Source organism: Topomyia yanbarensis, chromosome 3 (genome assembly GCF_030247195.1).
Source record: "Topomyia yanbarensis strain Yona2022 chromosome 3, ASM3024719v1, whole genome shotgun sequence".
NCBI classification, from domain to species: Eukaryota; Metazoa; Arthropoda; class Insecta; order Diptera; family Culicidae; genus Topomyia; species Topomyia yanbarensis.
In genome coordinates, this window is record NC_080672.1 from 71,330,152 (window position 1) to 71,402,240 (window position 72,089).

The 72,089-nt window shown below is 40.0% G+C and overlaps 5 protein-coding genes across 7 annotated transcripts; 2 read left to right on the forward strand and 3 right to left on the reverse strand.

Moving 5' to 3' along the window:
• Positions 1-9,660: 9,660 nt before the first annotated feature.
• On the reverse strand, positions 9,661-25,623 carry LOC131690229 (peroxisomal ATPase PEX1). 3 transcript variants are annotated; one of them, XM_058975819.1, is made up of 12 exons: positions 25,488-25,612; positions 25,307-25,408; positions 24,631-24,858; positions 24,454-24,568; positions 12,827-14,185; positions 12,506-12,764; positions 12,123-12,445; positions 11,779-12,063; positions 10,970-11,328; positions 10,729-10,908; positions 9,907-10,010; positions 9,661-9,846 (listed from the first exon to the last, which is right to left on the reverse strand). In XM_058975819.1, exons 2-12 carry the CDS (start codon positions 25,397-25,399, stop codon positions 9,777-9,779), a joined length of 3,375 nt encoding a protein of 1,124 aa, XP_058831802.1. In that variant the 5' UTR covers positions 25,400-25,408; positions 25,488-25,612; the 3' UTR covers positions 9,661-9,776. The 3 variants fall into 3 exon arrangements, with proteins under 3 accessions (XP_058831802.1, XP_058831803.1, XP_058831801.1); XM_058975820.1 differs by having other exon boundaries at positions 25,529-25,601; XM_058975818.1 differs by having other exon boundaries at positions 25,307-25,623.
• Positions 25,624-33,663: 8,040 nt separating this feature from the next.
• LOC131690551 (leucine-zipper-like transcriptional regulator 1 homolog) lies at positions 33,664-36,793 on the forward strand. The gene is made up of 6 exons (XM_058976416.1): positions 33,664-34,431; positions 34,493-34,656; positions 34,714-35,190; positions 35,259-35,416; positions 35,470-35,990; positions 36,050-36,793. Exons 1-6 carry the CDS (start codon positions 33,853-33,855, stop codon positions 36,473-36,475), a joined length of 2,325 nt encoding a protein of 774 aa, XP_058832399.1. The 5' UTR covers positions 33,664-33,852; the 3' UTR covers positions 36,476-36,793.
• A 1,280-nt stretch (positions 36,794-38,073) lies between these two features.
• On the reverse strand, positions 38,074-38,385 carry LOC131686988 (uncharacterized). Its single transcript, XM_058971025.1, has one exon. It carries the CDS (start codon positions 38,383-38,385, stop codon positions 38,074-38,076), a length of 312 nt encoding a protein of 103 aa, XP_058827008.1.
• Positions 38,386-49,517: 11,132 nt separating this feature from the next.
• LOC131692459 (polycomb group RING finger protein 3) lies at positions 49,518-50,620 on the forward strand. Its single transcript, XM_058979516.1, has 2 exons — positions 49,518-49,584; positions 49,639-50,620. The coding sequence occupies exon 2, from the start codon at positions 49,666-49,668 to the stop codon at positions 50,335-50,337; it is 672 nt and encodes a 223-aa protein (XP_058835499.1). The 5' UTR covers positions 49,518-49,584; positions 49,639-49,665; the 3' UTR covers positions 50,338-50,620.
• A 419-nt stretch (positions 50,621-51,039) lies between these two features.
• LOC131690853 (eukaryotic translation initiation factor 2-alpha kinase 1-like) lies at positions 51,040-53,515 on the reverse strand. The gene is made up of 3 exons (XM_058976917.1): positions 53,324-53,515; positions 52,489-53,228; positions 51,040-52,429 (listed from the first exon to the last, which is right to left on the reverse strand). Exons 1-3 carry the CDS (start codon positions 53,397-53,399, stop codon positions 51,170-51,172), a joined length of 2,076 nt encoding a protein of 691 aa, XP_058832900.1. The 5' UTR covers positions 53,400-53,515; the 3' UTR covers positions 51,040-51,169.
• Positions 53,516-72,089: the final 18,574 nt, after the last annotated feature.

Here is a 72,089-nt window from a genome sequence, read left to right on the forward strand (position 1 = left end):
CAAGTTGTTAGTTGGCAGAAAAATCAAACCTAATGCCCCATCAGTGCAAAAAATTGTATTTAACCGAACCGTCCGACAGTTGTCTAATCCAACTTCCAAGCATAGGATCGATCTGAAATTTTGCAGATAGAATCATTATGAATGACAATGTAATCTGCCAATGAAATTTAATAGTTAATCTCCTTAAATGTGCCATGCAGAATTTATTCTTTAATTAATTAGACACAGGGCGTTGGTAGTTCACAACTATTCTACGCCCATGTTCCAAAAATGATGAACGACCGACGAAAAATTTTCAGTGGTAAAATCTGATAGAAATCAGAAAATTATGAGCCTGTTGGTCTAGCCACGATCCACGATGCTATTCATTTTGTTTGCGAACGTGTACGCTGATAACTTTCTTGTTGAGCGGGCGACTTTTAGTTTTACTAAAATCGGAAAAGGATGTATTTGCCATGTTTTAAGTTTTTGTAAGCAACGATAGTGATGAATAGTTTTACAGGATCGATCTCACTATTCTAGTTATTAATATCGTATCCATGTCTAAATCAATGAAACTTTCTCTTTCCACAAACTTACTATTTACTTTTTTGGTTATTTTATTAGTGGGAAAGTTATGCGAAGAATTTCAACAAAAGGATTAACAGGTCCGCTATTTTTTAGGGTTTTTCGTCATCAAACAAACAACAGGCACACGTATTTTTATAGAGATACGCGGTTTGAGCCTGGTTCTGTGGCTTTCGACAGGCTTCGCCCGTTCTCGTTGGTTCGGACAGGTTGGTGTGTTCCTACTTACAAATGAATAGATTAATACGCTTCGATAACATAGAAGATAACAAACGAGAACAGGAATCGTAGAGAACAGATATCGCAGTCTTAGAGACTAATATGCGCTAAATTGTATCTTCCGGACCGGTGTTTATAGACAGTACGCAAAAATAAATTTTGTTTGCAGTTTGGCATGCTCACAACATAAAAAAATATTATTAAGTAGGGGAGAATGAGGACACTCGATCCTTGGGAATATTTGATTCCCTGGCCATATCTCTTAATCTATACGCATAAAGTTATCACAATATAAAAAGAAAATAAAGTATTTGGTCGTTTATGATGTTTAAAAAACAAATCTGATGTATTATATTTGGTATAGAAAAATTGTGTATTTTAGAAAATATGTGTTTAAATTCATCTCGAAGAAGAAGAAGAAGAAATTTTTTTGAACGGTCGTATGAGATCGTTGAACTAATTTTTTATGAATATTTTCAAGTACGATTACTTTCTAAGGGCTTTTGCATAGAAAAACACCTATTACTGACAGGACATAGTATTCGGATTTACACATTCATAGCTCTTACAATTCGAATTGACTACAAGATGGCGAATTTTGTAATTGAAATTTTTATTTCATTGAAAAGTTATGAGAAAAAAACAAAAGTGGGATCAAGCGTACCCACTCTCCCCTATTCAATCCGTATTGCATACAACGTCACTTTCAATTGTTATGTTTTCCATGGATAATATGTGACAAATTGTTAGTTTATTATAAAAATTTTGCTTTTTTTTTGAAAATTCGAAGAAAATGCGATTCTAGTTCATCAAAATTTGGTAAACTACCCTACATTTTGTCTACTACCTAACAGTGCAGAACCAACTACCTTGATTGAATATAATTGTAAGACTGTGGGCCTGAATTGCTGGCATAAAAGAATGAATTAACGGCAGGTTGATAAAATCGGGTACAAAAAGTTAATAAAATCGGGGGTGCATAAAAACGGGGGTGCATAAAACCGGGAGTTTATAAAAACGGGTCGAAACTGTACTGGTATCTTGTTAGTTAATTATCACGTGGTATCAGCTTGATAGCTTTAAAGAACTATCGAAGAATTATAGTAAAATTCTCATATCTTTTCAATGAACGATTAATTTCAATGGATTCACCTTCGCCTTTACACTGCTCCTTTGTTAGTAAATGCATGCAAATAAAATAATAAAGATATTCTTTTTTCTATTTTACAAAAACGAGTAGCAGAAGTAGTGACTATCATTTTCTTATGACAATCCGAACATTCAATCTCGTTTTTATTTACACTCAGTAATTTTCGATTTTCGTTTTAATTTTCATAAAATAAAACATAACTAGAATGCAACAAACACGGGAAATAAGCACACCTATATTGAGACTTCTAATTCCTTCACTAGCTCGTGAATCCACGGAATAAATACCATGGTATATATCAGTTTACTTTCTACCGCAGTCGGAGTCAGACCTACAATCGAGACAAGTGAACGACAACGATCAACCTTTCGTACTAGTGTGCATTGTTTCGAAAATAAAGGAAACATTGTATTCCTTCTTACCATCATGAGTAAAGTCGACGAAAAAGCTGATTCGCCCAAATTCCGCGGTCGTTGACTTTAAATTTTGTCCAATACTACCAAGTATTGGTGAAATGGAATATCTTGTAAAGCTTAGGCTTGCAGAAACCACATACCTTCAATATCACCATCCCCGCAAAACCTTAAAAGACGCGGTTGAAAGTGACGTTAGAATTAAGATTCCCGTGTATATAGCAAATGACTATATCGAGGTAAGGCTACATGACCCATCACCGCGTACCTCTCCGGAGCTAATTACAAAATGTATGTCGCAATTCAAAGCAATAGAATCCGTTACACCTGACACTTGGAGAAACTTCTTCCCGGGTATTTCTAACGGTGCTCTTATAATGACGATGCGGGTCGAAAGACCCACGAGGGGCAAATTCCTACGTGCCAGTATTATAATCAAACAGCGCACAATGGACAACCTTGTGCGGAAGATGCAGAGGAAAATGCGTCTCAGCTGATTGTCAACTCATCGACGGAAAAACAGTCCAAAACAGATTTTTCAATACCAATACCTGAACCACATACGGTGGCCAAATTTGTGGCAGATGTCCAGGCCACATTAACCACCGCAAAAGAAGCATCTAGCATCCCAAAAACCAACTAAAAGCAACATCGGCGAGGAAGTTAATAACAATACCGATGGGTTCACACTGGTCACCCTTAAGTAAAAGCAGCAGGGTAAAACATCTGATGACGGGTACCAAGACAGCTTTAACGATGACATGAAAAACACGAAAGAATTAAATGACCCCCATGATGCAGTAGGCGAGCTGACGAACGTTTCCCAGCCGCAAAGGAAAGTCTCCGCGCGCAATAGAAAGTTGCGTGCACGAGATCCAACAAAAAATCAACACCATTTGTTTTTATTTACATATTTTTACATATTGTAAACATATCAAAGATCCACGACTCCGTCAACCTACCGCTATGAGTCGTGTCAAATACACAAATTGAAAAAAAATATTACAATCTCAAATAGAACTTACACGCATGCTTTGTCATATGCCGTTATCTCATTTTCGTTTTTGTGAAAATTTAGTGATATGGAAGGTAGTGTCGTTCTTTCGTCATTTTCGCCTGATTTTGGCAAATGAAAAATACATTTTTCGACTGTTTCACAAAACAAATAAGTTTATAGGAACCTATTTTCGTCCCCATTTTCATCATCTATTTTTATAAGTTGATTCAGCAACATGGCTATCTTTGAAAACGAACCACCTTCCCGCATAGCTAAAAACCATTTGTGACATAGTCCAAACAATAAACCTATGGGATATAGTAGCCATTAGAGGTGATGATTTTGTACTGTTCCTACAATATGAACTTAAATTTTATTCAATGAATACAACAATAGTTCTACAGTAGCCCCAATAGTGAGTCTATTTACTGTTTTGGTCACTAGCGAAACCATTTCAGATATTGTTTGTTTAACATTCGAACCATTAATATGCTCATCAACATGTACAATATCACATATGGTTACAGTACTGGATATGGTTTCACTATAGTTTAACCATTCAATTCGTCGTTACTCTTAAGGATATTGTAGACCTACTGTTATACTCATTGAACAAAATCTAAGTTCAAACTGTAGTTACATTACAAAAGCAACACCTTTAATAGTTACTATATCCCATAACACAGGTTTATTGTTCGGACTATGTCAAATGGTTTTTAGCTATGCGGGGTTGCTAAACTAAATGGTCAGAATGTTAAGCACATAATTTATGTTATGGTAAAAACACAAAAAAATTGATGAATTGATTAGGCAAAATAATGTTACAATAAACTATTGAATGTGTATGTATAATACTGTCTGTTTTATTACATAAAATGTACCACCTGATAATTACTTGTCTCTGTTGGACATAAAATTAACAACTCAAATTAATAAAAAAAGATTTGAACAAGTCCTGTATGGTAGTTTCAACCATATGCGATATGGTGTTTTTATTCTCCTATGGTCATGGTTCTTCATAACTCATAATTATCGGTACTAGCAATTCCGATTTGCCCAGCTCAAGATGGTGGGATGAGCTCACAATAATATGAAGAAAATTGTGTTCTTTGCTCGATAGCAGAAATAGCTCAATTGGATAAAGCGGCAGTACCACTGATGTCAACATTAAACTCGGTACTTGCCAGGTGGCAGGTAATCAAATCTCGAATATTAAACATCGATAGAGTTTGAAACTGTATGCGAGCGGTACAAATGTGACAAACTACGCGGAAAATACCCACATTGTAAGGTTCTTTATTTTTGCCTATCATTTTGACAGCGTCGATAAAGTAGTTTCTACACGCTTTCAACCGAATTATAAATGTTATTGTTGCGTTATAGTAACCTATGGTTAACATGGTCAGTATAATAACAAAAAAACTAGAGGTGTGCGCCACGCCGCCGTACCTACACTATGTGAGCAAGAAGGATTATCTATCATTAACACAAAATGTGATGTTGGCAATTTGATTGTTCCGTGCGGTGTAATGTTCACTATTCCCAACAAGTTAGTTTCTGAAGTTAGTGGAAAGTGCACAAACCATTGTATTTTTGCTATCGAATTGAAATTGAATAATAAAATATTTCCGCACAATGCCATTGATTCGCTTTATTTGATTTGTACATGTAATTACTTATTGCTATTATGAATATCATATTCTATTTTACTCTCATTTGACTTTAGCAGAAAAACATGATTAAATCAGTGTGCAATTTGCCTTCGTCGTTGCGCTGCACTTGGATGGCCACTGCTTTCTCCTGACATTGCTCCCCGAACTATCTTCTCAAAAAATTACACCCCCGTTTTCGTCATACTTAGAGTCTTGATTTCAAAACGAGCGATTGTAAAAAGCAATTGTAGAATCCAAGTTTTATTCTTGTTTCAATCTAAAACCCTTTATTTTTTTGTAAATTACGACAACCACAGCCGCAGGCGCTCAATAGTGTGTGTCTGGGCGTTCTTATCAATCATGTCATATGGTTACGCGCCTCTTGCGGTGAGCACGGAAAGTAATCAGCATGATAACGTTTGGAAAGCCGTTAAAGTGCAACACTTTGGTGACCGCGAGTGTCGTGTCTGGTAGGTCAAAATCCTGCCATAGATTTTTACGTTTTTATTTGTATAGTATTTCGCTAGAAAACTATTTTTGAACTATACGAGAAACAGCAGAAACTCGGCACTAAGTGACTATTTGTGGTAATGTAAATGTATGTTCCACGAAAAAAATGTTCGGAAAAATCGTCGTTTTAGTATTGTAACATAACCCAACGCCATATTCTCCAAATGATTATCGGACTGAAAACAATACCCCAAATGACAGAAACTATTTAAAACTATTTACGGTATGGCGTGTTTATTGTCGAATTACAATATGACAAATTGTGGAAAAAACAATACAAATTATCTATGTATTGTTCTCATTTATGCGGGTTGGTTATGCAACTATTTTTTCCGATGTTATTTTACTGAAAATAACTATAGTCTTCATAATATTAAATTCAGAATTTACTTTGATCCTGCCTCACAGATCGAGAAATATTGGTTGCCATTAGAGATTGCAAAGAAGCAACACTTATTTCTACATCAGGAATAGCCCGGGGAAGCTACTTGGAACCGTTGATGTTTCTATGCTTTACGTCAATAACGCATATTTAGTACTGAAGATTCCTCGCCGGTCCTTCGCAGATAATCTCAAAATTATTCAATCTTCACTGATTGTTGTGTAGCAAGAACTGCGAGTGTGTGTAAATCCAAAGATGAGCTCGATGATCAATTTCTCATGAGACATTCTGGCAGAGCGCTTCCTGCAAGGCCCCCAGAAATGTCTTTTGACTTCCGAAAACCTGGCGAGACTTTTATTCACCTGATATGTTCACCCAGTCAAAAAGGGCAAGTTGCTGGCTAACGGGGGGGGGGGCTATTTGCCAACTCGGATGCGCTAATTGCCCTTCAATTTGCCAGCAAATTGCTGGCAATTAGGGGGCTCTTTCAAATGCAACATTTGGGTGATTTGCCCTCGTCATTTTTTTGCCACCCAGCCCGCCCTTAAATCACCCCCAAATCGCCCACGGAACGCGCCATTTACTCACCCTTAATTGCCTAATATGAAAATTACAAATAATTCTTATTTTCGGATTCATTATCTACTCACATATACTTACCAGTATACTAGGTAATCACCACCAACTTATAGGAAGAATCAAAGGTGAAATTGGTATTGCACACCAAAACTTATCACAATCTGACGTTCATTAAGACTTTAGGTCAGATATCTTGTTCTACTATACTTACACACGATTCCACAATTTTCTACATTCGTTTGAACACACCAATTGTTCAAAAAACAATTTTAAGCTTAAGCCAAACATGAACCGCCATGTTTGAAAAACGCAAAAAACAACCAAGTCTATTTCAGCCGCCACGGAATTTGTCTAAGTATTGAAATTGCCTTTAAATCGCATTCGCAAATTGCATTTGTTCCTAGGGGCAATTAGCACAGGCGAGTTGAGTCAAACGTCAATCTTTTTAAATCGCCTGACCATGTCCGTCCGCATTTTTTTGACGGGGCAAGGTTACCCTACGTATCGCCCTACCAAATAGCAAATTGTTAACCATAGAAGAGATTGTATACATCCAAGTACTACTACAAGAACAGAGAATTAAAACACACTACCCCGAAAAGGGCTTGGACTATACAAACCCTAAAATTGCAACACGAAGTGGCTTTCTATTGTACATTCTGGAGATACCAAAACTACAGAAATCTGCATCAAAAATATTCAAAACATTGCCTCAAATAGTAAACGATACCATTATCAATCGATAACGATACCAACATCAATTTGCACCCGAGCATCATGAATATAACTTCTGGAAGTTAACTGTACACAGGCAATGCTCAAAGGAACCACAACCATTGCAGCGCATCAAAAGAAAATGGCACGTTTACAAATCTCATCTCTAATTATCGAATACTCATTAACAATGGCAAAAATCTAGAGCAGCAATCAAACTGCGGACCACATAACAGAAACCTTTCGAGAATTTTTTAATCACGTTCTCTAATTGTAGTGCACAATAAACGATCAACTCTTCACTTTACGAGAAATAATCCGCGATACCAATGACCTACAGGGCGCTTTCACCAATCTAATAATCAACCACGTCTTATTAGACCATCATGACATCTCCAAAATCAGTAATCTAACCCAAAGAAATTGGATGGTATTGGAGCTCATAAGCTTCAAACAGTACAACAATAAAAAATGGATTTTTGGTATGCTAGGAGGACTGTCGATCCTATAAACGATGAAAAAAGGTGCCAAGTTAACGTTGACCAATTTTTGATCGTAACACCCTTCATTTACCGAGCGACAGTTTGAGATGCGGATAAAACTTGACCAGCGATCAAACACGAAGCCATACCTAAATAAATGTAAAAAAAATAGTAGGTTTTAGTTCAATTTAGTATGTAAGTTCAATCATGTAACAGAAATTTGTATTTAAGGGATATGTAAGCGAACCGCAACGCGGCTTGTCGGCTGTCTTCTCACAAAACGAATCCGTAACAACTGACAGCATCATCGATGGAACCTCCCGTTGACACTCGCTACAATATAACAGATCGCTCCAGGAAAACCGAAAGCACGATGATAATGGCGCATTTCACTATGGTGCAATGTTTTAGCGTTGCTCCCAGGCAGGTGCTTCCATCGAAACCACTCGTTTACGTACACCTTACATCTGACGACCGCCACAGCAACAGGCAGCAAGGTTCAGTCAACCATACCGTGCTCCGTCCGTTAATGGTGTTAGTCTGCCATCATCCACAATGATAATTCAATTTCGTATATTGAAAATTACTATAATAGTTATTCTACTGTTTAAAACGGTGTGATCTAGGTAATTGAGCATGAAATCGGGATAAATGAAAAATCTAGCTTGTGTCAAGGTGAGATTACAATATGAACACACTTGAATTATTAATCGACAGCTCTGTCAGGATTTTATGTTGAACGGCAGATATCAATTTGCTGGTGTATGAATATTTTTTACGACCATGAGCAGCAAATTTCAATAAAAATTCCATTACCAACCATATCAGCTTATCAGCTAAGCGAGTTGCGAGATCTCATCCCATAATCGAATAGGAAAATGAGTTTTCGCCAATCGAACGAATCATTAATATCATTATGCTTGGTATTTTGCTAAATTACATTTCTATGCTAAGCTAGTTTAATTTGACAAACGTATGCTTATTGGGATAGTTATGATAGTTCAATAAAAAAACGACTATAATCCAATAAAAAATCTATTACAATCATCCAGCTCATCGTCAGACGTGCACCATCGTTTGGATAGTATTCGTGCACTAGCAGGAAAATGAGTTACCGCCAGAATTTTTCCACATCGATCCAATAAAAATTAGAAAATTCGCCATCACCACAGGTAATCTGATGAGTGACGACGGCGAGAGCAAATAGTGTCCTCGATGCTATCATGATCCTGGTTGATTGAAATTTAACTTGAATGTTGAGGGAAGAGATTTTCGATTATCGAGTTATTATGTAGGTAGATCGCGTGGGAATACTGATCTACGAAAGGTGTTAAATCACACTGCAATCAATGGAAAGTATCCTTTCCGTTTAACAGCAAAACTGTAGTTTAAAATGTACAAAAGGATAAGAAGATGCGTTGGCTGTTGGCAAAAGTATTGAGTTCTTTGTATGCCACCCCGAAATAGCATATCACATAAAACGAGTGCAAAGTTGCACAGAGAAAATTTTAGAACTAAACCCATGACAACCGTGTGCCACGACGATCAATATTCATAACATCTAACTCGCTTCAGCAGATAGATATCTACAAAACTAATGTGAGAAAAGACTTGATTGATACATTTTTTACTGTGCCCTTCCCGCTAGTAGAATCATCGGTTTCAGTTCGTTCGTTTATGTTGTGTCAAAATATGCACAATTTTTTCGCCAATCTTTTCAAACCCTCTTGAACGTGATTGGCAAGGATTTGTCGTTCTGCACATTTTCGCTACTATACACTTGACGATTCGGGCACCGCCCAGCTCCGCGAAGGGGTGCTATCTTTGTGTTCCGGTATTGTATCAGTCCGCTTTGTAGGGGGAATTTATTTTTCCTCTTTGTTCAAGTATCGAGTAAAGAGCTATTATCAGGACTTTCGTGAGATTTATTTTCCCTCTGTGGTAAAAACGACTATATACGGGGATGTCATCAGTAAATGACAGTACACGCAAACCTATGAAATGTTTGTCTTTTATACCTTTCCACGTTAAACCTAAGTAACAATATCACCGCAGCTGATAAAACCTCAAACTAACTAAAGGTAGCAGAAAACATAAAAACAGGCATTTACTTACGCCAGCGTGGCCCTTTTCGCCACAAAATCCCTCGAAGGTGGTTCTTTGTTAGTGAATCGTGCGTAACTGAAAATGCAAATTTCATCGTAAGACGCTTTACCTAGTATGTTCTAAGCAGATACTTACGTAACCTTGTATTTCTGCACATCCTGTGGACTTAATGAAGGGCGCGTGCTGGCAAATGCTTCCATGAGATGCCTCTGGTTAATCGTTATCTGCTCCGGAACATGCTGTGCGAATAAGATAATGAAAAACAAAGTGGCGCGTTATTTTTTTAAATAAGTTAAACTCGATACATGGAATAGGAAGCTGCTTGTGAACACGAAACAGGATAATTTTAACATTCACTATAATTTTAATTGTAACGTTTTCTTCGCTGTTCATTCGCGTATTCCAGCGTACAAAACAAAATCAGAATACAGCTATCATCACATATGCATTTATATAACCATCCTGCCAGCTAAGCGGGGAAAACGAGAGGATGAAAGCAGTCATTATCGTTGGAAACTCGACGTATCTAACTCACCCAGCCCCCGTAACTAAGTACTTCCGACTTATAGTACCATTTAGTCAAAACGGGCAAAAGCGGTATTATCTTCCTACAGAGCACTGCTCTGTTCTTCACCACGGAGGAGGATTACGATTACTCCACCAGGATAATGATGATCATCGTCACCATCTATGGGCTCATGAACAGCGCAGAACGGAATCGCGGATATTATCAGTTAGGTGGCGGAAAACTTTTACCCCTCCGTTGTTGGAAATGAAAAGACAACCCGGTAATTAACTGCGTCGCGGTGTTTAAACGCTAATGGCGAAAATCATTGAAATAATGTTATTAGACGGCGGGGTTGGACAAATATGTTCAACCAGTTGGAAAATGTACAATAAGCAGCTTCCCTGATTCAAACCAGTAGCACAATTCGATAATTATAAACCAAAACAAACCTCATCGTCGATAGCATTGGACAAACACTCCTGCACCGCCAGCATGTTGGCCGTAGTCAGAACGCTTTGGATATCCGCACCGGTGTAACAACTTGATTTTTTAGCAAATTGCGACAGATGTACGTCAGATGCTAATTTCAAACTGCTGCTGTGGGTTTTAAAGATGGCCAAACGGGATTTCTGTTACCAAAAACATAATTTTTCTATATTACTAATACGAGTAAAAACTAAAAAACCTCACCTCATCCGGTATACTACACTCCACCAGGCGATCGATTCTTCCCGAACGCAGCAGAGCCGGATCCAAAAGCTCGGGTCTAGATGTCGCACCAATCACCGTTACTCCCTTCAAACCCTCCACACCATCCAGTTCAGTAAGCAGCTGGTTCACAACGCGATCCGTAACACCCGTCGAATCATGGCCCCGCCGTGGTGCCAAACTATCGAATTCATCGAAAAATAGTACGCAAGGTTTTGCGCTCCGGGCTCGGTCGAACAGGTTTCGTACATTTTCCTCACTTTGTCCGATATACTTGGCTAGCAGTTCCGGGCCCTTCACTGAGATCATCCGCAAGTTCCACGTTTTGGCCAATTTTGCCACTGAAACAGAACAGGTTTTATTTTGCTGAGCCCAACATTTAAATCGAATAGAAAAGCATCTTTGTGGTTAGAATCAAGTGTAAAATATTTTAAATTTAGAGTAGACAGCTTGAGAAATGAAGTTCATGTAGCAATTTTAGTGACTTAGATTTGTTAGATTTATTTGGAATAAAATATGTTTAATAAAGTGAAATTTATTATATGAGGAAAACTTCTAAGATGAATGAAAAAAAACTAATATGAATTAAAAAAGTTTTCTAAAAGTTAATAACTTAACAATAATGATAGGTTTCAAGGCAAATGTCCACACGAACTTGTGCTTGAATGGTCAACATTAATCCACAACATATTTTACACTTGTTTCCAACCAACGTGTAAATTTAGTTCTCGTTTTCTCAATGTTTCCAGTTCCTATTCATAGTGTTCATTAGCTTCATAGCAGATACATACCAAGATAGGTTTTTCCCGTGCCTGGAGGACCAAACAGCAATATGCCGGCCTGATTTCGCAATGGAGAATTTTCAAAAATCTTCGGAAATTTACTCGGCCACATCAACACCTCCTGGAATACTTCAATGGCATTTTCCAAACCCGGCACCCGATCACCCGGAACATGATCGTCAGCATCGGCATCGTTCGTCTGCTTGTGACTTTCGATACCCTGCAGACAGTAGGAATTGGTTACGTCCAATGCACAGTTGATCATGCTTTCCGCAATCCGAGGGTGTTTAGAATCTGTGAATAAACATCGAATATTAAACGAGCAAATAATGGAATCCCCGCCACCCATTTACCATGCTTAAAAGCGTAAAAAACAGCTCGATCGACCATCTGCACCAGACTACCGATGGTGTAGCCCTCCGTTGCATTAGCCAGTCGCTTCCAGTTAATCTTTTTCTCTAACTTGCACTGTTTGTTCACCAGCAGACTTTTTATCACGATTTCTCTATCAGTCTTATCAATATTTGGCAGCCTTCGGATGTGGCGGAACAAATGAAACCCACGAGACGAGTACAGTCTTCGATTTAGATTGTTAACACTGCCTATAGATGCAAGTACGGATATGGCATTATTGCTTGTGAACTCTTCGATTTGCTTTCGAAATACATCAGAAACTCTAAAATTAAAAAATCATTTTGATAAAATTGTTACTAGGCGATCATGGTACTGCATGTACTTGTTATGATACTCTGCATCTTGTGTATTTTGCTCACCCGCTTGGTGTGTCAAAACATCTAATCCTTCCAAATATATCACAGCCGGGCTGTGGAACATACACAGATAGAAACAGTGACGCAAATCTTTCTGAATGGAGTCTGGCTTGCGACCCTTATGTTTCGAACAACTAAATGTGGTGGTAAAACAGTGAAACGGAGCCTTCGAGAGTTGGTACATAATCGCTCTGCAGAGTGCCTTTTTGCCGCTCTGCTCAGGTCCTGTGGACATGATTGCGATGTAAGAATAAAGTTTAATCTGCGTAATTTAGTTACCGTCTTACCCGCAATTATAATGTTACAGCTCCTTCGAACTGTGCTTCTATCATCGAGGCATAGGTTGAACTTCAACTGATCCACGCATTCATTCAAAATCTCTTGAAACTTATCGATTTTTACATGCTTAGGTTCATACTCAGCCGGCTCAACCGGTTTCTTCTTTTTCTCGTCTTCCACACTAGAAACCACCGTTTCTAAACTTTTGACCTCACCCGAGCAGATAATTTTACTCTGCCTCAAAATCACCCCGTTTACAAGGCAGTACTTCAAATTAGCCGGTTGAAGTTTGATGGTTAGATAGTATTCGGGCAGTTTAAACACCTGTCCCTGGTTTAACAGTACCGGATATACTTTAGAGTTGAACAGAATAAATTCTTTAAACTTTTCCACTATATCTGCTTCAACTTTCGAGGCTAGCTTAGCAACCGGCACCAATTCAATCATGTCGACAATGTTCAAAGCATTCTGCTTCGCCTTCAGTGTTACCTTTTCCCCATGATTGATCTCCAACTGTTCCATCAGTTTGTCATTTATCTCAACCGTCGGGTAGATATTTCGCGGAAACTGATCTACGTCAGTCGCCATTCGCACGTTCACGAAATAATCCCGATCGTCGTTTGTCGTTAGCAGAAAAGGCTGATTGATATCCATCCCCTGGGGGATGTTCTCTTTGGTGATATAGATATCACAAATCTGTGAGTTGTTCCGCCGGCAGTTCCAAACACCGCCAATTACTCGAAATTCGAAATTCTTCGGAACTTCCCGCGTTAACGTGGCTACTAAACTGTCCAGATACTGACTTTTGTTCTTATGGTTATGGTCATTCGGTTTCACCTTCTCATCCTGTTCGCTTATGAAGTTAGCCATAGATTTACTCGTTTGTAATTTGTTCAAATGCTTTTCTAGATCATTCTCGAAGAGCGAATTTCGAACGGCCGTCTGTGCTTTACCGGTGACACCATTACAGGGGACGCCACCTGCCGCGGATCTTCGCTTAATGACGTTCTTTTCCTTCTCGAGTTTCTTTATACCGTCGTTGTGATCGGCTAATCCATTTTCTAACCCGTTACTATTCCGATACCACGTGGTTGGTCGTTTCTTTCCGATCGTTGCTTCAGAAGCCGACGGTGTAATGAGACCGGCTGAGTTCACAAAACTTTCCTGGGTTCCATTTTCCACCGAGTTTACCTTTGAACGCTGCAAGTTGCGTTGCCGAACGAGCTCGGCAATGCTAAGGTTGGTATTGCTTCGTACCAGTGCTGCCGGTGGGTCAGGATCCTTTTTCAGCATTGTTTTGTACGGCTCCACAACTAGTTCGGTGTCGTTCTCCAGCCGACCGTATGGGAGGGGAGGGATTGTGAATTCTGAAAGAAGAGGGTAAGTGAAGTTGTCTTAAGTGAAATGTTTAAAATAATCTATATGTGTTACGTGAATTCGACCAATTCCGGCCATTGATAACTTCAAGGTTGCAAGCATGAATTATTTTTTGAATAAATCAAACAAGGTACACAGACCTCTCTCATGTGCAGAAAATGAATTAGGCTAATTTGCGTTGTGATTTCTGATATTTTAACTACTAATGAGACAAAATTTATAAAAAAATATGTTATGAAAATTGCAATCTGTTATAATCTTGTTATTTCATTCTGATCGGGATGCGTGACCAAATAAGATTAAGAAAAACGAGGAATATTCAAACGGCAAGGACATTTGATTTATCTAAGAAGATCTACCCCGACTTTGCAACTATACAGAAAACCTAGCAGGCCACGTCCCTTCACGATACCGCGAACGACGTTTTCGATTATAGAGTTCTTACTAGCTCTTTTGTTTTGCAACAAAAACACACAGGAGCCAGAAAGACCGAGATTATTCAACAAGCTCCTAGAGGGTTGCACTGACCCTGATGATTGAAAGCAAGTAAGGATTACCGCCATTCTAAAATCAGAAAAATGAGTCTCCGATCATCATTCGTATCGGCCGATTAAATTGCTGTTCTGTAGCCGGAAGTCGTTCGAGGAAATGATTCTGTTCCGCCTCGCCAATTGGGCTATCAGATACACAATTTGGTAAAGGGGCGAAATTCAAATGGCGTATGCTCTTAAAATGCAAATGGCACAAAATTTTCTAGAAAGTACAGGCGCCTTTGATTCGGTTTCTATAGACGTTCGTTTAGAGAAGCTATACCAGCATGCACAGTGGCTTAGAACAAAAGGTGATATGAAGTAAAAACTGTGCCATAAAGGTTTAAATAATGCGATTATATAATACGAAATTAAAAATAACACATTAACATTTACATTTACTATTAATTAGGGTGGCTCAAAAAAATTTATTTTGTCGAAATTGTGTTTAAAATTGTGGCAGAGTATTTTGTGCACTGAACCGTTTCAGAATTTATTTTAAAGAAATATGTGTGCGATGTATATATCACAAATTAACTTTACTACTTATTAGGGTGACTCCAAAATAAATATTTTGTCAATTTGTCGGGTCAAATGATTGTGTCGATAATAATTATGGCAGGCTGAATTTATTTTCAACGTTGAAACAAATTAATTTACATCTCATTACAGCCCTTCAAAAATGAATTTTTAGTTTGACCAGATCAAATGTGCTTGAATAATTTTGGAACACTGAATTTATTTTTGGCTTACTTGATATGAAAAAATTCACTTCTTACAACAAAACTTGGGCCGATTTGGGACAATTTCTGTGGGTTTTTTGTAGTGGGGTTTTATGAGCCTGGCCTGACGTTTATTGGCACTGTGTGGGACTCACGACTCACGTTCGTGCCAAACCACGATAACACTCCTTTTTCGCCCTTCTTCCCCACGAAACTACATCAAGCTATTACTGCGTGGGGGCTTGTTGTGTTTTGTCGCACTTCTGTCATCTGGTCTGTCGCGGAGCCTCACTTTGTTCATGAAATGCTCGACCTTTAAGCTTTGATTTAACTCTCGACTCTTCTCTTGATTTTTGTCTCCATTTATTACATCCAGCGTCTCGTCCCCGTGTGCCATTTAGGTGCTGATTCCTTGAGCCATTAAGCTCCTGTTTCCATGAATCATTCAGCTTCTGATCTTATCACGGTGTACCCGGATAGTCCCCGACGGTGAACTCACCCTACTCCTACCGATAGTTCCTCGACGGACGAATTTCTACCGACATCGATACACGCTTCCTTGAGCTAGATTTATCGAAATCTATCCGAATGTTATCCAACAGTGAACTACTCTACTCCGCTAAAAGTTCCATGGCAGCGTAATTTCTCTCATTTTTGTCCCGATACCCTTACCACGCTAATGCGGAGCTCTGGCGTGGCGGACATTTATTCTCGCACTACTCGTGGGATCTGATATGGAGAACAAAAACAAAAACTATAGTAAACAAACGGAGGTGCCAAACCCCTTCGCTAGAGGTGGTTTGGCGAGGTCTACCTCCCCCCCCCCCCCGTGGGGAGAGTAGTGGAGCGACGAGTGCTGCATCTGATAGCACCAGTGACCCCCCAGTAGTGGTAGGAAATAGCCCTACCAACGCACTGGACGAGACACTATCCGCGATGCGCAAAGTGGTGGAGCAGCTCGATTCAAGAATCGAGTTGACTAGCGCAAAGCAAAAAATAAGCAAGGAGTTAAAACAGAGTCTCCTGGAGCTCCGGAAAACTGTTCGTGTCGCAAGACAGAAGCAGCAGGCTTATGCCAAGAGGGTGGAATGTCGGGAGAAATCCGACAGAGAAACCCAGACAGTGGCCTCAAAGAGGGAGGGAAGAGAGAAGGTCGATACAGGCACTCAGACGGTGGCCTTCACCTTCTATGGAGCAGCCACGTCGCTCGAAGCGGCGGCCGAGTTCCCCTCGAAGGGAAAAGGCAAGGGCAATCGTAAGACGGCGTCAAACGCGAAGCGCCCTAGGAAGTCGCCAGGAGAGGGTGCAAAAACCGACACCACACGGCGTGCAACCGTTAAGGCCAAACGCCGTCTGGCCGAGGTAAGCGAGGGCGAGAGTGACCTCGCTGAGCAGAGCGTTGGTACCAGCAACCCGGCCCGACCGGGGCAGGGGGCGTTAACCCCTGGACGCTGGTCACCAAGAAGAAGCCGGCACCGACACCGGAGGTACCGCGAACCGCGAAGAAGGCCAAGGACAGAGGCGAGGCCTTGTGGTTAAAAACCGACAAGGACAAATACGCCGATGTCCTAAAGTCGATGAAGGCGGCCGAAAGCCTTTCGGCCCTTGGGCAAGATGTGCGTAGCGTGAGACGCACCAACACGGGAGAAATGCTTCTAGTGCTGAAGCGAGGCGCACAATCTAGTGCGGTATACAAGGTCTTGGCCCAAGAGGTCCTTGGTGAAGGCGCCCAAGTCAGGTCGCTAGGGGCGGAAATGACTCTCCAGTGCAAGCATCTGGACGAGTTCACGACCGCAGAAGATGTCGTCGCAGCCGTTAAGGAACAATGCGACGTCACAATCGAGCGGGCCTCTGTGCGATTTAGAGATGGACCCTCTGGCACCCAAGTAGCCTACCTCAGGCTACTGAAGGCGGATGCCAAAAAGGTAACCGAGAAAGGGAAGCTGAAGATCGGCTGGTCGGTATGCCCTATTAGCAGCCGCCTTCAGTGGATAGGTGCTATCGGTGCCTTGAGTCCGGCCACAAAGCCTACGAGTGCAAGAACATAGACAGGAGCAAACTATGTCGTCGCCGCGGCGAGGAGGGGCATAAGGAGCGGGGTTGCACTAAGGCGTACAAGTGCCTTATCTGTACCGCTAAGAAGCAAGCCCATAAACATGCTATGGGCGGACCTTCGTGTCCCTTCGGTGAGGCAAATAAGAAGAAGCCGTGAACGTCACACAGCTAAATCTTAACCATTGTGCAGCAGCCCAACAGCTGCTGTGGCAGTCGGTCTCGGAGTCGAGGACAGATGTCGCCCTCTTATCAGACCCGTACCGCATCCCTGCCGGCAACGGCAATTGGGTGTCGGACGGGTCTGGAATGGTGGCAATCTGTACAACGGGACGGTTCCCTGTTCAAGAGGTAATACACTTCTCCGCCGAGGGTGTTGCGATTGCCAAGATCAATGGTGTGTTCTATTGCAGCTGCTACGCTCCACCAAGGTGGCCCATAGAACAGTTCAACCAGATGATCGATAGGCTCTCGTCAGACCTAGTGGGCCGGAAACCGGTAGTCATAGCGGGAGACTTTAACGCTTGGGCAGTGGAGTGGGGCAGCCGCTATACAAATAGCAGGGGTCAAGCGCTAATGGAGGCGCTTGCGAAACTCGATACTGTGCTAGCTAATAATGGCTCCGCTAGTACATTTCGTAGAAACGGGGTGGAGGCGTGGATTGACGTAACATTTGCCAGCCCGAGTCTGATTCCAGGCATGGAATGGAGGGTAGACGAAGGTTACACCCATAGCGATGACTTAGCAATCCGCTTTAGGATCAACTATGGTGTGCAGCATCCGAGGGCGGGTGATCCCTGTCAGGTACGCGGATGGAAGTCCAATCACTTCGACAGCAAAGCTTTCACCGCGGCCCTAGGACTGGAGGCCAGCACCGATAGTCTAAGCGGGGATGCGCTGGTAGCCGTCCTATCACGCGCGTGCGACTCCACTATGCCGAGGAAAACCCTGCCAAGAAACGGCAGACGCCCGGTATACTGGTGGAGTGCCGAGATTGCATCCCTACGATCAGCCTGCCATAGAGCTAGACGTAGGATGCAAAGAGCCCGCACCGAGGATGCAAGAGAGAACCGCGGCGAAGTGTTTCGAGCTGCGAAATTGGCCCTTAACAAGGCCATTAAGAGCAGCAAGAGAGCGTGTTTCGACAACCTGTGTGAGAGTGCCAACGCGAATCCGTGGGGTGACGCCTACAGGATTGTGATGGCCAAGACCAAAGGGGGCTCTTCACCCCCAGAACGGTCTCCGGACCGGTTGACGACGATTATCGAAGTACTCTTCCCGTCTCGAGCCACAAGCCCCTGGCCACCTGCACTACGAGACAGTGCGGGCACGGCCGAAATGGTGGCTCCAGTGACGAATGAAGAACTACTCGCAGTGGCTAAATCCCTAGCAATGAACAAAGTTCCAGGGCCGGATGGAGTTCCAAACAACGCTCTCAAGGCTGCGATCATAGCGAACCCGAACATGTTCAGGCTAGCTATGTAGATATGCCTTGACGAGTGCCGTTTCATCGATAGATGGAAAAGGCAGAAATTGGTGCTGTTGCCGAAGCCCAGGAAGCCGCCAGGCGACCCATCGGCGTACAGACCAATCTGTCTGATCGACACGACTGACAAACTGCTTGAGAGGATTATCCTCAACAGGCTAACCCCGTACGCGGAAGGAACGGACGGCCTGTCAAGCAACCAGTTTGGCTTTCGGAAGGGTAAGTACACAGTGGACGCTCTCATCTCAGTGATAAATACTGCCGAGATAGCGATCCGGTGAGGCATTCGATACTGTGCGTTAGTGACACTTGACGTGAAGAACGCATTCAACAGCGCAAGCTGGGATGCCATCGCGCTCTCGTTACACCGGCTTAGCCTACCGGTGGGTCTCTACCGGATCCTGGAAAGTTACTTCCAGAACCGCGTACTGCTATACGAGACCGATGCCGGTCAGAAAAGGGTTCCGATTACCGCCGGAGTCCCGCAGAGCTCGATCCTAGGTCCGGTGTTATGGAACCTCATGTATGACGGGGTTCTGAGACTGAAGTTCCCTCCTGGGGTCAAAATCATCGGCTTTGCTGACGACGTAACCTTGGAGGTCTACGGGGAATCAATTCCTGAGGTAGAACTAACCGCAGAACACGCGATCAACACGGTGGAGGAATGGATGAGCGCGAGAGGCCTGGAGCTCGCTCATCATAAGACGGAGGTAGTTATCGTCAACAACCGCAAGTCGGCACAACACACGTAGGTTACTGGCAGGCGTTGCCGTATCTATCCTCAGGTACGGCGGCCCGCCATGGTCAAGAGCACTGAGGGTAACCAGTTACCTACAGAAACTGGAGAGAACCTACCGTGTGATGTGCCTCAGAGTGATATCTGCCTACCGCACGGTATAACACGATGCATCCTGCGTGATAGCGAGCATGATGCCAGTCGGGCTGGTCATTCGGGAAGATGAGGAGTGCTTTGAGCTACGTGGAAATAGGGGAGCCCGCGAGCGCACCAGGGTGACCTCGGTCGCCAGATGGCAGCGTGAGTGGGACAACTCCTCGAAAGGTAGGTGGACCCACCGGCTGATACCTAGCATATCGAGCTGGGTGGGAAGACCCCATGGGGAAGTTCACTTCCACCTGACACAATTCCTGTCAGGCCATGGCTGTTTCCGTCAGTACCTCCACAGGTTCGGACACGCGGAGGTCCCAGTCTGCCCGGACTGCCCAGGTGTAGATGAAACTGCCGAACACATACTGTTCGTATGTCATCGGTTCGACGTCGAAAGAAGAGCAATGCTTGACGTCTGTGGCTGGGACACAACCCCGGATACCCTTATCCAGCGGATGTGTCAAACGGTGGAGAAGTGGAACGCAGTCTCGGCTGCTACCATCCAGATTGCCAGTAGGCTACAGGTAATCTGGCGAACCGAGCAACAGACGGCGGGCACGGCTAACTAGTGATTGGTTAGCTGGAGCGAAAAAAGGCCAAGCGCAAAATAAGAGAGTGAATGGTCTGTTCATGCCGAGGTAGGTTGGCGCAGCGAATGGCAACCGCGTAAGGGGTAAACCCAGCCACCCCGAAGCAAGACAGAAGAGTGAGTGTATAGGCGTATAAGTGGACTGCCTCATGCCAAGATGGGAGGGTCGTAGCGTAGTATGTTGGGACTTAACAATCGATACCTCGTGGCGTGGCAGAGGAGTGAAAGGGTGAGCATCCAAGTCAGTCTCACACGGTATGTTAAGGGTGAGTATACAAGTCAGCCTCGCAAGGAACGAAAAAGGTGAGCACAAAAGTCAGCCTCATGTGGAGTGTTTGAGAGTGAATCAAGGTGCGATAGAGAGAGCACCCAAGTAAGCCTCATACAGGACGTATGAACGCGTGAGTGAGAGTGAATGAGTACATTAAGTACAGCCATCCCCCCAGAAGTAATACCGAGAGGTAGTTCCTGGGAGGAATGATGGCGGAGCCCAATGAAGTTTAGTCGGTATTAACGGCAGCATCACCATTCGAGCCCGACACGCCCCCAGTACACCCCGTGCGGTAGCTTGGACACCTACCAATAGCACGTGTACTGGGCTAGGACGTAAAGGTCTTCTCCATTGTAAAAAAAAACCCAAGGAACTCAACTTTTGATTGAGCGAAATGACTTTTGGCAACATGGATTACAAGACCATATTATTTCAATCGCTCAAAAACAATGAGCCATGTGCCCCTCAAGCGACCTCGATGCGATACCAATATCGTTGATAAATACCACAACGAAGTCTAGATCGCCAAAAATTATGTACATGAAACTCTGGAACGATTGACTTGCGTTACACAAACCGAATTGCATCCGAGTGAACTCGTATAACCCGAACGGAGTAATTACGGCGGTTTTGGGAATATAAGCTTCCTCAACTGGCACCTGATGATAGGCGCGTATTGAATCCAAGGTTGTAATGACGTTCTTACCTTGAAAGGAGGTGAGCAAATCGTGTACGTGCGGTACATGATATCGATCCGGAACAGTGACTTTAATTAACTGGCGATAGTCACCAACGAATCTCCACTGTCTGCCCTTTATGGGACGCCATGGAGCTAGGCCAGCTACTGCTGGATGGTCTGCAAATACCCAACTCCAACATCAACGCGTGGTGCGTAATATCGTGCTGAACATTACCCTGCAACGTAGCCGGAAGCGTTATTGCACGGTACTCTGTTAGTAGTTTGTGAAACGAGTGATCCAGGTACAGCGAATCAATGAATACCTTTCTCTCGGCGACGTTTCTCTTCATGGGGGAGTCATAAATTACGTCTCATAGCTCCGTTAAAGTTGGTTGCATTATCAGAATACAACTGCTTCACCAATCCTCTACGGCTGATGAAGCGAAGGAGTTTTTATTCTATTAACTGCTTACATTCGTCATCGAACTAGTCGTTTTCTCGATTCAAAATCGCTGTACCTAGTGCCGCTATAGCAGTATTTCCTATGGCGAAACTGATCTCCCTCTAGCCATCTTCAAGAGTAGCTGTGCCTAGCTGTTATTCTGTGGGTAGTGCTGCTTCCAGCCGCTGTGCCTAGTCTTGGGCAAGCCCAGCGTCCCGAAGTTGCGCGATGTTGGACCTTGGCGTCTGACTACGACGAGTGTTTTGCACCGTCGAGTTTTGAGCGCATGCATACTGCAACTAGGTAATGGTCCGAATCTATATTCGCGCTGCGGTAGGTACGAACGTTGGTGATATTAGAGCAGAATAATCCGTCGATTAGAACGTGATCGATTTGGTTTTCGGTGCGTTAATCAGGTGATCCCCAGGTGGCTTTGCGGGGGAAGAAGGTGCTTCGGACTACCATGTCACGGGAGGCTGCGAAATTCACGCATCATTGGCCGTTGTCATTCGATACGGTGTGCAAGCTGTTTGGCTCGATTACCGGTCTAAACATTACCTCCCGTCCTACCTGAGCGTGCATTTCACCGATGACGATTTTCACGTCCCATTGCGAACAGCCGTCGTGTACGTTGATGATGCTGTAGTTGAAGAAACTGCCTTCGATCCTCAACTTACATATCCTTGCGTTGATCGGAGTCCATCCAATCACGCGTTGACGCATCCTACCTAGCACTACAAAGCCGGCTCCCAGCTCGTTGGTGGTGTCACAGCTCTGGTAGAAATAGCCGCCCGATGCCCGCTTTTCCATACCTGTTGTCCTGTCAAGCAAAGTTCCTGCAGTGCTACGACGTCAAAGTTGCGTGGTTGGAGTTCATCGTAGATTATCCTGTCGAAAGCTATAAAGCAGAGTTACCTGCAGTTCCATGTTCCGAGTTTCCAGTCGTAGTCCTTATTCCTTAGGTCTTTGCCGATTGTTCCAATTCGTATTTTCTTCTGCATTGTTCGTAACGTCATTTTATTTCATACTAACCCGATTTCGAATTGGAAGCCTACACTCAGCGCGATAATTTGCAGAGTCCGCCTAGTTCGTTGATTTTCTTCGGACTCTAGGTTTTGTTGCAAGGACGCTCCCATATTCTCAATCGAAAAGTATTGCATCACTAATATCAAGCGAGTCCTCGGTCCTCGTCCTCGTGTACACAGTGGCACATATGGCTGGTGGTTCTTTCTTCATTTTTGCTATCAAACCGTGAATGGACCATCCCTGTCCAGTTTTGGTGCTTATCTAGCTGCCTTATACGCCTATTCATGTTGACACTTAAATGAGCATTGTCATTGCCGATTAAAATCATGGGAGCAATACTCTGGTAATCCTGAATTGGTAACCCAGCCAAATATGGATAACGTTCATCAAGGTCCTTGTAACGTAGAATCCGCCTTGGTAGTCCCAAGCTCTTCATCGTTCCAGCCTCAGAATTTATGTACAATCATAGAGATGTACACAGCAAACGATCAGAGTCCTAGTTGTTGATGTTTGACCATCGCCCAGTCCAGGTTGAGGTTCACAGGCAGCTTTTCCACTAACTCATAAATCAACGTAAAATTATTCAAATGTACCTGGTTATTAGTGTGAAGGTGGTGACGAGGTGCCGAGCTACCATTCCAACTCCGACGAGCGTCTCAAGTTTATCTTAATTGGAACTTCTCGCATCTTCTTCAGTAGAGCGTACACTAAGATCTCCGGTCTTCTATATAAAATCTGTAGCGTAGCTAAAACTTGTGGAACTAAATCCGGAATCAAAAGCCTATTTCGTAGCTACCAAAGCGACTCCTCGTAGACAACGTTGCAATCGCATTAAATTTTCCGTGTTTGTAAACCACAGCATTAGTGGAATTAGTGAATGAACTAATAAATAACGGCCATTCCTCCAGGTTCTCCGAGAACAGAGGGAGTTCCTTCGACATCACAGCTAGCTGCTCCGGTGTGGGTCCTATTTCGTTTACCATCGGTGGTTTTTTTTGAATCTCGTCAGCGAATCGGCGACATGAAAAGTAGAGTATTGGGACCAATTTCTTCTACACCATCATCCTGATTTCGAGGATTATCACACTCGCTCTCGTACTCCCTGTCTTCATTCGGTGTTATTTGACGATATACTCGACTAAACGATTTTGCGGCAGCCTGCAGCTCGAGGTATGAGGGGGACACGCGTGTGTTTTTGATTCAATCGTCACACAATCCACCTTTGCTTCCACCTCGAATGTGAAGTGGGCCACAGCTCAATAATCACTTCCTCACTTGGCATCACAGAAAATGTATAACGCGACTTTGTTCGTTTTGACGGTAGATGCTACAATTCTGTAGCAACGAGGAATCATAATTTGGCAAAGATGCAGATTCATCTACTGCGTTTCATGATATTCCCATGCACGTTTACGCGTTCAAAGCGGTGTCCGGAATAACAGATATTATAATAGGTTCTAACTTTTTATAAGAAACCACGGCTTGCAAATTAATCGTTGACTTCTGTAGTTTAACATATTTCAAACCACGTCCTTAATGCTAGGTTAAATAGCCAAAACCACTTTTGCGACTTACTTATCTTGATTCGAATGGTGATCGAATCGTTAATCCAAACTACCAAACTTTGCCCCTTTGTTACAACTCTCGTTTGGTCCAGCAAAATCGATTGTACTCTGTTGCTACTCACTTGCTGTAATCCAGAAAAAAATCGAAAAATATTTCATCTGTTATCATAAACGAACTGCGACCTACCAACACATTCCAATCCTTCTCGGAAGCGGCCGTGACCTCGACCGTTTTGAGCGATCGCACCTCCATAACCAGTGCCACCATAACCATGTCACCCTCCTTCAAACCCATCGTACCGGCGACTTGTGCGTTTATGCCGATCCGGTTGTCCTGGTAGCCACCGCCACCGTACGGAGACCACGACATGTAAAAGTTGTCGATGCCGCGCGTTATGCTCAAACAGCCGTTTTTCTAAAAATATAACCGAAAACACGAGAGACCACTTATTAGTTGCAGCTTCGCACATTCACACCGCCCCCCCAAAACCATATACACATTTTGCCGCTGACCAACAGGATAAACGATGACATGAGATTATTTTTATCTCGCATCCCAACAGGCCAATACATTCTGCTGTGAAAGGTTTTCGAAAACTTGCGCAAGTTAACTACGGGGAATGTGGAGTCTCAGTGATTAAATGACTTGATCGGAAACGTAAATTCGTGTTCAATCAGATTCAATGATAGTCGCTTGCTCAGAATTAGCTAGTTTTTAGAAAACCATTATACATCCGATTTTCCCCCTGATCCCCATCCATCAGCCAATGAATGAAATTCCGTCGAGATCTCAACAGTGATGGTTCAAAAATTTTCTTCCCCAAGGTTAAGTACTGAAAATTTGCACCGTCATTAAAACTCACGTAACTAGACAGCATCCGGAAGTAATTGTCCGGCAGGGTAACGTAGTTGTTCCGATGTGGCGAATAGGAAACGGTTAACGTGCGACGGAACATTATCACTGGCTGTTGAAGATTTCAGAAATTGTCATCAACTCGAACGGAACTGCACTAAGAAAATATTATTCTCAAAACGCACGACTACCTAAAGTTACTATCTATTAGAAACTGGAAGAGTACTTTGACCTCGTTATCGAAACCAACAGAAGATCCTTGATATTACGTTCTGCTCTGTCTCACGATCCGATCGCTTTTGTGGGATTTGTTTTGGTTATGTTGTTTTGGTCGGTTCTCGGTGGGTGTGGGTTGGCGACAGGGATGCCAGATTGCAATCTAAATTTGAGTCAATAAAAATTAAGCCCCTGTAATATCTGGAATAAAAAATAGGCGGTGAGTGGAGATCACATCAGCAGATAGAAAAGAAAGGGTTTCTTTTATATTGACTTCCAATAACAGTAAGTAACTTACTGTTATTCTGGTTAATATTAAATCAGGAGGGTGTCACTCCTGTCATCCGCTATGGAGATATACCAGGAGGGTGCCACTCCTGTCATCCGCTATGGAGATATACGGACTTTGACAGTAGTCAACATATGATGGGCCCAGCTGAATCTAGGCCCACGTCGCCCGTGCAATAGCATTGGGTTGTTTTGATTTTAACGAAGGCAGATGTTGGATGAGACAAAATGGCTGCCTAGCAGAGGGCTGTATTAAATACAAAATCATTTAAAAAATAAAAAGCATGCGGCAACCCTGGTAGGTGAATGTCACATGAAAGAGAAGAACGACACGCAGCCGTGGTTGATTGAGTGCGTTCACAACTCATTCATCAACCGAGGGATACTTTAAATTTGCTTTAAGACGCCATAAGCTGCTATAAAAATAGAGAGTTCGATCGTGAACCGACAAATGGGCCTAAATAAAAAATTTACACAAACAGAGATTTGAATAATATCGTAAAGAGGAGTAAAAATACTTCATAATAAATATAAAAACTCATTTATAAATGTTTCACACTTCATGAAAATCAATAAAAAACAAAACGGTGGATCCGACTTTCAACTGTAAACAAACCGCCAGGCGGGTTACGCCTCTGCATTTCTATGGTAGTGTATATACGGGCGAAATTTACAGCAAAGTCCGTAAACAAAATCGCCCTAAACAAAAACCAAATCTCGACAAACATATGATTACGGCTTAAAAGCCAACTATCAAAATTCTCTTTGAAAGGAAATTCCGGTCAAACCGTTACTGGCCAAGCACAGTTCACAGCAGTTTATAAAAGAGAAAACTTTTCTCTTTTGTTTAGTACCAACATCTGTGGTTGGCGAGTAACGGTTTGTCCGGAATTTCCCTTCAAAGAGAATTATGACAATTGGCTTTTAAACCATAGTCATATGTTTGTCGAGAAATGCTTGTTACGCCCAGGGGGAATAACAAATCTTCCCCTCCGGCGAGCACGGCGAAAACCTCATTTGATTTTTGTTTTCTGGCGACACTGCAGGGCGAAATTGAAAGTCGTCAAAACAAGAGGGCGACTCGAAAATGGCCTAATCAACATTTCAATGCAACACTCGGCGAAATATTTTTTTTCAATTTTATCAACGAAATCGTTATTATATAAAACATTTTAGGGTTGTACGACTTTCCCCCGAAAACCATTCCCCAGAATGTGTAATAAGGGCAGGAACGTTCGTTCAACGCTCAATGTTCCGATTGACCCGTGGATGGCAATTTATGTAGCAGATGAATCCATAAGGACATGACCTGTGATTAACTCGTATGCTCGGTTTATTCGAACATAGGAATTGACTCCTTCTTTTAAACATGAGCAACTCTTTGAATATGTATGTCAAATAGCCCTCGGCTGACCGGTTTTCTCAAACATAGGGGTTGATTCATTCTTTCCAGCACACTATGGAACAGCTGGAGCAAAAAGTTGGCTAAAATAGGATAAACATATTCGAACTATCATATTAAAGATTTTTTATAACATTCTTCGATGTTTGTTGCATCATGTACCATCGAAATTTCCCTCTACTCTCGAGGCCTAAAATTGAGGTGTTTTTGGGAATAATTTGCGAAAGATCTACTGAATGGATCTTGATTTTTTTTATTTTGAGGATACATGTTTCGGCTTTTCAATTTAACTTTTAACGACGAAAACAAATATCTCTGCGTCATTTGTGACATCGATGTTTAAATTACATGGGCCCCGCCTAAGTAAAGTTTCGACTAATAGGGTTTTCGTCTTCAAAGGTGAAATTCGAAAGCCGTTACCAAAAAAATGTTTCATTTCTTCTAAAAACTGTCCGTATGCAACAGATTTTATTCAATTGAAACTATGCAATCAATGAAGTAATATTAAGTTAGAAAACGTTGTTATTGACCTATGCTAAGTACTCTGTTGTTGAAAATATCGAGTTATTACTAGAATTTTCAAAAAATCGAAAAAAATTTCAATGGCTGAAAATGTGCTTAAATAGTTTAGAAAATATGTTGCCGAAGCGCCTCTTATGTATACCCCGAGCGTAACTTTAAAACTTTAAGCGCGATTTTTTTCGAAACCGCTTTTTAGCTGGTCGGAAATGTAAGTCAAACAATTCTTTTTGGATCGTTTTGAAATTGGCACAGTGTATTCAGGGGGAAGACCATTTGGCATAAAGTCATTTGGCATAACATCGTTTGGCATAAAGTCATTTGGCATAAAGCCACTTGGCATAACCATAGCGCGATTCAAGTGGTCTTTTGGCATAAAGCCATTTGACATAAACGTCATTTAGCATAATCGATTAAAACAAAATTGTAGATTGCCATTTGGCATAAGGACCATTTCGCATAATGCCCATTTGGCATAAAGCCATTTGGCATAATAGACATTAAACATAATTTCCCAGGTCTATTTGATTTACATGTAACCAAAATAATAGGATACAAAATCGGTAACTTTCTGGTATGCAGTTTACCATTGCACGATATGGACTACAGTCGTGATTCACTGGTTGGTCAATTTTTAACTGGACCGCTTTTTATTTGGACCTCCGCTAGTTGGATCTGAATGTCAAAATCTCATGTCAAATTCACTTTGCCAATCAAACTGACATTAATTAGAGATTTGACAAGATGCATTTTCGGTCCAACTAGCGAATCAAAATCGTTAGTTGGACGACTGTACACAAATTGCCTGAATTTTCCGGAAATACAAGAAAACTACAGTAAACACTGAACTTGTCCTAAAAGACCTGCTAGGCAGCCAACTGCGCTTTAGCTTTCCACATTCTATTGAAAATTTGTTTGAATTTTATTCATTTTAAATGCAACTATGAATTTCTAAGAGTTTACATTATTCTGAATATTGTCAATTCTTCGAAAGTTTTTGATTTCGATAATAACTTAAAGCGTCTGAGATTTTGCCTTCTTTTACATATATGTAGTAAATTTCTTTTAACTTTTAATTTTATTGCTTTGAGCTTTTTTCTTCTTGTGACTATTACCTAGTCGAGATTTTTCCCTCTTTTCAATTTAGACTGCAAACAAAAGTAAACGTCAGAAGAACAAACATTCGCAAAGCAAGATACTATATATCTCGAATTAGATTTCATATTGTATAAAAAGTAGTTGGGTTAAAAAAATGTAGCAATCCAAATATTCGTAAATGGAATGGTTAATACAATGGTTCTTCTTCGCTCGTTCCCTCTAATTGATTTGACATGAGATCTGTAGTTTTAAAATAGCCTATCATTAGCAGATTACAATTACCGATTTTTTGTTGCATGACATTTCATAAATATTTTAACTTTCATGCAAGATGACCAACATAGTTCTAAATGCAAATATTCTCAATGCACAAATTCCATACTTACTTTAGTTTGCTATGTAATCAATCTGACACAGAAATATTCTTCGTCTCACTGAAGTTGATTCCTTCTTTCAAACATGAGCTGTTCTTGGAATCGTACTTTCAGTGAATCAAAACGCTATAAACATTTGAACGGGTATTTTCATACTTTATGCCACATGGCTCTTATGCCAAACGACTTTTATGCCAAAAGACCATTATGCCAAACGACCGCAATAGCATTCAATATCCTGTATATTTTATGCCAAACGATCATTGTGCCAAATGGCTATTATGCCAAATGGCCTACTATCATTTTTTTCTTATGCCAAACGGGCATTATGCCAAACGACTTTATGCCAAACGACGTTATGCCGAATGATTTATGCCAAACAGGTTAGCCCCGTATTCAGAATTGCTATCTCCAGCGACGTACGTAGGATTTTATATTTTTATCACATAGTTGTTTTAAATTTGCGTCGATTTTAATGACTTTCAGCGCTTTTTCATTAACAAGTGCACCATTTCACAAAATCCTACGTCGCTTGCCATTGTACCAAGAAATCGAAAAAAAAAAACAATTTTAGTTTTTAGCTCGAGGCAGCAAAGCGATAGAGATTTGAGATGTCCTATTAGGTATTTAACCTATTGGAGCTCTTTTTATGTTTCTAGATCTTCAGGTAATATTACATGTCTTTGCAACTCAAATGTATTATAGAGTTTTGGGATATTTCCGCGGCGCGATGCCGCAAATATCGAAAATCGACGGTTGTTGAATATTTAACAAACAATAGGGTTGGTGCTGCAATAGCCGCGGTGTACTACTAGTTGCAGTAGTAGGCTAAACGCTTGATTAAAATGCCAACCGTCGCTAATTATTTTTTGCTTTGTAGTTCGCACTAAACTCGCAAGGCAACACAAGTTTTACCATAGAAATTTGCTCAAAAAACAACTGAAATAGTGAGTTTTCCTTGATTTTTGAGCTCCTTTGCAGCTATAGTGGACCAAATGTACCTAGAGTTGCAAGCGGTTATAAATGCAAAAAATGGTTTAAAACCAATTATAATATTTTTTCTATCAAATAGGAATCGAAAGCTTTCATTTAACATATAATCATCACCCGTAGATCTTTCCATATTTTTAATGCGTTTAAATTTAAGCACAATGCGTAAATATTAAAAAAAATACTGTGGATAGCAAACTTATAACAAGTATTTAAGTACACATTATCTAAATGTAACGAATTGTTTATTGAAAAAATAGAAGAAAAAATTTCGGTAAAATAATTTTCTGGGTTTTGGGACTTTCTGCGGAACAGTTTTCTGGGTTATGGTTCTTTCTGGGTGAAAGTTTTCTGGGCTTTGGTACTTTCTGGGAATCAGTTTTCTGGGAATTAGTACTTTCTGGTATATGTGTTTCTGGGGAAAAAGCTTCGGTATTTTTTCTTCTGGGGAATGGTTTTCGGGGGAATGTTATACAATCACATTTTAGATATGCTTTTGAAAACTAGTATTTTTTTAAAGTGTTTCAATACATTTGAAAGCGCAGTATGCAAACACTGTTAAAATACGATTTAATTTTCTGAAGCGAATTTTCAAATCTATTTTTCTCGATTCGATATCATTGCGACTTCGGCCCTTTGGTCATTTCATGATCGAGTTGAAAGCTTTCTATTTTATATGAGATCTATTGGCGATTCTACGTTGAAACCGCTCGCAGGTAGCGCTGGAAGCAAAGTGTTGCTGATTTGAATCTGTCATAGTGCATATATTTTCTGTAAACATTGGTAAAAAAATAACTTTTAAACACCAAATCACCGATCAATTTGTTGATGAAAATGAAGGAAAACCATAATTTTATAAGATGATGAGTAAACATCCTACGAAAAGGGAGTAAAACATAGTTTTTTTTCTAATATTATACGCAGAGCTATATGTAAATAAAATATATAGCAAATAAAACTAAATTTCATACTCGTTTCATTCATATTTTGGCAGTGGTAAGCTTTTTCCGAAAAGAAAATGAAGTTTTTGTTGTAAGCTACGACTCACTTGCGGGTGAAAAAAAGCAAACTGTATCACTTTGCCAGTTCATAAGCTGAATCATAGGTGTCGCATGACTAATTTTGGCTTTGCCTCAAATCTTCAATTGCAGATGCTAAAAGCAATTTGATATCCTCGACGAGTACCTTTCAGTTGGCTTCCTTCAGAGACCGGTGGAGCTCTGTACAAGTGAAGATATTCATCTGGAAGGGGGCTTCATAGATTGGGCGTGAATGTTAATCTCCTGGCTGCGAAAGGATAAATTTGGCCCACTTTGCCCACGACGCATACAATGCTTTGTAATGGCAATACTGTAGTATGCAATCATACAATTCTTCCGTTGTAGGAGCACCAGCGCGATCCTTTTTACCTGGTTTTAGCAAGTTTTTGTTCACCAATCGCCATATGGTGCTCGATGTGATTGACGTTGAAAACTTGAAAATATGAACTTGGATGTGTTTTCCTCGCCAGCTGGTTAGAACCTTAGAGCTGTCTCGTAAATCCTCAATCGAATACAACTTCTTCCTTTTTTTATGGCGAAGAACAATAAACTTGTTGATATCGTTGTAATCCAGTTTCTCCTTTGTGGACCAAAACCACTTCACGAGAAACAAGAGAAAATGATTTCTCACATAAGCACAGCAGTAGTTCTATTTTTTTTTTTTGGGTCTCGGTTATGCGGAAAAGGCACATTGCACTGGCTTCGCAACCAATTCGAAAGAACAGCTCATGATATAAAGAAAGATAATAAGGATAGTTTTAATTATTGAAACCAAATATAAATATTATAATTTGTATTTGGTATCTTCTAGAATATAAGAAATTTAGCACTCACATTTTAAGTACATAATATTTGAAAATCAATTAGCAAAAATTGTTTTATAATTGCTCTAGATAGTTAGTATACCTTCAAAGTTGCTAAAATCTTGTTTGATCTTCGGAACAATTCCCTAAATTTTACACGTAACCTTGAAATTAGTAATACTTCTCTGATATTTATGAGACATGCCGTCCATAAAGCATGCTGAAATTTTTAGTCAGACTTTCCTAATTTTATAAGCTTTTCTCGAAGTACTTCATTGAAGTTTTCAGGAAATTTACTTAAAGTTCGTGGTAATTTCTTTGTAGTTTGTAAGAATTTTGTAAAACTTTTCAGAAATCCTTAAAAGGATTTCTTAATTCTTGGAGATTCATGAGCTTTCCAGAGATTACCACTAGACGAATATTGCAACTTTTCTGTGTCGATTTCGAGTGATTAGTTAAGCATAAATCGAGAATAAGAAATTTTAATTTATATTTATCGCTCTACATCATATACTTACCCATGCCCGAGCTCCGCTCTGAAAGATCGTAAACCTATTTACCCGATCCGGGGCCGTTGATGATCCGCTGTTCCTTAAATAAATAGGCTGTTAGCCTATTTATTTCAGCATAAGAAGCAGAAGAAAGTTGAGTGCTCCCGTTCCGCCGATGAATCGCTGCTCCTGAAAACGAGGTCTGCATAATAAGGTAATCCCGTCCCGAACAGAAATTCTGCCCCAACACCTTCTATATAATTTGCAGAGATAGAAAGCATATATTCTTCGTCAAAGTTATTTTTATTTAAAGAAATAACATTTAATTAGAACACTGTCGTGATTCGCTGGTTGGGCCACACCTCTGTCCAACTAACGAATTTGATTTGTTAGTTGGACCGACTGACAGATGTCAAAAACTCTCCAAAGGAAACGTTAGTAGTGTAATGGCATCTATTCGCATCTCTAATAATTATCAGATTGATTGTCAAAGTAAATTTGACTTAAGATTTTGACATTGAGATGCTTTTTAGTTGGACAATGGTCCAACTAGCGGAGGTCCAACTAAAAAGCGGTCCAGTTAAAAAGTGTCCAACTAGCGAATCATGACTGTATTCATTAATTTAAAAAATTACTTTTCGATATGTTTTGATAGATGAAAATAAACATCATCAGCGCACTCTCATGCCATCTGACCAGGGATGCCAGGTGATATTTTGAAAAATCTGTGCACGGCCCGTTTAAAAAGCTGTGTCTATCTGTGTTGCTCAAAACGTGCAAATTTGGCTAAAACAAGATGTGGTGACCTTTTTTTTGGTTTTTGCGAGAGACAAAAATTAAGCGCTAGGTCAAAAATTGAGAAATCTGTGCTAATCTGTGCATTGTAGAAAAAGCTGTGGAAATCTGTGCATTGTAGAAGAAAGCTGTAGAAATCTGTGCATTAAAACAGAAAACTGTGCAAACCTGCGATCTGTGCAGCATATTGAAAATCTGTGAAAAGCAGATAAATCTGTGAACCTGGCATCCCTGCATCTGACCGTCGGAATTCGGCGTTAGATCGCGAATAATCTTTTGTATGCGTCGTTTCCATTTTCCAACACTGAGTGACGCTGCAATCGCTGAGAATGCTTTCATGCGATGCACAAAGGTAAACAAAAACCTAATCAAAACTCTGAAATAGTGGTGACGTTTTGGTGAAAATTACAAAGAAAACTGTGATTTTCACCTTTTTCTTTATTCTTTTCTCGTCAAAAATGTCCGAAACGGTATATTGAATACCGATAAATAAGTATCAACTTGTGTCCATCTCGGAATTCAAGTGAAACCTCTAAAACAATGACCAGTGCAAATCGCTTCACATCGCCCACGCCTTCGGCCGGGCTTATAACACCGAGTACGAGTGGAACTACGACAGCTCCGACCGGACCGATTCCTAGCGCTGCCAACAAGTGGAAGCGAATGCTTGAATGTGATGAGTTTGTCGGGGCTAGACGATCGAAACACACGGTGGTCGCCTACAAAGACGCAATCTACGTGTTCGGAGGAGATAATGGCAAAAACATGCTCAATGATTTGATTCGCTTCGGAGTGAAGGACAAGTCCTGGGGTAGGGCATTTTCGACGGGAACTCCTCCAGCACCCCGGTACCATCATTCGGCGGTCGTGCACGGTACGTCGATGTTTGTGTTCGGCGGCTACACCGGTGATATCCATTCGAACTCCAATTTGACAAATAAAAATGACCTATTTGAGTATAACTTCCAAAATGGTCAGTGGACCGAGTGGAAATTTGTCGGAAGGACACCGGTACCCCGAAGTGCTCATGGAGCGGCCGTTTTTGAGAATAAGTTGTGGATTTATGCCGGGTACGATGGAAATGCTCGTTTGAACGATATGTGGACGATCAGGTTAACGGTAATGGCATTGTGACGGGAAGCAGTTGGAAAGTTGGTTGACGTTTAATTTTATTTTTCAGGGAGAAACCCACCAATGGGAAGAGGTGCAGCAAAAAGGTGATCGTCCGCCAACGTGTTGCAATTTCCCGGTAGCCGTTGCAAGGGGCTGTATGTACGTGTTCTCTGGACAGAGCGGGCTTCAAATTACCAACACCTTGTTTCAGTTCAACTTTAAAGATAATACGTAAGTTTTGTAGTAGCAAGTTAAATATTTTAATGTTTCAATGGTCATAATTTACAGTTGGCGTCGCATTTCAAATGAGCATATTCTTCGGGGAGCTCCACCTCCTCCAGCACGTCGCTATGGTCACACTATGGTTCATCACGATCGATTCCTGTACGTGTTTGGAGGGGCAGCCGACTCCACGCTGCCTAACGATTTGCATTGCTACGATCTGGATTCGCAGGTCTGGTCCACGGTGATTCCGGCACCGGAGTCTCAGGTTCCAAGTGGACGCCTATTCCACGCTGCTGCTGTTATCGGAGACGCCATGTACATCTTTGGGGGAACCATCGACAACAACGTTCGCAGTGGAGATATGTACCGTTTTCAGTTTTCCAGCTATCCAAAGTGCACCCTTCAGGATGATTTCGGGAAGTTTCTTCAAAATCGACAATTCTGCGATGTGCAGTTTGTGGTCGGGACGGATGAGGTGAAAGTACCGGCTCACATTGCTATGATCGTTGCTCGTTCACAGTTTTTGCGGTCCAAAATTTTGTAGGTTCAATAGAGTTTTACACGTTTATCGATAACCGTTAAATCGCAAAAAAAATTATCATTTGTAGATCCGCACGCGATGCCCGAAATATTCATTTTGAGAAGCTTTTCGGTACGACAGAGGTTCCTTTCGCTGATCGCCCGTTACTGGAGGTACAGCTGCCAAGCGCCCAACCGGAAGCATTCGAAATGGTTCTCAACTACATCTATACCGATCGCATTGACTGTAGGTTTCCTGCCATCCTTTTGGGAATTACAAATTTTCACATATATTTCCAGTTAAGGATCCTTTCTGCAACAAAATCGTCCTGCTGATGATGGACGTTTACCAGCTTGCTGTTCAGTTCTACATTCCTCGATTGGAGCAGCTGTGCGTGCAGTATCTGGAGTTCAAAATTTCCAAAACGAATGTTCTGGACGCGTTGTACAACGCCGATCGGATGAATCTGAAGCTCATAAAAGACCACTGCCTTGGTTTCATAACCAAGGAGGACCACTTTTACGACATTGTCATGTCGACGGAATTCGCTGCTCTGGAAAAACCACTGATAGTGGAAATCATCCGCAAGCGTTTAAATCCGAGCAAGCACTCGACCGACATGAAGTACGACAAAACGATCGGCACATCGCTGGAAAATGATATGGCAGTGTTTCTAAAGTCAGGTGGAAAAGAATTTTGTGACATCAATCTAGTGCTTGAGGGAAAAGTGATTCCGTCGCACAAGTCAATTCTGGCGGCCCGTTGTACCTATTTCCAGGCCATGTTTCGGTCTTTCATGCCAGCAGATAATACGGTGAATGTATGTTAATAGGTCCTATTATTCCAAGATGATTCCATTGATTGATTTTTCCTTTTCAGATCCAAATCGGTGATATCTCTCCCTCACAGGAGGCATTCAGCTCCCTGCTGCGCTACATCTACTACGGTGACACTAAAATGCCCCCGGAGGACTCGCTCTATCTTTTTCAAGCCCCTTGCTTCTACGGATTCACCAACAATCGGCTTCAAGCATTTTGCAAACACAACCTAGAGAACAACATCACCTACGATAATGTGCTGCAAATCTTGGAAGCATCGGATAAGATGAATGTTCCGGACATCAAGAACTACGCGTTGCGCATGGTGGTGCACAACTTTTCCCAGGTGGCACGGCTACCTAAGATGCAGGAACTCACCCTAGAGTTGCTGCTCGATGTCATTATGGCCGTTGCCGACACCAAGGGAGACGGGAGTAAGCGAATCAGTCACGATTCTACGTTCATAAGTTTGTACAGTGACATTTGAAGGATAGCATTTCTGCAGCCGGTTCTGAGCATTCTACTCGCTTGGTTGAAGAACAATGGTGACTTGCCGTGAGCGGAGGATGATTAGAAATATTTCCGGTATTTCCATAGGGACGAGGCTAATAGGAATAATTTCTTTCTTCTACAGTCACACATTATTCTATAATGAATCTTGCTGATAAATTGTACCTAAATGTGATATTATTTGAAACAACATATTAGATAATTCCTAAATTTACACGTTGATGTTTGATCCAGAAACAAAATTTTGAGCTTGTTGAAATTGTAAAATATTATTTTATATTTAAATTGTAAAAACATATTTCGTTAGGCATTAGTATTGTTTAATTTTATAGCTTTACTAAATTCTCTCTAACCTAATCAATTAATTGTATTTATGTGCATTAAACATAAACATAATATTCCATTTAACATTTGCTTATTTATTTGCTCGATCTTGCAAGTCTTCTTCTATGTTCACCTCAGTCAGTTAGTCATTTAGTCTTCCGGCATTCGCACTGCATGCGCAGCCAACAGCTGAACTCATTGTTCAAGAACATTTTGCATGCTCTATTTTGCTCGTCGTATGATGACTCCAATTGTTTTTTGGTGGTCCTCAACCATAAAATGCCCGAAGTACTCCGGCTCGAAACTTCTCATTAGCCTCCCAGTCCTTAGCCCACTGGCCCCTCTGCATACGCGGAGCCCGTTGGCTTCCCTGTGTACGTTGAGTCAGCACGCTATTTAAAGCTCGCTACGTAAGCGGTCGCCAACGTTGGAACCTGTCGAGACGTTAACCGATGCGGATGCCGAAACTTGACTCGCATCCCTTCGCAGCCACCCTCGCAGTATTTTAATCGACGTGAAACTACTTGTTGATGTTGCTAACTTCGTGCTCGTTTCTCGCATACGACCGTCGCCGCGCTTGAATCCGTCGAGGCGTAAACCGATCTGGAGGAGCCATAAGATCTGGCTCGCTTTTCTTCCCAACCACACTCATAGAGTTTGTAGCAGACTTGAACCACTCGCCCATATCTTACTAGTTGGCGTTGCCAGCTTGCTGTTCTATTCGCCACTTTCTCTGAAGTTTCAACAGTATTAGCGTCACTACGCTGCTGACGGTATTCCATACGCCCTCGTCGCGACACATCTCTGCCACAATATTCTCTACATAAGGCGAAGGGTGTTTCCTCGACGTTTATGCACTCCGGACAAAAGAGTGTCACAGCGTGTCCGAAACTATGTAGGTAATGTTTAAAACAACCATGACCTGGCAGGAACTGCGTCAGATAGAAGGTCACTTCACCATGCCTTCTATTTACCCAGGTCAAGAGAACCGGTATGAGTCTGTGAGTCCACCTTCCTTTTTTCCAACGAGTCTCAATCAGGCTGCCATTTGACCATCGAGTCAGCTCTCATTGTTTTCCGTATTCCCCTGGTCCCCTTTCGCTTCCATTATCTTCCACTTTCGTTATCTTCCACTAGGACGATGCCGATAGGGATCATTCCAGCGATAACGCAGACTGTCTCTGATGAGATAGTCCTGTACGCGCTCGCGACCCGCATGGCCTTGAGCCTGAACGTACTACTCAGTTTTACTCAATTCCGCTGTGTCTCTAGTGCTGCAACCCAGACCGGGCCTCCGTATCTCAGTATCGACGATGATACGCTAGCTAGAAGACACCTCTTGCTGCTGCATGGCCCGGCGTTGTTCGGCATGATTCTGGCTAAAGCGTTTATAGCTTTGGCCGCCTTCTCGCAAGCATAGTCGACGTGGGTGTTGAAGTTCAGTCGGACATCTATCATTACGCTTAGCTGTTTCAGCGCCCGCTTCGAGACTATGACATACTCCTCGACAGTGATTACTGCTCGCTGCAGTACTTTGCAGTTGCTGACTAATAGCACCTCCATTTTGTGATGGGCTATCTACAACTTCACTCCTTGCATCCAGTTTCCAATCCTGTCGATCTCCTCCATCGCCAACATTTCCACCTCTTCCGGCGTCTATCCCAGTACCGTTATTACAATGTCGTTCGCGAGCCCGACGATCTCTATGGCGCTAGGTAGCTTAAGTGTCAGCACGCCGTTATACATCCCAGGCTAGAGCCTTGCGGGACTCCTGCAGCAATTCTAATCGTTTTTTGTTTGTCTCATAGATCAGGACCCGGCTCTGGAAATGACTCCGCAATGACTTCCCAGCTTGCGCTATTGAACGCATTTTTGACGTCTATCGGTATCACGGCACAGTATCGATTTTCTCTTTTTTTCTGTTTGCTCGCCATATAGGCTCTCTCGTTCACAGTACGAATGGTGTCCACCGTAGACTTGCCCTTCCGAAATCCTAACTGGTTTTTCGACAACCCGTTATCGCCATCCGTATCCAGCAGGCATATTGGTCTATACTAACGATGGATCGTCAGGGGGCTTACCTAGTTTAGGCAGTAGTACTAACTTCTGTATCTTCCATTTGTCAGGGAAGTGGGCCCCGTCTAGAAGCTTTTGAAACACTTTCCTGAACATATCCGGGAGTGTCTGAATTGCCGCTCTTTATGTGATGTTGGGAGTTCCATCTGGTCCGGGCGCTTTCTTCACTTTTAAACCCTTTGCTAATGCGTTGAGTTCCGCATTAGAGACTTGTATAACTTCGGGATTGTCCCGCTCTACCTCGCCATACGGTATAATCGACCATATCATTGGATCGTGCTCCGGAAGGATCCATTCTACGATAACCTTCAGTTTATCAGGGGCCATTTCCGGAGGTGTCGTGGGCTCTCTGATTTTCGCGACATTTCAACCTACTAACGCATAACTCAACAGCAAAAACGACGTGCTGAACGATTGTGACTGCGATCTACTATATATGACTGGAAAACTTTGAAAAATATTGAACGAGCCCAACGTGTAAGTAGCGGTTAGTAGGGGTTTGGACACTACTCGGGTTCTTGTTTGCCCGGTGGACCCTTCTTTTCAGGGTGGCCTGCTTCTACAGAATTTCGGATTTTCGCTTCACAACAAAAAAGATAAACAAACAAATAAAATTCTAACTTTACCATTTGTTCTCTTCTCTGCTGGTCCTTCCTTACAGTCTGCTGCTGACGACGGCGGAAAAGCGAGGTTTTTCTGACCGGCCGGGACCCCGACGGCCGGGTTCTCCTGCTGGTATCGTTGGATGCTCCGGCAGTGGTCCTTAGCAATTAGCCAGGGAGGTGAGCTTTGCTCCTTTGTCGGAACCTCCCTAGCGACGGTGGTAACAAATTGCTCCCCGCAAAGAATCCCGAAAGACACCGCAATGTTCTTCCCAAGGGGAGCCGTTGTCCACCCTGCTTCGCCCTCCTTGGCTATTAGCTGGGAAGGAGAGCAAGGCTAGTTCGGCTTATCCTTCCCAGCGAGGGCGGAATGATGTGTCTGAATCCTTTACGGTGAGCCGGGGAAGCGAAAGCTCCTTGATAATTAGCTTCCCCCGACGGCGATCCAGTACCACACTTTCTTTAGCACCCGGACCACGGGCCGACACTTTCGAAGGGAATCTACCGTCGCACACGCGCACTTAACGATTTTACAGTAGTGGCGGGAAACTGTTCCGAAAAAAACCACTACAATTTTCTGGACGTCTGATTGTAACCGTGGTCTGCCACTTTCTCTCCAAAACTCGATGGCCGCCTTCCGCACTATGAAGGCGACTATGAAAAACACCAACCGCCTCGCCGCATAGCTGTCATCGCCGATCCGTAGCATTATCAGCACACATTATTCAGCAAAAAGAGAGCGGTGGCCTATCTAATCCCTGTTATTTGTTTACAAACATAAAACAAAAATTATCTAACATAGCTGCATGAGCAAAACCGTTCACATACGCGAAAATAAACAAAATTTACATGAAAAAGTGAACGGTGTCGAACATCGGTGAGCATATAATTTTACATGTTAACAAATACACTCTACGGAGTGTATACCCACAAATAGGTATATTTCGACCCAGTGCTAAATTATTACCCCGACGGGTTACAAATGACATGCTCGAGCGATTCGCCATTGTTGGCACTTTCCCTGAATTCCATTTTGCTTGTTGTGGTCTTAAACTAGCTTACCTGTACTTTCTGTTACTCCTGGGCTGCACGTGCCTATGCGAGACCAACGGCGTTATTTCATCGTAGACCGGAAGTGCCGGTGCTAGACCAACTGTGATTTTCCTTCTTAACTGTTGGTGCTGGTACGAGACCGACGACGTTATTGTGAATTTACTCGAAAGCTGGATTTTAGCGGCTTCTTCTGCAGGGTCTGAAAGTAAGCGTTCGAATACAGGGGATATGCGAATGGTGTATCCGGCTTCGTACTGTATGGAGTATTGAATCATTCCAATTCGTGTATATGTCCAGAAAAAGTAATACTTTCAAAATGCTAATAGTGATGAAAACATGTTTCAAATCTTTACAAAAATAGTATTTACGTGCAATTTATTTCCTAGAAAATAATGCATTCATTCATCATGCTTCTTATAATTGCGGGTATTGTGCGGTAGAAACCAAAACAATCATCACGCACTCGCTGTCTCTTACTGTTTTATTCATTTCATATAGTCTAGCTCATGCGTGATTGTGTGCGATTCACAGACATTAAATGACTCGATTAATTTTTGACAAACTGGTTGATAATGAAATGACAGCGGCTATTCTAGCGACTACTCGACCGAACGACCCAGTAAAACTCATTCCGAGACCGGTTCGGATTTCTGAATGGAGTCTTTATGGATTCCAAATCAAATGTAACAATCGATTCCGACTCAGAATCGGTTGTTGCATTTGATTTGGAATCCATACTGACTCCATTCAGGATTCCGAATCAAATTCCGAATGGTTTGACCGGGCTACTTTAACCGACCGTGTTCAGTTAGAGAGTAAACGCACAATATATCATCAACATGCAGATGCCGGCGCAACTTTTGCTTCCTGTTGTTTTCACTTATTTTATGAGAACTCTGGAGTTTTGTCACTTTGAAACTGAGTTTATTCGAAATTTTTTTACAAATATTATCTTAAAGATACGTCTCTAATAAAAATAAACTATACACGTACTATAACCCATATGGTAAAACCATTCCTAGGGGCAGATCACTTGTGATTCATTTTTAAAAATCAGCGAAATTAAATGCATTTATTTCCATCAAAATAGAAATTCATAATGTATTTTGCGCTGCGTGCAATGTTGTTTGCGTTGCGTGTAAGACGTCAAAACCCTATAACATTTAACAAAACGTCGAACAAAGTGGATCAGCGTAGGACGTTTGTTAAACAAACTTTTTGGCGAGGCAGTGCAAAGCTGATGCAAAAATGGAAATTAAATGATTTTTTTTCAATTTGATGCAAATTTGTTATACATTCTTAGAGTGATCTGCCCCTAGGTACAAGCTCTTTACCTATTAGGTGGGTTATTTCACTTATATTGAAAATGGTTAGTTTTCTACACCTTAATCACGCAGAAAAATAATTTTTAATCTCAAATATTATAAAGGTTGAAACAACAAATTTACCAAGTTGTTCTGTGTTCAATCAAAAAATGTGCTGATTTAAATAAAAAAATTTGTTGAAATCGCTCTGAAAAATTTATTAGATCAAACATGGAAATCAGTCAAATCTAAAAGATATTTTGTTGATCTCATCAGAACAAAACACCAAAACAAAATATAATTTTGTTGTTTCAATATGTTTGTTTTGTTATTTTAAATGCAAACAACATTTGAGTCAATGCATATCAAATGTTGAATAAAAAATCATTTTGTTAGTTCAATTTCTACCTTTATTGTTTTAAAAGTATTAATTATTTGAATCAATGCCTGTGAAGCGTTGAAGCAAAAGCAATTTTATTGACTCACCAGCATTATTTCAGGGAGTGCATGCAATTTTATTTTTTGCAGGGCATTTGCTGCCAATCACAGACCCTTGACCCTTCCGATAAACGTCATATTATTTCGTGTAATGTTTTGAAAGTCCATGGAGTGCCATTTGAGTTTTCGATTCGTATGCCGAATACATCGATTACAGGGCCGATTTGAGCAACAGAATATGTGGTTTTGATTTCCTGTTATTTAAGGACGAGGAAATAATCCGCACACGCTTCTACAAACGACTGCAAATTGTGAATCATGATGTTTAAAGGTTGGCGTGATCTGAATCTGCTCGTACGCGCAAGTGTTGACTATCGCTGGAAAGAAATATGTGGAGAGAGGTTAACTACAGTAAAAAGGAACAAAGTCCTAGGAACAAACCCACGATTTGCTTTAATTAATAATTGGTAAGCATTGTGTGGTTTGTTCACGATAGAATTCATAATATCCTACTGTACCTGCGAGACATTTTTGTACGGCTCGTGCTAAAGATGATTATTAGAAAGCATCCATACCAGCATGTTTTTCGCGTCAGGATTAAAGGTGTTTTTGCCTGGAGAAACAACTTGGAGTTCCGTTTAGAGGGATCCCCGCTGTTACATCGTCATTTTGATTCAATTTTATTCTAGACGAGTACAGAGATGTATTCGTCACAAATGTCCTTCCCAAGGTCTTTTCTGTTTAAAATGACGATCAAATGATTGACGACCGTTTTCTGGTGTTCGGCGATGAAATAACGTCTATTGAAGGCCGCTAATAGAGCAGGAAGATTTAGAATTGTGTCATTCTAACGTCATCAGATCGCATAGACGTCTTTTTTCATACATTCAAGGTTGACTGTTTATATAGATGCTTGCGAGCGGGAAGGTAGAACTTTGTTTTAGGTTTACTTGTTTCCTGGAAAAATACTGTGTGAGACAAGATTTCATTGATGCGAGAAGCGACTTACCACTGTGAGATAAACGTTGCTTTGGGATGAACATTGTACCAAATATATGATTGAAGAAGCTTCCGTATCGCTGTTAGAAACCCAATTTTAATTGCCACACATAATACTACGACGGTCTACTCACGGAATAATAGTACCGATGCTTACTTTCAGTTCGTTACTTTGTGAACCACCCAAACGCTCGCTGTATATCGAATTCAATAATAAAATTATCGCGCTACGTATTCGACAGTAACTTACGATAGTTTCGGGTTTTCCGGAATCCAACTCTCCTGATCCAGTATTAATGCGATTAACCCGTTTTCTTCAGTAGGAGAAGTACATGGGAACATCTTTTTCATTTGTTGGAAGAAACTTTCATTTCTTTGTGTCAATACATCAAGGTTTGTTGAAATTATGCAATGAGTCTTTTTGAATGAATCAGTAGCAGACTTTGCTTCAATCACTATTTTTTGTGAAATAAATAATAATTTTGTTGACCTTCGAAGATCACAGGTAATAAAACTTGCAAGATTGATCCAATAGATATTTTGGTTATTCTAACCCAAAAATGTAATTTGGTTCAATAAATTCCTTGATCGAACACAACAAAATTTTTAAATTAAAATTAAAGAAATAGTTTGTTGTATCAAACATGGGCAATTATTTTGCGTGATGCGTACTTTATTTTACCAGTGTATTGAACCTTTTTTCAGAACTACCCGCTAGTTATCCTCTAGGGAGAGATATGCGAAAACGCCATCTTGAGCCAGCTAACTGTCAAAATTTTGAGCCAGCCGATCATTATTTAACTGCACGGGTGCAATATTTTTGGGCAGTAATGTTATCTCTTTATTTTTATTTATAAATAGTCGCCAAACGAAAACTCAGTGTATCTTAGAAAAAGCAGATTTTTTTATTCCATTGTGTTCAATAGCTGCTATTATTTACGCTTTAATTATTCTTGTTCAAAACATTGATTTACTATCGTAGCGCTTTTCACGTGCTGGTTTAGTGGAACTAGACCGCAATCTAAAAATTATGAACTATCTTATCTTTAATATTATGACAAGACGCAAAATGCTTAGCTTCAACTTTAATCATCAAATTGTAAAGAAATGTGTTGACATCGTATTTAATCGTTTGCAAAAAAACAATATTTTGAGCGAATATTTTTTCAAGAGCAGAAAAAAACACATATGTCTCTAAATTAATGTAAATCAAAGCGTTGCCATTATAATCCCGGAATGATGTTAAAAGTGCTAGATCACCTGTATTTCGATTGCCATCAGTGCAACTTTTAATGCACTGATCACATATGGTTCCTCTGTTTAGGAGACTACGAAGGACAACTCCTGCGACGTAATATATGCTGTTTTCTTCGCTGGCTTGAAATGTGCCGATATTGTTTGTTGCATTCCAATAGTTTCCGATGTGAACGGTAGGTATTGTGCTTTCTGGTACGGTTGTCCTAGCAGTATTGAGTTTGTCCGAAAAACTTACGAGCCACTCTTTTGGATCATATGAATAGGAAGAATTCGCTACTTCCTCCATAATTTGACCGATCGTTATTAGTTTAAGATTATCCTTCACTTGTAAAGCCCTAGGCGTTTTACATTTGGCACGCAACTGAGAAAATATATTTTCAACGCAATCTTGTGTAAATCTTGCCAAGAGTACGAAGTCATATCCTCTATCTAGAAAATAACGTTGCAAACGAAGTAGTGAGTCTGTCGCCATGATCATTGCCGCTTGCCAAGGTTTCCAGTAAGCTTTTTCGCCGACTTTACAGCGAAAGATGAAACAACGAAATGTGTTGAGAAATTGAACTGTTCTATCATAGTCCGCTGGACTTTTCCGACTAAGTGCTGTCTGTAGGTTACGCGATGTAACGATCTTAAACCACTCTGCAACGTTCTCGATGAAAAAAGCGGTAGTAAGAACCTCCGGTCGATTCATTTGGATGCTATAAACTTTCAATGCGGCAGCGACTTGATGGTTGAAATATTTTGTACTATTTCCAACCTAAAATAATAAAAAAAAATATTTGGATGCAATTACATATCTATACTGTATATGGTACCTTCATTTTATCGAAGTTATTTTGCAATCTACTAAAATCAACATCTGAAGTCGTGAGTCCTGTTGCCATTTTAAGACCACTAGATGCCTCATATAGCACTAGATCACGAATGTGCATCATGTTGGCTGTGGTCGAGCATAAACTATATTGCTTTATTGTATCTAGAGGAAGGACTATGATTTGGTTTTTAAGCGAGCCTTGAACACAATTCTTGAAAACATGTACACAGTCGGGAATTACTTCAAGCGTTCGGCTTTTATCGCAAGGGTGAATAATCGGTCTATTGAACAATACTTGATGTTCACTATGTTGGATATGCAAATCATTCCACAATCGCTTATTGTTACTACCACAATCACTAATGGCTGCGTGTACTCGAAGGCCAAGTGTTTCAGATCGCTTTATTGTATCGACGATAATATCCCGTAGACACCCGTTAGCGATAGAAGAACCCGTGTAGTGATACGCAACTATTTGCTTCCATCTCCTCCGTATTCCCACTAGCATTAACATCAGTACATGTGTGGCTGCTCCAGAATGATTCGGCAAAGTTATGTCTCCAAAATAATGTTTGTTATTTAGACAATAATCCTTTCCTTGCGCAATTGCCATCTCATCGAACACAAGGGCACAATCCAAATCATCCTTTTCCATAAACGGGATTTTAGTGCTCATAAGTTCAAATACTTCATTTAGAATACCTGGTTCGAAATGCAGATGTTGTATTTTCTCATTAAGTGTACGCGCACTTGGTAACTTCAATTTCTTCCGTTCCATTTCGTACGCGCTTCTGCTCATGTGTAATCTGGCTCTTAAACCTTTGGCGATGGAATCATCTGACCATTTTGGCACACGAACATCTCCCGCTAGCAGCTTACATTGGTCCTCATTAAACATTTTTCTTGTGATTTTTTCTGCGGGATGTTGTTGGTACTGGTGGTCAAGATCATCGTATTTGCGCTTCAACATTTTAATATTGTTGTCTTTTTCTTGCAAAGAAAGTCGGAGCTGTTCAATTACACTGGAGTATCGTTTTAAATTAGAAGTTGATATTTATTAATAAAGAAGAAAACATACCACTGTTGCTCCACACATTGACGATACAGACTAGTGCTATCTTTACAGGAAGCATTTGGGTCAATATCACCCAAAGATGACACCGGAGATTGCAGTTTTCCAGCTTCTTCGATTTCCTCGTCATCATATCCAAAGGTCGGATTCCCGGTGGAATCATCGGTAATATCCTCTATTTGGTTTCTTCCGGGTGGTTGCGTTGCATGCAGTGTTGTTTTTGGTTGAGCTGAAGAGATGATTTTTTGTCCGAAAGTTACCGCATGTTATACTTTATGCGCCTTACCTATCTTCTGTAGATTCTTTACGTTGTTCGATAGGGTCAAGAATGGTTTTCTGTGGGAAATAGATCCATCATCTAATGTTTGCTGGGAGAAAATGTTTGAATGTGCTTTTTTGTTTTCCTTCAACTCCGATAACTGCGTAACGTGGGAATACACAGGAACGGAGTTTTTTTGCAGTATTCTCTTTCCGTTTATTATAGATATGTCATGTTGATTGAAATGATACTAAAAGATAAAAATATGATTAAAATATTTACCGATTTTTGTTTGAAAAAAACTTGCGCTGCACAGCCGCATAGAATCCAGCAACGGGAAGTCTTCCGGAAGCTCGCAAAATTCAACCCATTTACCGCGTAATGCAGCATCCTTCGGGAAACGAAAAAAACTAATTTCCGCTATTAGAGCGTAATTACAAGGCCGATTTGCACAAAATTTTCCAACGCACTTCATTTCTTATTTTTAAAATAATAGCATTGAAAATAAAGTCACGCTAAACTTGGTTGGCAATAAGTGATGCTAGTTTTTTATCGCGATATTTACCGTTGCTAGTTTGCCTTTTTTTCCCTCCGCATATCTCTCCCTAGAGGATAACTACTACCCGCCGTAACTTTCCGTTTATTATCACTGAGCCAAAAAATCACTTGCATTTCATGTGAAAAAGCACATAAATATTAAAAACGACTAATAATATTAGTTTCATGTGCAGCAATTAACGTTCATATCTACAACGATGACTTTCAAATAAGATACCCATGACTTTCAAGTATACAATACATACATCGAGGGGCAAGCACAAAATCTTCAATACGACGCAGTGCCAAAAGTAGTACATAATTAGTAACTTTAAGTACCATGAAGTACACTAAATACCGCAAATATTTAAAAAGTACACATCAAATTCATTGCACTTTAATTACAGAAAAGATTTTAAGTACACCACCTTCGTACTTCAAATACGCAAAATATTTTAATTACCGTCAAATGTAATTTAAATACTTTAAGTACTTACACATCGACGTTAATTACATTAAGTACCATATTAAGTACAACAGAAGTATTTTTAAATACTTTCATTATTTACTTTAAATATATTAAAAATATGTTTGGTATTTTCAATACGACGCACTCAAACCTGCTAGTGCTTGCCCCTCGACATACATTCTATGTGATTGTCACATATTTCAAGTGTTGTATATAAAGCACGTGACTATTACGTGAATGTACGATGTGACAAAAGTAAACAGATTCAATATGGCACATTATTATATATACTAGCACAAAGAGTACGAATTACGGTCGGAGATTTTTGGATTGCTTCGGAATTACTGAAGGTATTTAAATGTAATTTAAGCTATAACCACAGACAAACAGACATAACACTATGAGGGAATTCCCTCAAAAAACATCGATCCGACAATTTTCCCAGAACACTAGCTCCACCTTTTATTCACAGTCCCAAACACTCATTTGCCGGTGGGTTACCCCCCAGGTTTGGGAACATTTTTTCACTAGTGGTCTATCCCCTATATGCTTGTTCACATGTCAGTGGCGCCATAATTACAAATGTGGCCACAGTCCCAACTAAAAATATATTTAAAATTACCGTTTAAGCGGGCGAAGCATTGTTTTCGAGTGTTATGTCTGTTAGTCTGTGCTATAACTATGTATATCAATTCATTAATAATAATATCATTAAAACGAAATCGCATTTCAGGATCCGGGAGTGAAAAAAAAAACTGTCCGCATAATTGGAATTAATTGAAACTGCGAAAGAGTTCACTTGTTTCTTCAACACATTTGGAAAAGCTGTGGAAACAATATGCTGCGGCTCTAATAATAGGTAATAGGTATGTTATTGTAAATTATTCAAGAATAGAAGAAAGATATGAGAAGCATCTGAATGCAGCCAAAAATTGCACGAAAATCATATAAAAATGATTTCATCTAGAACGTATATGATGTTCCGATGGGAAGTATCTGAATTTCACTTAATATATACATGCGTTCGACAGTGATTTTAATTAGATTGACCATAAAAACTTTCATGTGTGAAACATATAAAATTTACGTGAAAAGTGTTATGGAAAATATTTATATGTTTTTGCATATGATAGGTAAGTGACGATTTTTTTGAGTGTGTAAATGTAGTGTGGGTTCATAGAAAACTTGCTTTACCTAGCAGTGGGTAATCTGAAAGCTGTAGATTCTTCTTTGTCCGACGAAAAACGACCCGCACTACTTTTACAGTAAACTGCAAGTAACGGCGGATAGCCTACAATAAAGCCGCCCTTTCGGTTACTGGGGAAAAACAGGGAGTCTAATTTTACCCAAAAATGATGAGATATGCTCCTAAACTTCATCCTATTAATTTTTAGTAAAATGCTCATTCCCTCTCTCTTGTTTACGGCAGCGAAATAAGGACAGCAGATAAAAATTACCTACTGATAGGTAATGGAATTTAAGTGTGTAAGCAAAAAGTGGGTTTGTCTTGTTGAAGCAAAGGAATCACGTCGTAGGTAGTGCACATTATTCGTACAATGATGCGCTATAAAACACAGTACTTCCGACGTGACGGATTAGACTAGCGAACAAAACGATTGTTGTTGGTAGGATTTTCCAGTTTTCATAACGATAATTGGGTTTTTAGTTCTAAACAACTTAATATCGCGCCATCTGTGCGCCGATACGTGCCTCTATTTCTGAATTCGGAAACGATTATTTTCAGTGTGGGCTTTAATCATTTCACTAACACAATCAAATCCTATTTCAATTCACACCTTGTATTCAACTGTATACGTCATTGTCACGGTAAACGCAAGGAAAAGAAAGGAAAGAAAAGCATCAGAAGTGATCCAGCTCGACGGTAGTTTTTGTTTTACGTTTTCCCTTGAAAATAATAATTTTAAACACTTCACAGGTGACAGTATATTGAATTTGTGTACTGATGGAGCGACGAATAAAGTTGAAGACACTTAATAAGCACATTACGTGTGAAATATGCAGCGGATACTTCATCGATGCTACGACTGTCACGGAGTGTCTTCATACGTTTTGCAAAAGTTGTCTAGTGAAGCATTTAGAGGAAAATAACACATGTCCAACTTGCGAAAATGTCATCCATCAGTCTCATCCGTTGCAGTACATCAGCTTCGATCGGACGATGCAGGATATAGTGTACAAATTAGTGCCGAATCTGATGGAAAATGAGATGCAGCGAGAACGTGAGTTCTACAAATCTCGCAATCTACCCTGCCCGAAGGACATGCCCCAGATGCAGCAGGACAGCGACGACAGAGCGAATGAGCTGGCTCATCAGGAGGCCGACTACCATCGGTTGGACGAACAGGTCAATCTGTGTTTGGAATGCATCAGCAGTAACTTCCGGCACCTGAAGCGGCGTATCATTCGCTGCAGCTCGCAGGCAACCATCACTCACCTCAAGAAGTTTATCGCCAAAAAGGTGCTGAATGGCATCGAGCGATACAAGGACATCGACATGCTGTGCAATGACGAACTGTTGGGCAAAGATCACACCTTGAAGTTCGTGTACGTCACCAGGTGGCGCTTCAAAGATCCTCCTCTGCGGTTGCAATATCGTCCTCGAGTTGATATCTGATCGGATATTTTAGATTTTTTATTAGTTTTATTATGCTGCTATTATACACTTTTGGAAAATTGGCTTCCAAACCTACTGACAGAAGAAAAGTGAACATGTAGCTAATTTGCAAAGATGGATGTAAAATCCTTTAATGTTTTCAAATGATGACCTTTGTTTTTTTATTAGAATAGATATAAAACTATGAGCTGAAGGTTTTATAGCCGAAAAGTATATTGTCACGATTTAGGTGCGCAGTAGAGATGAGATTACTGATGAAAGCGAAATAAATAATTTAAAGTAATTATAATTTTAGAATTGATTCTAGCATCACGTGCAAAGTGTAAACTTTTGGCGCAGGCAGCAGTAGGATGATTCTTCGTATTAAGAAGACGAAAGTGTTTATCTTCCTACTGTTGAAGATCTAAAAAATTGTAGAATTTTAAGCTACTTTGCTGAAGAAAGCAAAGCTCTATCTTCAAGGTTCAGGTTTTATGATGATACTAAAAATATAAAATAGGGTAACCTTCCAATTATTTTACAGTAAAACATTTTGTATATTGATTTATATGCAAATACGATCTTTAGAGCACGTTTGTGGCTCTGATAAATAAGAGAAATTCCCAAAAAAAAAACTTATACTTTGTGAGGAAAGTATTAATTGCAGCAAGAGAAAAGAAGACTTTTGGATCACGGATGAAATAAAAGGTTTCCTATTTTAAAAGTTATTTCTATATTTATTGGTGTTTGGCTAAAACTATTCTATAAACACACACATTGTTAGGAGTCTGCTAACTTAATGTTGAATTAGTAAACAAAAAAACAAAAAGTTTACTTAGGCAGGAAATGATGCTCACTCGTCCTTCTCTACTTGTCCGCCCTTCTCTTGGTATGTCTTCAGCAACTGCCTCAACCGATCTATCTCCGCATCTTTCGAACGTAGCTCGAGCTCTTTGTGCCGCAGCAACTGAGTTTTACTTTCAATCTCCATCGTCTTGTAGATAAGTTCCTGTTCCTTCACAATCAACCTTTCACTGGTCCGCAGCTCCAACTGACTAATTTCCTCCAGCGAATCCTCCCGCAAATCGATTCGTCGTCGGAGCGTATGAATTTCCTCCTCCTGCAGCGTGAGGCTTCTTCGTAGTTCAGAAATCACTTTATCACGGTTCAATTTCATACAGTTAACGGCTTCGGTTAGGGCGAATGTGTCGGGTCTTTTAGCCGGTCGAGTACTAAGAAGCTTCGACAGCAAAGCACTATACTCTGCATCCAGGTCCGTCGGGAATTTACCCTTTCTCACCTGCTTTATCATTTCCGCCCGTTCCATATCCGTATTAAATGCCATGAGCAGTTCAAGTAGAATAATGCCCAAACTGTAAATATCCGACTTTGGATCGCATTTACCTTCTAATTGTTCCGGAGCGGCATACAAGGGCGTACCAAAGCCGGCTCCCGTGTGAGAACTTTGCAGCGGACATGCAAGTCCAAAGTCCCCCAACTGAATAGAAATAGATTTATCGTAATCATTAACGCTGACGAAAATGTTGCTCGGTTTGATATCGTGGTGGACGATTCCTCTTGAGTGAATGTAGGTTAAACCGTTAAGCAACTGATTGAGCACATCTGCTACAACGTCCAAATGCTGAAGCGAGTTGTTCAGATCTTTTTCATCCTGTTTAGGACTAGATATATTGGTAGAAGTCCCTTCGGTAGTTTGTTCACCGCAACTATTCGAACTCACAGACGATGATGTTTGGCGACAGAACGAGTTCTTCGGGATAGCACTTGCTGGGAATGCTCTTCGTGGGCTACGAAGGAATTGAGCGTAAAATTCGTCAAAACAAGCGAGACGATTACGGTCATCCAGCCACTCTCGGAGGGTGATGTGGCACAGGGTCATCTGTATGTAGAGTGTTGCCCACTTAAGCTTCACGTGAGGTTGTGATTCCTCTATGCTAAAAACGCTTCCGCGAGCTTCTTCCAGTTCCGCTAGTTGTTGATTGTTTTCTTCCATTGCGTCTTGACTATGTTCAAATTGAATGCTAAAATCATCAGTGTCGTCCTGACGCTTGAGTGAATCGTCCAAAGTAGACTTCCTCCGTCTGGATTTTACCTGCAAAAATAGATATTCCGTGTTCCATTTCATTAGTTTGTTACTTAAACCATCCATACCTCAAATCCTCGCGACAAACTGAATGAGACATCGTCAGACGTTTCGTCATCTTCCTCGTCCTCATCCAATGATGTCAGTTCCCAGCCAGGTTCTTTATCCAAACCCCCATCACTTGCCTCACTTCCCGTGGCTAACAACGGTTCCAACCATGCCGCTTTATAGGGAACAATATTGACATGGTTTAAACTGGCAAGTGTCTTCACTTCGGCCAGATGCACCAAAACGTTTTTGATAGTGGTTGCCTGGATGGTAATTTTTTTCACCGCATACACAATCCCATCCAGATTGTTTTTCGCTCGGTACACCTTTCCGAAACCTCCACCCGCTATGAACTCCAGTTCGGTGAATTCCCGATGGTAGCGTGACCATTCCAAACCGACCGGTTGTTGCAGTGGCCAAATGTTTTCCAGTACCGCCAACGGTAAGTTTTCTCCTCGCGCAATGCTGACCAGCTGATACAGTGCTTTCTGGTATTGGCTTCGCATCATTTCGAATTCTCCCATTGCGTATGTTTCATCGATGAGATTGATAGCGTGAAGCCGTTCGCAAATTTTGCTGTACAGTTCCTTCGCGCGGGTCGGATCGGTTTCTAGTAGACCACACAACTGTTGCACAAGACTTTCCACCAACAGCGAAACGGGTGTACTAGCCTTGGCAGCGACACGGCTTTGTAGCCCATTGCTGACCAGCTCGGTTGACGCTGGACTTGAAACCGATGATCGCTCATTCTGGGAGTGGACTGTGAAAATACAATTTTTGTTACTCTTGTTAGAAGTTAGAACTCTTTCCAACCGGAACGTTCCAGATTTTTCCAGAACACAATTTACAACTTACCTCCATCGAATTTTGTTATGGTTTCCAGCTTGTCCCACTCCAGACCAAAATCATCATCATCTTCGTCAGAATCCATGGTATTAGCAGATTTTGTTATAACATTATGCAGTTACAGTGATTTTAAAATAATTTGGAATTATAATGGATAAAAAATGAGTGTTGATCTACAGCGTGTTGATAGAAAACAAACGAAATAACGATCAAAATAAAAGTCGCAAAACTCAACTGAGCTGTCACGTGCCATGAACAATCTGTAGAATCAGCTGTGAACGTAGTCCGACGTTTGCCATAAATTCTCTCTATCAGCTACAGCGCCGAACATTTCTTGCAGCGGCAGGTACGGTAATTGTAATTGAACAATTCCACCAAGCAACGTTGCCAAATATAACGATTTAACAGTATTAAATACTATTAATAAATTTTATTATCAGAACAAAAGAAAATCTTAAACAGAATCCGATCCGGGCACACCTGTACCAAAGAAAGGAGAGCCCTTTGGGGTCTCGAACTAGATGAATGCTGTGAAATGTGCATAGAACAGGAAGATCTCAACCATAGCCTGTATCACTGCCCTAAATACAACAACACCAGAATCAAATTTAACGCATTAAAATGTATGAAGCCATTAGAAGAAATATTTTTGGAAAATTGCGAAGAGAGCATGAAACAAATCTGCAACTTCATCAAAGAAGCACAGATACAAATTTAAATTTACACCAAGTAACCAACGGAACTGGGAAAGTATACAGAAAACTAAAAAGACGACACCGGCCAGATGGATCAACTATGATCTTAGCCTGTCATTCTGACACCACAAAGGAAAAAAAATGTATTTATTACGATTTTTGTACTCCGTACCGATGAAGCCTCAAAAAACCCTTTTTATTATTTATGCCGATAAATACGAATTTTCAATATAACTGGACCTCCTGAGTGCTCTTTCTCAATATCTTCCGGAAATCGATTCAGGAATATATCTTTGGGCGACCATATGATGTGAGTAAAAATCTAGAACAGTCGAAAAGGGGACCCTTTGGATACCTCTCGCTTGAACGAGCCTTGAAAATTTCCTCAGGTTCTCGGCAGTCATTGGCTCTTAAACGTGAAACTTATCCGCTCGACGCGCCAACTAGATTTCATTATTATAGTTACTATATTCATAGTTAGGCGGACACAAAAGCCGGAAAACTAGCAGCTCTTACTCCAGGAAGAAAATACTGGCATCCCATGTAAATGTTCAAGCTCTAGCTTAATAGCACAGATAACAGACGTTTAGGCTCGATTTGAATCGTGTGTAAATACCCGCTACTGAAATTCCGAATAAATAAGACGCCTGAAACAGGTTTGGCAAACGTTTGTAGATGTCGCAGTGATCGATACAATGCAGTTAGAGTGCAGCTGTCAAACATGTGTAGCAAACAGTTGCGCAGATGGCAATAGTGAAACACGGATTTCCAACGTTTATCAATTTGAAAGTTTACACAGGTTTTTGAAGAAATTTTGTTCTAGCCTAAACGTCTGTTCATTGTTGATGCCCTGTCAAAAAAAATGCGGACGAACATGGTGATTTAAAAAGTTTGACGTTTGACTCAACTCGCCTGTGCTAATTGCCCCTAGGAACAAATGCAATTTGCGAATGCGATTTAAAGGCAATTTCAATACTTAGACAATTTTTCTGGCGGCTGAAATGGACTTGGTTGTTTTTTGCGTTTTTCAAACATGGCGGTTCATGTTTGGCTTAAGTTTAAAATTGTTTTTTTAAACAATTGGCGCGTTCCCGCTTGTATTTAGTTTGTTTAGTGCACTTAATTTAGCCAACGAATGTGGAAAATTGTGGAATCGTGTGTAAGCATAGTGGAACAAGATCTCTGAGTCTAATTGAAAGTCAGATTGTGGTAAGTTTTGGTGTGCAATACGAATTTCACCATCGATTCTTCCTACAGTCTGGTGGTGATTACCTAGTGTACCGATAAATTTATGTGAGTAGATAGTGAATCCGAAAATAATTATTATTTTTAATTTTTATATCAGGCAATTAAGGGCGATTAAATAGCGCATTCCCTGGGCGATTTAGGGGCGGTTTAAAGGCGGGTAGAGCGGCAAAAAATTTAAGGGTTGTGTACAAGACACGACCACGATGACATTAAAAATGCAGCCAGCCGGTTTTATAAGCAATCAATATTATCCGTGGCCAAATTAAAACCCCTTAATGCCATAGACTGTTTCAGAACTACACACAGGCATGCTATTCTTCACTAGAGATAATTGTTGAATTTTTAAATTAAAATCGATAACCTATAGTGTGATAAATTCAAGTTTTAAAAAAGTTTTATTCAAATCCATGAAATGGGAACATCAATTAATGATGCTCACAAACAAAACCTTACATCTATCTTTAAATACCTACTATCAAATTAAATGTTTGCAAGCATGAAGAAAATCAACTGGTCATAACTCAAACTATTCGTAAACAAAGAAAGTTTAACATATGTATCTTTATATATTCGGTAGTATAATTAACATTAACTCTGAAATGTTCTATATTTGGAGTCCATTGGTGGAATCCTGAAAAGGACTATTTGTGGAATCCACAAACACGCGTGCTATGGAATGAAAAGTACTAAACTAACTAAGGGCTTTTGGTTTAACAAAAATCACATGCAAAATGGAACAATTAGTCAGCTGCAAAACAAGGTCTGCCTTCTCACGCTACTTACATCAGATAAATATTTCGAAATAAAAAGAAACAACCTTTCCCTTCAGAATCTAATATGAAATACTGATAGCTTGGAACGTGACATCGGCTTTTATCTCATTCGCACTGATGATGGCAGGACTACCTGCACGAGAATAACGAAAAAATATTTGCGGATTTTTCACATCCTCCGATTTCTATAATATTGTAGACTTTTGGATTTGGTTTGATTTTCGCCAATTTCAGCATGACAATATACTTTTAAATAACTGTACATTTTTGTACTGTTTCGGAAGGATAATTTTAAACAAATCACAGATTGTTGTAAATTTCAGATTGTCAATGTACGCGCAAGCAACAAGTAACGAATATAAACGGCGGAATTAGGTTATCATTGTCATCGTCAAGAATTTTTCAAACTTGTTCTTCATTGTTGGTTATAGCCCTGAAAAGGGCTTTTAATTTACAAAAATAACATGCGAAATGGAACCAACAGTCAGCCGCAATAACGGTTTGCCGTCTCTTCCAGCCACGCGCTACTTACATCGGATAAATAATTAAAATTGGAAAGAAACAAACAACCTTCCCCTTCAACAGATAATTTGAAATACTGATAGTTTGAAACGTGACATCGGCTTTTATTACTTTCGCATTGTTGATGGAAGGACTGCCTTCATGCAGAATAACGAACAAAAATTTGCGGATTCTTTTTGGTACGGCTTTCGCTAGTTGGCAGTGTTGCTACATTCTCCAATTTTCTGAAACATTGCAGAATTTTGGATTATGTTTCCGAAAGATTATTTTTTAATAAATCACAAGTTTTCACCAATTTCAGCCTCGAAATGTACTTTAAGTAGCTGCCCATTTTTGTATTGTTTCGGAAGGATAAATTTAAACAAATAACAGATTGTTGTAAATTTCAGATTGCTTGCGCGTGTGCAAGCAACAAATAACGAATATAAACTGCGCAATTGAATTATCGCTGTCAATGATTGGAAATATTCAAATTTGTTCTTCATTGTTTGTCATAGCCCTTAAAAGGGTTTTAATTTAACAATAACATGCAGAATGGAACAATTAGTCGGCATCAACTGAGGTTTGGCAACTCTTCCAGCCGCGCGCTTTTTACGTCGGATCACTCCCAGCGGTAGCAGTGATCAAATGCAGCACTCTACGCAGCGCATTCGTGATCTAACGCTGGATGCCGCCCGCCAGACGGCACGAGAGTGAAATGATGATGTTTTTATTTTCATCTGTCAAAACACATTGGAAAGTAAATTTTTAATTTTATATATTCAATCAATATTATAATTAAATGTTATTTCTTCTAATGAAAAGTAATATTGATGAAGAAAATATGTTTCCCATCTCTAAAAAATATCCAGACGGTAAATTTCTTGTTACATCACTAAAAATTCGTTCTTCCGGTTTCAGTTTATACTAAAATGAAATTCAGAGATTAAAATTTCGATAGAAAACATGATAGTGAGCGAAAATCATCGAATTGAAGAGTGCAGGAGTTGGCAGTAGAGATTATCCACTGATAAATCCAATTTCTGAATAAACATTTTTCTTATCTAAAACAACCAATCTAACCTCAACAATACAAAAATAATTCCGGATCTCAATAATTCGCCATAAAATATCGAGTTCGACTAAATGTTTTGATGTCAAACGAAAGAACGAGTGTTTTCTTATCACCTGCAATTAAACTTTTTGTGAAACTATGTAACATTTATCTTAAAACAATTAAAGTACACTGAAAAAAATCCAAACGTTAATTCTATTTGCTTCAAACCGCTTAAAATTCATATGAAGAAGAAATGCTATTGTTATCACGCGCACACATACCTTCTATGTGTCAACTGTATAAACTATGTATGCACACACATAAGTTATATGTGCATATTGTTATAGAATGGGGTTTTATGTGCCTAATAGTTATGGAATGTGAATGTAAGATTAATATTTCTTGTAAATACACACATTAGGTTTATGTGCCAGCAAATAGTGTCTATATGCCTCCGTTAATTGCAAAAATCTATGTGTAAAATCAATAGGCATAACGTTTACTTTTTTCTGAGTGTAGAACAACACTCCTATATCATCAATGCAAGAAAATATTTTCATCATCATTTAACTGGTACCAAAAATGAAATCTAGTTGGCGCATCGAGCGAAAAAGTTTCGCGTTTGAGAGCCAATTGTCAACATGCATGATTGCTACTGCTGTTCTTTACGGCCCGACGATCGACGGGAGAATGAAGTCGCTCGAGAAATGATATTCTTTAAATAGTCGAGGATGACGTCATTCATAGAAGCGTAGTGTGCTGGGTGCTCAAATCTGCCGTACGAGACGCTATAGATACGATGTTATTTGGCTGGCAAAAGAGCAACAACTGATTCAAACAGGCACACGGCACATTTATTTATAACTTTTCGTGTTCGTTTGAATCACTAAGCTGCTCCCTTTCGACGGCGCTGCCGGGGATAGATTGACTGATGTATGAGAGTTTTTACGTTTTCGAGATCTGTTCATTTTTGCTTGTTTTTCAATAGTGTACTATTGAAATACAAAAACACTATAGCAATAAAACATAATTTCAGTTAATTCCGAATTGTTTAGTGATAACCAGATGGAAATCCGTTCATAAATAAGAAAGTTGTTAGCGTTCAAAATAGTGACGCAAAAACGTGACATCGTTTGATTTTAGATTTTAGAATGACACCCTGCCCCAGATAGTGCAGTAAGACATTTTCAATGTCAAAAAATGACGGCGGCAAATCGCCCAAATGTTGCATATAAAATAGCCCCCTAATTGCCAGCAAATTGCTGGCAAATTGTAGGGCAATTAGCGCATCCGAGTTGGCAAATAGCCCCCCGCTAGCCAGCAACTTGCCCTTTTTGACTGGGTGCCCTGTCAAAAGAAATGCGGACGAACATGGTCAGGCGATTTAAAAAGTTTGACGTTTGACTCAACTCGCCTGTGCTAATTGCCCCTAGGAACAAATGCAATTTGCGAATGCGATTTAAAGGCAATTTAAATACTTAGACAAATTTTCTGGCGGCTGAAATGAACTTGGTTGTTTTTCGCGTTTTTCAAGCATTGCGGTTCATGTTTGGCTTAAGCTTAAAATTGTTTTTTGATCAATTGGTGTGTTCTCCCTTGTACTTTGTTTGTCTAGTGCACTTCATTTAGCCAAAGAATGTGGGAAATTGTGGAATCGTGTGTAAGTATAGTGGAACAAGATCTCTGACCCAGAGTCTTAATGAACGTCAGATTGTGGTAAGTTTTGGAGTACAATACCAATTTCACCATTGATTCTTCCTATAATTTGGTGGTGATTACCTGGTATACTGGTAAGTATATGTGAGTAGATAATGAATCCGAAAATAAGTATTATGTCATAATAGGCAATTAAGGGCGATTAAATGGCGCGTTCCGTGGGCGATTTGGGGGCGATTTAAGGGCGGGTTGGGCGGCAAAAAAATGACGGCGGCAAATCGCCCAAATGTTGCATTTGAAATAGCCCCCTAATTGCCAGCAATTTGCTGGCAAATTGAAGGGCAATTAGCGCATCCGAGTTGGCAAATAGCCCCCCGTTAGCCAGCAACTTGCCCTTTTTGACTGGGTGTCATCAGCAAGAACTTTACATGCACGAATCCGATGATATGATGTGGTTTCATACTTGCACGGATATGTCTTGGTGTTACAGATTTTTTTTGTTCGTTTTCTTTTCTCTACGCTCGATAACACAAGGAAAAAGTAAAATAATTAATAACCATAATCACAATACCTTTTCCATAAACATCCGAAAAAAAACATGTTATGTGACGTCATGCTCGATTGGCTCCGGCATTTGACATGTTCAATTGGCTCCGCACAGTGTTTCCGCCTAACTATGAATATAGTAGTATAGTATTCATTATTGGTACCATTATCGGCTGACCATGCCACCAATTAATCGGTCGATTGTTGCACCGACTCTTAAAACTTTAAAACTGGAACCAAATTATCATGAATTAAATCTGGCGATTAATAGGTTGACGAAAATTGATCACCGACGAAACCCAACTTAGTCGGTTGATTAATCGGTTGACCTCGAAGCAGTATGGAGCACTTGACAATCGATAACTGTATTAGTGTGTTCAATGATTTGTTTTCCTCCACCTGTCATAGGTGGAGGCAAATAAATCGAAATTAGCTTTTCGGTCGTATTATCACAGACTAACAGACATAACACTATGAGGAAATCCCCTTAAAAATTTCGATCTGGCAATTTTCCCAGAGCACTAGCTCCACCTTTTATTCACAGTCCCAAACACTCATGTGCTGGTGGGTTACCCCTCATGCTTTGGAGCAATTTTTCACCTAGGATAGGATCCGCCAGCTCTGTCCACTGTTTTTGAACCAATTCTGAACCAGCTCGTGATTGGACGAAAGTGACATAGGCAAACCTTCGGCTTGGAAACTAGAAGTACTAAAGGGCTGCTTGGAAGTGTTGTCATATTGTAATATCAAACATAAAACGAATTGTACGAAATACCGCTTTCTTTCTATAACATCCATCTGTAATTATGAAGTGCAGGCATTATTTGGCAGACGAAATCAAACATATTATCCAGAACTGAAGTTCCCGAGAGATCCGGTAGCGCGGTTATCGTGGATTCTGTTCTGTGGCGGAAATCCGCCAGCCAGCCTCTTTTCGAAATCAACAGGCTGTGTAGCGTAAGTATGAAAAGATTCTGAACTTTATGTAAAAATTGTCTTTGTTCCTGTACCGAGTAAATTGGAAGTACTGAGCAAACAGGGAGAAAGTTATCCCGGAAGTCGCTTCTTGTTCTTCCATTGGTATTATGGATACAGTTGAATTTTACAGTTTTCAACTGAATCGATCACCGGTGTAAATAGGATTATATTATTTTGTTTTGCTGTATTCCGATGGAAAAAAAACGTTATGATCGTTTAAAGGCGGATATAAAGACTAAATCTTTGATTTTTCCAGAAGTATGAAATTGGTACATAATATAGAATATTTTAATCAGAACAAATATACGACCGAAACAAAACAAATATTTTGGCAACATTGGTCGAGTGGGGGTATATCGTTTGCAACAGGGATTAGTAAAATATAAGAAGAAGCCAGCTGGCGAATCCTATCCTAGTTTTTCACTAGTGGTCTATCCCCCACATGTTTGTTCATGCGATTAGTGGCGCCATAATTTCAAATGCGGCCACAGTCTCAACTACCAATATATTTAAAATAACTGTTGAAGCGGGCGAAGCATTGTTTTCGAGTGTTATGTCTGTTAGTCTGTGGTATTATTTTCATGATGGAAACTGACCAACCGGTATTGTACGTTTCCGGAATAAGTTTTAGAGCGACATGGAGCATTTCAGCACTAGGGGCAGATCACTCTAGGAAAGTATAACAAATTTGCATCAACTTAGAAAAAATGCATTTAATTTCCATTTTTGCATTTCCTCGCAGAAAAGATTACTTAACAACCCAATAAACATTAGGAGCTGAACTATAAGACTACTTGCTGATTAAAAGCAGATTAAAGGCTATTTAAGCTGAATAATACTTTCGTTAAACTATTTAAACATTAACAGTTTATTCAGCCTATTTAATCTCCAGTATTCGCCACTTTAAGCTAGGCTGAACTATACTACTAACAAATGTAGTAACGGCAATATTTTATTCAACCATCTTAATTAGGCTAAATTACGAGTTGAATAAATGATACTGTTACCACAGACTAACAGACATAACACTATGAAGGGATTCCCTCAAAAAACATCGATCCGACAATTTTCCCAGAACACTAGCTCCACCTTTTATTCACAGTCCCAAACACTCATTTACTGGTGGGTTACCCCTCAGGTTTGCGAACAATTTTTCACTAGTGGTCTATCCCCCATATGCTAGTTCATATGTCAGTGGCGCCATAATTTCAAATGTGGCTACAGTCCCAACTACAAATATATTTCAAATTACCGTTAAGGCGGGTGAAGCATTGTTTTCGAGTGTTATGTCTGTTAGTCTGTGCTATTACCAAGATTATTGCCTTTAATCAATAAGCTGCACTACATGTCTTCAAAAGGTTGTTTCTACCTATACATTTGCTTTTATACCACCTTTGACTTTTAGCTGAATTATGCGTTTAAAAAAGGTAATTGTACCTACTCCAAAAATTGACACGAATGGCGAACCATGACGAATGGTAACCGATCTGGGTTCGAGTCCCAATACACGCACATTATTTTTTTGCTTTTAAGTGAAATACTTCTCACTTAGAACCCTTTTCTTATTCTATTTGTTGCTTCAACGGTTTGCTCTTGTAACATTTATACAGTGTTTTTTACAATTTCATGCAGTTAATTTGCAATTTCAATTTCGTCCTGAAAAAAATGTCTTTCTAACAAAAGGAAACTATCAAGTTGGTTCGAAGAATTAATAAACCTAAAAAATAATTCATACCAAGGACATGCATATACATACACACTTAATTGAACCCAGACAAATCCCCGCACAGTCGAGTAAGTAATGTTTTTTTACTGATATCTCGGAAAATTCTCCATTTTTCGAGACAAAAAGATCGATTTTAAGAAAATCGTATCTTTTTCAATGACAATTTCGAAACAAAAATCAATTTTACCAGACCATTTTTTTTAAGTTAACAACATCGATTTTGAAAAAATCGTTTCTACATCGCCCATTCCTATTTCGAAGTAAGTGCCTATCTATGGACTATAAAGTCCCTGGAATAACATATGATTATTACATTGGCGACAACTGTACTCGTAAATCTTTCAAGCGAGAAAACAGCGTATTTTCCAAGTGTTTCGGTATATTCCAATCGAGATGTTTTCATATATTATGGTTTAGAAGCAATAACAACAGCAAATTTATTTTGTTGTTTTACATCTACTGAATTTTCAGCATGTGAAACCAACGATTTACAGTTTTTCAATGTAAAAGCTTGCCAAATCATACTCTCCCTTGTTTATGTAAAATTGTAAATTTTAATTAAAAATTGTCTGTTTACTTACTGAACACAAGAGAAAATTTTTGTTCGAACGATGCTGTAAATTTTTGACAACAGAATTGTTACCATGGACCATTTGGTAAATTAATCGAGGAGATTGCCACCTTAGAATTATAAATGGCTTCAATCCATGATTCAGTTACTACCACTTTCATATGACACTAATTTTTACTTGTCTAAAAGTTTTGTGTCATCATCTTGGATACAAAAACGCCTACAATCATTAGTTTTTGAAATTAGTAAATTGTCTAATTTAAAATTTCCGAATGTTCTCAAAATAATCGCAAAAAAACCCTGTTCCAATTTGGACAACCCATTTCTTATTGATTTTTTGCAATAGAAATCAATTCTCATATTAGCCTTGTTTTTCGGTTTATACATTTTTCAAAAAAGCGCTCCGAAACAACAACGAAAACTGAGAACCGCAAAATTTTGTGAGATAGAACAGAGCTACATGACAACCATGAAAGTGATATATCGTCGCTGTTGTGCTATCTTATGACAAACGCCATTTTGGGGTAAACTGAGTTAGATATGCCACATTACTTGTTTGAAAAATCTCTAAAAAGTGGCGTTTTCAGAATTTTGAAATTCTACTTGGTTACTTAGATATAGCTAGAAACATGATAAGAAATTGTGAGTTTTTTGCTTCAAATCACTATATCTAGGGATTGGCTCAAGTTATATTGAAGTTTTAGACGGTTTTATGTGTGAAAATGTCTGAGGAACACAATGGCATAAACATTTTCGAAAGAAAATTATACGAGTTGTGAGAAAAACACAGTTTTAGTTTTGAACTGGAAATAAAATATATTTGGCAACACTGTAATCAAGAATAACTATTTTTTCTAGATTCCCTGACTCATTTCCTTTAAAATGCATTTCACCGAATGTTTATAGACCATATGAACCCAAAGATATGAATAAAAGTTAAAAAGTGATGATTTTTTTCTATGGAAAATTTTCCATGCACGATTATGACACGTCATACAAATTTTGTCATCAATACACGCCTATGACACGTGTGAGTGCGACTTTTGTTTACATTCATAGTAAAAACTCGCAACATAGTCAACCGATCTTCGTAATATTTGAGAGATTAATGCAGAACAGATAGAAGCATCAATTGTCTTCTTTGGATTGTTTATACCATTTATAAGTTTCTAGATATTCAATCTCAAACTTTAAAAATCGTTTTTCTCGAAATGTGCTAAATGGCGCTTGTCATAAGATAGCACAACAGCGACGATATACGCCTTTCATAATATTATCACAGACTAACAGACATAACACCACAGACACACAGACAGAACACTATGAGGAAATTCCCACAAAAAACATCGATCCTGCAATTTTCCCAGAACACTAGCTCCACCTTTTATTCACAGTTCCAAACACTCATTTGCTGATGGGTTACCCCTCACGTTTGGGAACAATTTTTCAATAGTGGTCTATCCCCCATATGCTTGTTCATATGTCAGTGGCGCCATAATTTCAAATGTGGCCACAGTCCCAGCTACAACTATATTTAAAATGACCGTTAAGGCGGGTGAAGCATTGTTTTCGAGTGTTATATCTGTTAGTCTGTGATATTATCACAGTTGAGAAACAACTGGGGGTCCGAATTGGCCCATTTCCCCCTACATATCATTGTTAAACGAGAAATTTTTGGTATATACGGGGGGGGGGGGGGACTTCAGTTAGTATCTGGTGGCTTGCGGCCGCGGGAAACCTCTCCAGTACCCCATCCGAGAGTGGCAGAGCGCCCCCGGTTGCGGTGCGGGGGTGGGGGTTGTCTGGCTTTTTGTCACATATTATTGTGCAGGCCCCTTGTTGGAGTAAACGTGGTGGGCACAGAGAACAGACGTCCATCTTCAGCATTCAACTTGTGTAAAAACACCTAACGTTTTCTAAGGTAGTTGGGATATCTTCACCAGGTGCCCTACTGTCGCCATGTTATTTTTTGTGCTTGAGTTCGACTGAATTGATTATACCTCTACCCAGTCAAACCATTCCGGAACCAGTTCGAACTTCTGAGTGGATTCAATATGCATTCCAGCTTAAATGCATCAACTGATTGAGTCGGAATCGGTTGTTTTCTTTAAGCCAGATTCCATACTAAATCCATCCAGGATTTCGAACCGAATGGATTTGACGGATCAGTCCCATAGAGATAGGAAATCTTATACAGCGCAAATTCGTTAGTTGGGTCACGACTGCGCCCCAACTAGCGAATCGTATCCGTTAATTGGGGCAACTGACAGCTGACAAAAATTACCCAAGGGAAACGCTGATTTTTTGTTTTCTTTTATAAAAAACAAACAGAAATATTTTACAATTCACAAAAGTTGGCTGTTTCCTTCCAGTTTAAAGTTTTTTTGTGACAAAGTATGTCATTAGTGTTCTTTTTGCCATCAATTATTTTTTGATAAATTCCTTCACATAAAACAGGAAATGGATACACCGTCGGGAAAAAGCCGATAAAGCACAAACATACTACGTTGCCACTAGCTAAAAAGATTGGATAATGTGATTGAATACATCAGAGATGACCTTCAAAAGTTACTAAACTAACGTCTCTGCGACACAAACTAATTGATGCTGAATGGAAGAAGCGAAATATTTAACACATTTATTTCACTAAAATCATTCCGAAATATGAATTCAAAAAATAAAATTTCATTGAATTTCAAAGTATGATTTTTTTTCTGGATCGCCACAGAAATCAACCAATGAACCCCTTGAAATCAATGACATTCAAACGTCAATCAGTTTTTGACTTTCAGTTTTGACATAAGAGTGTCTTTTAGTTGGGGCATGCCCCAACTAGCGAACACCCAACTAACGAACAGCCCAACTAGCGAACATCCAACTAACGAATTTGCGCTGTATAAAATAGGACAAATATACGATATTGGGAAGTAAGTGCTTTACTCAGGTAACTAACAAGCATACAAAATGCGTCTTAACTATAATTACTATATTCATAGTTAGGCGGAGACACTGAGCGGAGCCAACTGAACATGTCAAATGCCGGAGCTTGAACATTTGCATGGAATTGAGTTCTACAAGATGACGACACGAATGAACTCACGATGAATTAAGTTCATGTTTGACAATTCTCGGTGGTTTATTTGCTTAGTCAGTTGCGTGAGTGCGAGTGCAACGAGTGCTCATCTGTTACTTTCGAACTTACGTAACTACCATGTAAACAAACCACCGAGAATTGTCAAACGAAGTTCATCCGGCTCATTTTGTGGGGTTATGTCGGTTGGTGTAAAACCTAATGCCAGTGTTTTCTTCCTGAAATAAGAGCTACCAGTTCTCAAGCTTTTGTGTCCGCCTAACTCTGAATATAGTAACTCTAGTCTTAAAGACTACCTGATAAGTATTTAAGTTGTTTAAAATGCTATTTAAAAGTCGCTTTTGGCGAAATATATGGCTACTCTACTGCTGTGCCAAGAAAATGCTGTTTTACTGCTGTTGTGTATTTCGAATGCTGATTACTGGTAAGAAGCTTTTAAACAGTTTTTTGAAAGTTGATTAACAACAGATGTGTATAAAAGATGCAAAAATACTGCAAGAAGCATCCGAAATGCAAATTATATGCTATTTTACTGCATAGACTAATGCTTGTTGGTTACCTGGGTAGTCTAGAATTACTATACTCAGAGTTAGGCGGACACAAAAGCTGTCAGTATTGTCTCAAGCCGACCAAAAAATTGTCTCAAGCCGACCAAAAAAATAAAAATCGAATTGAGCGCGATTCATAGTTTGATTAACCCATTCATGCCCATGTTGTTTGTGGACAACAACGTTTTTAAACAACTATAACTTTTGATTAAGGCAAAATTTACTCACAAAAACAAGTAAGGCTAATGAATGTGACTATTTCCTTTCATTTGAGTATTAATAGTTTCAAGCACCAGCTCTATAACTGAAGTTATTGGAATTAGTGTGATTGGATTCCGATGGAGCAGTGCTGCCAGGAACAGTTTACGTTGACGACGGAAAATGAATTTTTCATATATGTTCGTTATGTTGCAATATTATTGAAAATTGATAAATCTTATCAATTTAGACTGTCTTTGGCTACATTTTCCACGCAATTGGACTATTGTAAATATTCTAGGAGAATTGTATTGAGCATTGGAAGATAAAAATTGAGCAGCTTCTAGCACTGCGAGGGAAGCACCTATCTTTATGAAAAAAGGCTTTTCGTGTTTCTTGATCCCACCGTTTTCAAGGAAAAATAGTTTTGAAACCCTGCATGCACAAGAAAAAAGTTGGGCATGAAAGGGTTAAAAAAAACGAAAGGAAAAACGATATTCTAATATGAGATTCTAAAATGATATTGAAGAACAATTTCCATCGACTACCGGATTGTTGATCAACGGAGTTCCAATCAATCGTAACACGAACCTAATAGCTTATAAAGCTATATATTTATTCACACTACACATTCGTATGTTCTTCCTCTTGCTACGCGATGAAATTCCAGAAAGCATGCATTTGCTTCACACTTACTCATATACACATAATTACACTTTATTACACATACACAACATATTTTTAATGAAAAAATGGACAAAAAGAAAGCTAACAAGGGTATCGCTCTTGCCACTTCGGGGTGTTGGTCTTACCCGCAGCGTTTTTAAAATGTCATTTTTCTCCATTTTTTGAAAATCAATAATTGTTAATGAATTCAATTTTTTGAAACGCTGAAAAAATTATATCTTGTTAAGAACCATCTAAACAAGGATTATGCACAGAATATACAATTTTTGGAGCTTTGTGGTATTTTGGAAAAATGATTGCGCTTGAGGTGTCGGACTTGCCCCCGGTTCCCCTAGAGCTTTTGTGCCACCGGGACATTAGTTCCGATTTTTTGTTTGCGTTGCGTGTCTTTTTTTATTTGGTGTCAACCTAGCGACCCAGTCAGCTGTTAGAAACTGACGAGGAGAATTCGTAACAAACTGAATAAGATTTAAAAAACTGATGCCGATTTAAACGCAACCCATTGACGTAGCCATAGCAATTAAAACTAGTGCGGCAGCTTTACAAAAAAGATAAACTAGGGATCATCTATTGATGTGAGAACTTCCATCGTGGTGCGGAGAAGGCGCCTGGAGTGACAGCCGGCACGCGTTACCTATTTTATTTTACAATACATTTCCACTTACAACAACGGCAGCTCGCTTCCGCAAAATAATGCATTTCCTGCGCCACGAAGTGCATAGGGTTCTCTTTTGTAGCATCACACCACGATGTGAAAAGGCAAGGAAGCAGAATAGTTGGCACGAGCCTGTTTTACATTGAGTTGAAACACGAAAAGAAACAACAGAATTCCTCACTCATTCTGTAGAGGATCAAAGGTGAAACAGTCAGGTACAATTAACATCCATAGAAAGAAAAAAGACGCATCGGGGCGTAACTGAAAAGTTCAAGGATTTAGCTGGTCTGGAAGCTTTGTTATAGGATTACCGATTCGATTGATATCAGCAGTGAAGATCTGACTTCATTTTCGTTATTTACGACTACAGTAACTTATAGTTTAATAGTTCTTTTTTCGAATATCGTACCGACAGATTTGATCCAGACTTTAGGACAGAGTCAGTAGGCGCAGGTATATTTGACTCACCCCCTCGATTGAACATTTGGCCATCAACCGTATGCTCGCTCAAAAGCGGACTTACGCCCTCCAAGTGCTCTGTATGAGTGTGCCGTCGAATTCAAAATCATTGAACCCAAAATCGTTAGCATTTTCCGGATGAACCACATAGCAGGGTAGCAAACCAAAATAGGGAATAAATGCAGTGAGTCCCTTCCGCCTCCTTTCGTCTCGCAAAGTCAAGGTATAATCGGAGCCCTTCGCGAGGAATCACCAATACAGAATGGAAGGGCGCAAAGTCAGCGTCACATGTGCCGAACACACGACGTACGTCTACCTGACGATCCGACCAAGAAGAAAACATTGTTTTGGAAGGAGGGTTATGCACCCCACGATAAATTCCGAGGGTCCTTTTAGCTAACGAAAAATATTAAGGGTCTTTGCCCGTCTAGAGGTCAGCATGGAACATAAGAATGTACATATAAAAAGGAAGTGAAATTGCAAGAATATAAGGATTCAACAGAAGCATTAGAGGGAGGTTATCAGAGCTTGACAATCTTTCTTTTCCCACCAATGCTAGGGGACGGGGTGGAATTTTGAAATTGGTTCGTTTTAAGCTTTGATACCATAAAATCGGCACGAGCCTTTGTTCCATGTGGCGTTATTTTAACAAGTCGTCGCTGTTGTGCTATCTTGTGACAAACTCCATTCAGCACATTTTAAGAAAAACGATTTTTAAAGTTTGAGATTGAATATTTTGAACATTGTGAAAGAGTAACACATAAAACAAACAACGCTGCTATTTATCTGTAGCAATTCTCAATTTATCGCAGATTTGTTGACTGTAGAGTTTTCACTTGAAATGAAAATAAAAGTTCTGCTTGCTTGTGCCAAAATGTAGGGGACGGTGGGGAGTTGTAAACACCGTCATTAATCGCTAAACTATAAATGATAAAAATATGGTAAATACTGTTAAATGTCTCCACTGTCATGACGTAAATTTCTCATTAGCAATTTTATGCGAAGAACAGGATTCCACAAAAATTTTATCGCCCTGTGCCGCTACCGCAAATTCTGGTGGTTTGGCGCGAATCATATTGTCACCTATTCATTGCGAATCAGATCACTTGTCTAACTCATCTTTAGTTTATAAAAATCTTTGCAAAGAAAAATTTTCTCGTCTATAGCCCTAATAAAAATAAATCACAACACTTTTTGCGATGGTTCACAACTGCCGACCAACCTAAAAAAATGCCGATTCTACGCAATTCACGCAATCTGCCATATCTCAAACACGATTATTTTATATTGCTTTAGCCTGTGGATGTATTAAGGTGTCCTTTACATGTACTAGTTCACATATTGAAAATCGATCAATGTTTTTGAAAACAAAATTATGTTCACTACTCCCCGACGTCTCCTAAATTAATGGCAAAAATATGTTTGACTTGTTATAATAGTTGGCAGAACTTTCTATATTAACATGGATGATCAATGATTTGAGAAATTGAGCGTTTTAAATTTATTTTCCATATTTACTTAATATGTCATGTCCCTTTTAGGCAGGCGACTGGACGAAAACATTTTGTTATTGCATAATCCAGCATTTAATTTTAAATTGCTTTCCAAAAAATAGTGTAATTATCAAAGGGAAATATGTTCGATCATTTGGAAAACACAAGTCAACACAAAGTATGGTGGGAAACATTTACCTTTCAAGGCATAAACCTAACTGATTACAGTGTAGACCCGATTTTATCTCCTAGACCCCCTTATTTTATCAGCCCCCGATTTTGTCTACCCCGATTTTATAATCTTTTTGACCCGATTTTTTCAGCCTCATAAGTTGATTTCGGGTAAATCCTTACATGAGCATATTTTCTTATCTTAGAGATCCGAACTACTCAATTTTTTTTTAATTTTGCGCTGTCAGGCCCCCTTAAGTAAAATTTAAACTAAATAATTAGAAAGGGTTATGAGGCTATATCTAGATACTATAGAAGAATATTTTAAAAAGAAAGGAAAATATATGACCCGATTTTGTCAATGTCCCCGTTTTATCAGCCTAAATTTCACCAAGGGGCTGATAAAAACGGGTCTTCTCTGTATTATGGTAGAAATTATTCAGGCAATCTGATACATCTGTTAACATGCTATCAACTTTCTTTGCTTCATAAAACGAAGGTTGTCTGGATATTATTGTCACAAGATAACACAATTCGTTAAATTGAGATTTTGATAAGACTTTTTGGTGGTATTGTCCGTACTTTTCCGTTTCGTTAAACCGGAGATGGCGGCATCTTTGATTTCAAAATCGCGTCAAAATCAATTTCTGGCACCTACTCTTCAAGACCATTCCGAAAATGTCCATATTGATTGAGTTATAGCGAATTTCGCTAAACCGGAAGTCGCCATCTTTGATTTCAAAATGGTGTCAAAAATCAATTTCTGGCACCTACTCTTCAAGACCATTCCGAAAACACCCATAAGGAGTCTTCCAGACCCGTCTCTTCCATTTTTCCGAAAGTCTTCTAAGTCTTTTGCATTCAAAAGGACTTAGAATATTTTTTGCAAAAACCGTGTTAATTGCGAAATCCGCGCAAAAAAAATCCATAATAGTCTTTTGCTGAGAGTTTTTTTACGCGGATTTTCGAATTAACGCGGTTTTTTTTACGCGGATTTTCCAATTAACGCGGTATGTATCCCCTGCGTAAATAAATCCTGGGTGTAATGAAATTGAATTTACGCGCCTGTTTTGTCGTAGACTGTTGTCTCATTTTTTTCGCAATGTTTCACCTGATTTTGGTAAATGAAAAAAAACATTTTGCGACTCTTCTGCAGTATATACTGGATGTAAAATGCTCAAACTGAAAGTTATTTTGTTTTGCGATTTTGAAGGCAAGGAAACAATGGATCTTTTGTGTAATGTGCATGGAAAAAAATATTTTCGGTCGCGAAGAGCTACGAGCGTTCCAGGAGTAGACGTCCAACCATTTCCACGACGAGGAGTACCGCGGCGAACACGATAACTCTTGATAAAATTGTCTGACACAGAAAATTCAATAAGATTTGTAAAGCTTAGACTTGTAGTTACTCGATGAATCGAAAATAGAAAAAGTTCCTGTTTAGAAAAATGACTTCAAGAAAATTGAAAATTCGTATATTTTACTGTAAAATTCGCTCACTTTTCTTCAAAATAATAGGGAGAAAAAATATTTATTCGGTTTTCTGTGGCTCATCGACAGGCTATACATGTTGTGTACTGTCATAAAAATCAAGTCAATTCGTTGATCAGTTTTTGAGTTACCGTGTTCGCCAATTTGAAAAACGAACGCGGTTTCAAGAAAAACGCTATTAAGGGGTTACACCACCATAGAACATGGAAAAATAGGCATATTACAGGAATT

What these genes read in the sequence shown, in the direction of transcription:
- LOC131690229 (XM_058975818.1), bottom strand. Translation starts at nt 25,399, where the DNA reads ATGTTCCGTCGCACGTTAACCGTTTCCTATTCGCCACATCGGAACAAC. An exon ending in TCCGGATGCTGTCTAGTTAC is followed by an intron (nt 24,859 to 25,306) that starts GTGAGTTTTAAT and finishes TTATATTTTTAG; the next exon opens with AAAAACGGCTGTTTGAGCAT. An exon ending in AGAAGGATTGGAATGTGTTG is followed by an intron (nt 24,569 to 24,630) that starts GTAGGTCGCAGT and finishes TCTGGATTACAG; the next exon opens with CAAGTGAGTAGCAACAGAGT.
- LOC131690551 (XM_058976416.1), top strand. Translation starts at nt 33,853, where the DNA reads ATGACCAGTGCAAATCGCTTCACATCGCCCACGCCTTCGGCCGGGCTT. An exon ending in CTATACCGATCGCATTGACT is followed by an intron (nt 35,417 to 35,469) that starts GTAGGTTTCCTG and finishes ATATATTTCCAG; the next exon opens with TTAAGGATCCTTTCTGCAAC. An exon ending in CAGCAGATAATACGGTGAAT is followed by an intron (nt 35,991 to 36,049) that starts GTATGTTAATAG and finishes TTTCCTTTTCAG; the next exon opens with ATCCAAATCGGTGATATCTC.
- LOC131686988 (XM_058971025.1), bottom strand. Translation starts at nt 38,385, where the DNA reads ATGGAGGTGCTATTAGTCAGCAACTGCAAAGTACTGCAGCGAGCAGTA.
- LOC131692459 (XM_058979516.1), top strand. Translation starts at nt 49,666, where the DNA reads ATGGAGCGACGAATAAAGTTGAAGACACTTAATAAGCACATTACGTGT.
- LOC131690853 (XM_058976917.1), bottom strand. Translation starts at nt 53,399, where the DNA reads ATGGATTCTGACGAAGATGATGATGATTTTGGTCTGGAGTGGGACAAG. An exon ending in CATAACAAAATTCGATGGAG is followed by an intron (nt 53,229 to 53,323) that starts GTAAGTTGTAAA and finishes GTATTTTCACAG; the next exon opens with TCCACTCCCAGAATGAGCGA. An exon ending in GTTTGTCGCGAGGATTTGAG is followed by an intron (nt 52,430 to 52,488) that starts GTATGGATGGTT and finishes CTATTTTTGCAG; the next exon opens with GTAAAATCCAGACGGAGGAA.